Source organism: Lactuca sativa, chromosome 3, assembly GCF_002870075.4.
Source record: "Lactuca sativa cultivar Salinas chromosome 3, Lsat_Salinas_v11, whole genome shotgun sequence".
NCBI classification, from domain to species: domain Eukaryota; kingdom Viridiplantae; phylum Streptophyta; class Magnoliopsida; order Asterales; family Asteraceae; genus Lactuca; species Lactuca sativa.
Window position 1 is genome coordinate 317,319,868 of NC_056625.2, and position 72,089 is coordinate 317,391,956.

A 72,089-nucleotide genomic window follows, 5' to 3' on the forward strand; every position below is an offset into this window, starting at 1 on the left:
GGGACATAGTGTGGTATGTGGAGAGGTGCTTGACCTGCAGGAAGGTCAAAGCCGAGCACCATAGGCCTTACGGCAAGGTGCAGCCGTTAGACATCCCCGTGTGGAAGTGGGAGGACATTACTATGGATTTCATCACTAAGCTTCCCAGGACCGCATGTGGGTTGATTCGATATGGATCATCGTGGATCGGTTGACCAAGAGCACTAACTTTATCCCGATCCAGGGGAGCATATCGGCCGAGAAGTTGGCCGAGATTTATGTGCGAGAGATAGTGGCGTGACATGGAGTGCCTATCTCGGTGGTAATAGATCTAGATGTATGTTTCACTTCCAGATTCTAGAAGCGGTTTCACGAGGAGATGGGTACTCATCTCCACTTCAGCACCACTTTCCACCCTCAAAAAAACGGACAGAGCGAGAGGATGATACAGACTCTCGAGGACATGCTTCGAGCGTGTTTTTTGGATTTCGGTGGCAGTTGGTATACGTATCTTCTGTTAGCGGAATTTTCGTATAATAACAGTTACGACGCCAGTATAGACTGGTCTCCCTTCAAGATGCTCTACGGGAGGAAGTGTAGGACCCCAAACTGTTGGGGTGAGGTCAGTCAGAAGGTCATGGGGAGTACAAAGGTAGTACTCAATACCACAGAGCGAATCTAGCAGGCTCCAGACTTCTCAAAGTTGGCAGAAGAGTTACGTCGACAAGCAGCCTTCAGACATAGAATTTCTGGTGGGTGATATGGTCCTCCTGAAGGTGTCACCCTAAAAGGGTGTTATCAGGTTTCGGAAGCGGGGCAAGCTGGGCCCCAGGTTTATTAGCCCTTTCAGAGGCATTGCCCAGATGGGCAGGGTAGCATATCGATTGGATCTTCCCGTTGAGCTCAGCCAGATTCATAGCACTTTCCATGGTTCTCAGTTGCGGAAGTGCTTAGCGGATGATTTAGCAGTGGTACCCCTTGAATATATTCAAGTGGACGACAGCCTGAACTACATTGAGAGACTAGTGGTGATTTTGGATCGCAAGACGAAGGAGTTGAGGAACAAGAGAGTTGAGCTAGTGAAGGTACAGTGGCAGCACCGTAAGGGCTCAGAGTGGACTTGGGAGCCCGAGGAGGAGAAGAGGGAGCACTACCCAGAGTTGTTTTCAAACACAGCAGACTTCGAGGATGAATTCTAAGACAAGTGGGGGAGAATTGTAATGTCCGGTTTCCTGGTACGTATTTGACTTAATTATTTATACATCTTAGAAGGGATACTCGACGATTTGGTGGCCCTAACTCGTCGAGTAGAAGACAGTATATGTGTGGGTTTTATGTGAGCTACTTGACGAGTTGGGGTCTTGACTCGGCGATTAGAACAGGCTGAATGAAACCCTGATCTTTAGGGCTTGCACCCTATTTAAGCATCACATTTGGCCTCCACCCCAGCCTCTATCACCTCCAAACCCTAATCTCGAAACCCTAATCAACCTTTAGTGATCTTGAGCTATTTCTTGCCATTTTGAGTGTTATTTGTGCCTTTTGAAGCTTGTGGAAGAAGAAGAAGATAGAAGGCTCACGGGGAAAGAAGTAGATCTAGGAACTACGCTCCATTTGCTACATTTTCTGGTAATCATGTGTCTGACTTGATCATTCTTCTCTTAGATCTATTTGTTTCCATTTTATGAATGTTTTGGTTCAAGAACCTTGGTCCTTAGGATTGGGACGTCCCAAGTGACTTATATCTCAGATATGGGGTCTAGGAAGGGTTCCATAGCATAAAGGTGCAAACTTTATGACCATGGAAGCCCCATGCAAGCTTGTATGCAAGAACATGGCCTTTTATCCCTAAAAGACCACGCATGAAAGGAAAGCTCGGGACTTTACGTGTCCAACAAATGATAAAGGCCTAGATCTAGTATATTGTGCCTTGGTTTAGGGTGTTATGGCTTGTGGACCAATATTTATGTCTTAAAGGAGTTAGGGTTTGGGTTAAACCCATTAAGAAGGACTAAGGATGGGTAAAGTTGGAAACTTTACCCTTAAGAGTGTATTCCCAGTATATAGATGAAGTCTGGAGCATAAATATGAAAGGTAGGAGCTTAATCCTTTAGGATGGCTCAATCAGACAGGGGAACTCGGCGAGTCCAGGGAAGGACTCGACGAGTTGAAGCGGGCTGTCCCGATTATTATAACAAGAAGAACTCGACGAGTCTGTAAAGGGACTCGACAAGTTGACTCAGTCAACCACGAGTTTAAGGATTACAGGGACTCGTCGAGTTGGGAGATAACTCGATGAGTTAGGTTGACTGGGAGTTGACCTTGACTTTGACTTTGACTAGGACGTTGACTTTAACCAAGGGTAAAATGGTCATTTTACCCTAAGGAGGATTATTAGATTTTGACTAAGTATTATTGTGATTTTGATAGTTGGGGAGACGTGGGAGTAGCTATCAGATATTCCTCACCGTGAGATTTCACAAACAGCTTTGCAAGCTGAGTTTTCTCATGTAGGAACGGGTCTAAGACACCAAGGCCAGCACATTTAAGTTAGTAGTAGTTCCGGATTACGGTCTGATGTCGGGTGTGGCCCAATGTAAAGTTATATGTTTTTTCGGATCTCGATCCGATGCCGGGGCAGTCCCAAGGAATGCTTGTATGCTTGATGTCTTTGTTTTTCTTGCATGTATTTGTTATGTGTTAGGAGTTCCAGACTTCGGTCTGATGTCGGGGCAAGCCCGAGGAATGTCTAGTTAGTATGTATGATAGCATGTTTTTTGACTCTTGTCCGATGTCGGGGCAGTTCCTGAGGAATGTAGTATGCTTCCGGATTTCGGTACGATGTTGGGATAAGCCCGAGGAATGTCTTGTTAGTTAGGATATGATAGTATGTTTCCGGATCTAGGTCCGATGTCGGGTGGGACCCGAGGAAGGTTTCCATGTTAGTATATGTGCTATGTTATATGTTAGTTGATATGTTATTATGTATGCCGAGATCTGCTCGATGTCGTGTGAGGCTCGATTCCGGGTGGGGCCCGATGCCGAATAGGGTTCGATGTCGGGTGGGGCCCGATGTTGGGAAAGTCGATGCCGAGCTAGACTTGATGTAGCAAGGGTGGGGCACAAGATATGTTATATGTTATGTGTATGGTATGTGGTAGTTTGGGGAGACTCATTAAGCTTCGTGTTTACGGTTTTCAGTTTTGGTTTAAGGTACTTCCACTAGCAAAGGGAAGGGCTCAGGATGATCGCATGGCACACACCATAGTTTCATCCTAGGATTGTTTTAGACTCTAGTATTTTCTCATATGATTTCGATATAGTATTTGACACGATGTTTTGAGATACATGGTTCTTGATTTTCTTTATGATGATGGATGATTTATGGTTTTTGATAATGATTAAAAATGAAATTTTTAGGGTTGCATTTTTGGAATGTTGCACATAGCTGTTGGATTAATATCTAAGTCCATAACTATAAATGGTGAGACTTGACCCGACTCGGCATGGTCCATTTGAGTTACATGGCATCATGCATTTGGATAGACTATAATGAGAGAAATAACACTTAAGGTTTGTTAATATATTATAATTTCTAATATATTAATAAGGTTATTTAATTAGTATTGATCAAGAATTAATTTGGAATTAATTAAGTGATCAAAAGGAGACTAATTAAATGTATGGGTTGATTGTGTAAATCATTCATTCTTATATATGTGGGCTTGTGATCCAAGATTCCTTATGTTGGACTAAGTCCATGGGGTGACCCATGGATACTCCATGGAGGTTAAAATCCATGGAGCATAAGGAATGGGTAAATTTATGAGTTACATGGTGTAACCCTAATAGCCACCATATAAAAGAATCCCATGGCTCAAGAAATCGGCCACTATGTGTGAGAATGAAGAGCTACCCGATTTTCATGAAGTGTGGTTTTTCTCTCAAGTCATTCCATGTGCATTTGGTGTTGTGTGAACCATTTGAGGTGTCACACTTGGGGCACTAGGCACTCAAGCTTCATGAAGACATTCTACATCAAAGAGTTATGTAATTTTAACTTGATATAGTCATATGATTCAATGTTATTATGCTAGTTAGGATGAATACCTTGGAAAGTTCATATTTGCATGTATAATAGAGAAAACATAGATCCAAGGTATTTAGGGTTGCATGTACACTTAGGAGTGTTAGAATGCTCAAAACCCAACAATAGCAACATCCTATCTACCAGGATATCGATCTAATCGATCATAATCACATAGAAACATCCTATCTACCAGGATATCGATCTAACAGATCATACTAATAATAAAGCAGGTTAACAATCCAAAGGGTCAGCCTTGGTGCCTTCGACCCTTGAGTATAGTGAAGAAAACTCACCTCACAAGTAGCACTGGATGATAATGGCAAACTCCCAAACACCACTCCAAACTCAACCACCTACAATCACCATAGGACCAATTTTATCAAGACCTAAATTACCAAAGTACCCTCATAAGTCAACCTGGTCAACCCTTCGTCAAAGTCAAAGTCAACGGTCAAGGTCAACAGTCATTGTTGACCCAACTCGTCGAGTGCAGCTTACAGACTCGTCGAGTTCCTTCAAAACTCAGAAAATCACGAAAACCCTAGTTAACTCGCTGAGTTATCATACCACTCATCGAGTCCATGCAATGTCCAGAAGATCAGGCAAACCCTAACCAACTCCTCGAGTTATCTCACTAACTCGCCGAGTTCATGCAGAATCCAGAAAAGCGGGAAACCCTCATCCAACTCGTTGAGTTGACTATGCAACTCGTCGAGTTCCTTCAGTCCTTTTCTCATTTAGACGTTTTTAAGCGAAACCAAGGCTCCAAATTGTAGATCTATCCTCCTAGAGTGTAGTTACCACGTCAAGTTGCTAACTTTACGTCCATTCAAGACCTCGAGAGGTTAAAACACCCAAAAGTAGCCTTAGGAAGAGGTTTAGGGCATGAAGAAAGGCCAAAGCTTGCTAAAGTCGAGAACTTTATGTCCATTAGGGCCTAAAGGAGTCCAGATCTGAACTCCTCGCTTCAAAATGTGCTCAAAACCAGAAATTTCTCAAGAATAAGCTAGAAATGACCCTAAACTCTTAAATGAAGAGAATTAACAAGAGAATAATCAAGGTAATGACTTTTTACCTTCAAATGAATGCTAAAATGAAAGATGTTGGATCTACAAGCTCCTTCTCGTTCCAAGCTTCTCAATCTTCAAGTCTCTTCAAGAAATGCACCAAACACACACTTTTAGCCTCACATACACTCAAAATAGGAGGTTAGCTCGATTAGGGTTTGTTTTGGATGTGAAAGGTGATAAGAAGGCTGGAGGGAGGACTTAAGGTCCTTTAAATAGGGTGCAAACCCTAAAAATTAGGGTTTTCATGTCTAGCTTCAACTTGTCGAGTTGGGTCCTCCAACTCGCCGAGTAGGTTTTGGAATCCATGCGGCTTTATCAGTTTCTACGCGACGAGTTGAGGCGGCCAACTCGTTGAGTACGTCTATAATTATGAATATAAAAGCTTTAAAAATTTATACTTGGGAATCGGGATGTTACATATATAGACCCAACAAAAACAACTTTCTTCTCTCATAATGCATACAAATAAGTTAAGGGATTAAATGGATAAATTCGAAATATATTATTGGGCTAATATGTCATTTATCCTAAAATAAAAATTCCATTAAACCTTGTGAAAATAGCTTTGGGCCAGCCTTTTAAAACATTATCAATATTGTGAAAACAACCTTAAGACATAAGGTAAAGAGAGAAGCTTCATCCTGACAATAACAAAATTCAATTTCAGAATGATTACTAAGTTTATGTTCATAATGCTTGAAGAAGAAGTCATTTTAGGAGACTCATTGCTGTGTATAAGTAGAAGAATACAAAGAATAAATGTGATCTAGGGTTATAGAATCAATTATTGTTTTAGGCGATCAATGCTTAGGACGCACGTGAGTTAGGGGATAATATGTTACATGTTGGTAACTAACTTCGTGTAACAACGTAAAATTCCAATTAAATTTTTAATTTTTAAAACCACCAAATGTATATCATATCATAATTTCAAATCCGAAACAACAGTGTTTTCAAAACAAATTCCCAAGATCTCTCAAATGTGACTCCATCCGTGTGAGTGTGTACGATTCAAGCCGTCGCCTTCCCACGGTCCTCGCTGGCACCTGAGACATCAAACACAACAACTGCAAGCATAATGCTTAGTGAGTTCCCCAAAATACCGCATACAACACATACGCCACTCGTGGCTACAGTACGACCCTCCGGTCGGTGTGTCTCAGCGGGACCCTCCAGTCCCGTAGCTCGTTGGACCCTCTGGTCCGGTCATAACTCGTTAGGCCCTCTGGCGCGGTCTGAATCGTTGGACCCTCCGGTCCGGTCTATAAACTCCGCATAGCATAAATCACAAAGACATAATGCATAGCATGTCACATACAATAGGATAACATAATACTCAATGTAAGCACATAAGACCATCCGGTCACACAATACTACCACTCAAGGTAACGTAGAGTGAGAAGACTCACCTCGTGGAAAGTCTAAGATCTCGCGTACTCGCTATCTCCAAAACCCAACGACGACTCTACCTCGCCTAATCATAAAAAAATATCATTTAATAATCAAGACTTCCACAACTAAACTTTAACCCTTATCATCATCCTCAGAGGGTAAAAGACCATTTTACCCCTCCTTGACCCAAAGTCCTCATGTTGACCAAAACCCTAAAAAGTCAACAAAAGTCAACCCTACGAGTACGCGGGGCGTACATCGCCAACCCATGGATCGGGGTCTCCACCCAGTACGATGCGCGTACTGGAAGTTACGCCCAGCGTAACCATCAGACTTTAGCATACATCATTTCTGGTCTTAATCGGTTAAGCCATTACTCCAACTTCTAGATCCGGCTCAGTTTATGCGTCTATACCCATAAAGTCGAGACCTTTAAGCCTTGGCATCGCTATAAAGGCTCCAACACTTCATAACATCACTCTATTCCAACTCAAGGACCTAGATCTCATGCATGGTGCAATGTTCACGACCAAGATTGCATTTTTATGAGTCTACAACTCAAATAGACCAGAAATACGAAGGATCTAAGTTTATGGAGACCATTTGCTCAAAAGTATCCACCTTTGGGACTAAAACCCTAGAAAATGGTACATGAAACATAGTACAAGAACTATAGAACAAGATCCGAGCTTTTTACCTTGAAATGAAGCCTCAACCTTTGCTAAGCTCAGATCTACACTTGAGTACCACTTCTAGCCTTCCCCAATGAGCTCCTCTTCTCCTTTGCTACCTAGAAATGGCACCACCAAGCTTAAAATACTCACAAATGGCCTAAGAACGGTTGCACACTCTCTTTAGGGTTTCTTTCTGAGGGATGGTGGCTGAGAAGTCGAGCCACACATTCCTTTTATAGCCCTCCAAATGAATTAGGGTTTTTAGGTCTGGACCGGTTACGCCCCGTGCAACCTTGGGTACGCCCAGCGTACCTGAGGGTGAACGCGTCCAAATGAAGCGCACGAGTACGCGCAGCGTACCTCTTGTACGCCCAGCGTACTCACAAATCATGCAACCCTAAAAAGAGAACATAACAAAGATGAAGGGATAAATAGAAGGGTACCTGGTGACTCTGCGCGATCAACAATCTCTGCCTGACCTACTGTATCTGCTCGGTCGTCTGGAGTACAATCTCTGTACTACCCATTACCCGTTGCCCCACCTCTCCCCAGCAGATGGGGGTGCGACACCTCCTCCCATACAACAGCTCAAAAGGTGGCATACCAATGCTCGAATGATGGTTGTTTTTGTACGAAAACTCTGCCAAGGGTAGATAGGTGTCCCAACTCCCTCCAAAATCCAAAACACATGCTCGGAGAATATCCTCAAGTGTCTGAATCGTCCGCTCGCTCTGTCCGTCCGTCTGCGGGTGGTATGCGATACTGAAATGCAGCCTCGTACCTAACTCCTCGTGGAACTTCTTCCAAAATCTGGAAGTAAATCGCACGTCTCGATCTGAAACGATCGACAACGGAACCCCATGCCGCGATACCACCTCCCTCACATACAACTCTGCCAACCTCTCAGCAGAAGAGCTCTCACTGATAGCAAGAAAATGAGCGCTCTTCGTCAACCTGTCCACAATCACCCAAATTGCATCGACTCCTCTCGCAGTCCTTGGCAATTTGGTGATAAAATCCATGGTAATTTGTTCCCACTTCCATACAGGAATCTCCAACGGCTGCAGCTTACCATGCGGACGCCCGTGCTCGGCCTTAACTTGGTGACAAGTTAGGCACCTCTCGACGAACCAAGCAACATCCCTCTTCATACAGGGCCACCAATACTCCTTCTTTAGGTCCAAATACATCTTGGTAGCCCCGGGATGGATCGAGAACTTCGATCGATGCGCCTCCTCCATCAAAATGGTATGCGTCCCGCCCACAAACTGTACCCAAATCCGACCCTGAAACGTCATAAGCCCCCGACTATCGGTAACGAACTCCGACACCTGCCCAACGACCCGCTCCCGCTTTCGGTTCTCTGGTCTCGCAGCCTCAGCCTGGGCCCCTCGGATGGTGTCCAATACCGGAGTCATCACTGTCAACCTCATACAAATGTCTCGTATCGGGGCGCTCTCCGACCTACGGCTCAGAGTGTCGGCTACGACATTAGCCTTGCCCGGGTGGTACAGGATCTCACAATCATAATCCTTCACCACATCCAACCATCTCCTCTGGCGCATATTCAGGTTTGGCTGATCCATCAAGTACTTTAAGCTCTTGTGGTCAGTGTATATCGTACACCGAACCCCATACAGATAGTGACGCCAGATCTTAAGGGCAAACACTACAGCCCCCAACTCCAAATCGTGGGTGGGATATCTCGTCTCATGAGGCTTCAACTGCCTCGATGCATATGCGATCACATGCCCTCTCTGCATCAACACCACTCCCATCCCCAATATCGAAGCATCACAATACACCACGAAATCCTCCATCCCTTCTGGTAGTGCGAGTACAGGAGCTTCGCACAATCTCTGACGAAGGGTCCCAAACGAGGTTTGCTGCTCCGGACCCCATGAGAAAGTAACACCCTTCCGGGTCAACTTGGTAAGTGGCACGGCGATCTTGGAGAAATCTCTGATAAATCTCCTATAGTAGCCTGCCAGCCCCAAGAAGCTCCTGATCTCCGTAGGTGACCTCGGCACCTCCCAACTCATCACAACCTCAATCTTGGCTGGGTCAACCAATATCCCGTTCTGGTTAACGAGATGCCCTAAAAACTGGACTTCCCGTAACCAGAAATCGCACTTGGAGAATTTGGCAAAGAGCCTCTCCGATCTCAGAATTCCGAGGAGCTCCCTCAAATGTTCCGCATGCTGCTCTCTGGTCCTCGAATACACCAGGATGTCATCAATGAAAACAATCACCGGACGATCCAACATCGGCCTACACACCCTGTTCATGAGATCCATGAACGCCGCTGGTGCATTGGTGAGCCCGAATGGCATCACCACGAACTCGTAATTCCCGTAACGAGTCCTAAACGCCGTCTTCTGGATATCCTCATCCCGAACTCTCATCTGGTGATATCCCGATCTCAAGTCAATCTTGGAGAACCAAGACGCCCCCTGCAACTGATCGAATAGATCGTCGATCCTCGGTAACGGATAACGGTTCTTGACCGTCAACTTGTTCAACTCCCGGTAATCAATGCACATCCGGTGTGAACCATCCTTTTTCTTGACAAAAAGGATCGACGATCCCCAGGGAGAGCTACTGGGACGGATGAACCCTTTCCCCAACAACTCTTGCAGCTGTGAGGATAACTCCTGCATCTCTGGCGGTGCTAGCCGATACGGCGCCTTGGCGATAGGCGCAGCCCCGGGAACCAAATCGATACGAAACTCCACCTGCCTCTCGGGAGGCATACCCGGCAACTCCTTGGGAAACACGTCCGGGAACTCACGCACTATCGGCACCTCATCCACTGAACTTGGCCTCCCAGCGGCCTCTCGCACATCTGTCACATAGGATACGAACCCCTTGCAACCCTGCTGCAAACTCCACCTCGCTCTAGCGGCTGAACAAAAAATCGAACCACCACGATTCCCCTCGCCGTAAACCGTCAGCGCTCCCCCACTAAGATCTCGGATCGTCACCAATTGACGCTCGCAATCTATGACAGCCCCAAAACGGCTCAACTAATCCATTCCTACTATGACACAAACATCCCCCATAGCGATCGGAATCAAATCAATCGGGAACTCCACCCCGAAGATCTCCAGCATGCATCCACGTATCACCTCAGTAGCACATACCTCACACTCATCTACTATGGAAACCCGTAGAGGTTGACTCAACGCCTCCCTCGGAATACTAATGTGCCGACTAAAAGCCAAAGATATGAAAGACCGACTCGCACCCGAGTCGAATAAAACCAATGCAGGTACAGAACTCACAAGAAAAGTACCTACGCATAACATATAGCAATTACAATAGCATAAACTCAACATAAAATAGATAAAGATTACATACCCGCCACGACGTCAGGTGTTGCGCGGACCTCCTCCGCAGTCAGCTGGAAGGCTCTCCCCCTAGCCTTCGGTGCTTCGGCCTTCACTGGCCGGGTCTCAGCAGCTCAAACCGCAGGTGCAGACCCCTGCGCTGACCTCTGAAGCTGGGGGCACTCGGCCTTCCAATGGCCGGTCTGGTTGCAATGGAAGCAAACCGAGAACCCCTTCGGACAGTCCCTCGCAAAATGTCCTTCCTTCCCGTATTTGTAGCATACCCCAGTCTTGCACGGCCCATCATGGCTCTTGCCGCACTTCCCACAAGTGCAGCCCCTCGAACTGCCCGTCCTCGAATCAGCGGGCTTTGCCCGCTTGGCGGCCGGCTGCGACTGCGCCGGTCGTCGATCACCCCTCTGCAACTCAGTCTCCTCCCTAGCCTGTGTCTCAAGCTCGATCTCCCTCTTCCTGGCATTTGCCTGGAGCTCGGCAAATGTCTGGTAAGTCGAGTTCGTCACGAACTCACGGATGTCCCTCCTCAAAATACTCAGATAACGGCTCATGCGAGCCTGCTCAGTGGACACCAACTCCGGGCAAAACAGTGCCCGCTCATGAAACATCCTCGTAATCACTGTCACCGACTTTGTCCCCTGCTTGAGGGTCAGAACTCCTGAGCTAAACGTTCCCTCTCCACCTGGGGAACATACTCGTCACGAAACATCGCAGTAAACCTCTCCCAGGTCACTGCAGTCAGCTCAGTTGTAGAACAGCTCGCGGTCACGAATTTCCACCAGTCCTTCGCCCCCAAGCGAAGCTGGTTGAGTGCGAATCGCACCCTCAAGTGCTCCGGACACGAGCACGTATAGAAACACCCCTCCATGTCTGAGATCCACCTCATAGCGGCAATCGGGTCCTGCGTACCATCGAACTCTGGTGGTATCGTGTTGCTGAACTCTCGGTACAGCAACGAATCACCACCCTGGGGTCTTGCAGCAGCAATAGCTGCTGTGGCTGCAGCAACAGCAGCATCAGTCAAGGCAGAATAACGCTCGTCAAACGTCTCGATCAATGTGGTCTTAATAGACCCAAACATCTCCGGAATCTCGGCTCTGATGGCAGCAGCCACCTCCTCATGGATGATCCGACGGATCTCCTCGTCGCTCACCCCACTGCTCTCGGGGTTGTGGCGTGTCCCGACCATGATCAACCTCTGAAACACAACATAAGAAATATCAGGGATACTCTCGAGTATTCTCACGCTCGATAACTCAAACATCCTCACTCCTGGTACCCCCAAGGATTCTTACTTGGATTGCGCACCAATCCGGTGTTTTCAATAGTACGGGCCCAATACTATTGTCCACATTGAATCAATATACAATCCAAGTCCTCCTCCTAGGATCCCAAGTCGTAAATACTCTACTCTCGCTATGCATTGGCTACCCTTAGTAGACCTATCATGAGATCCTCACTGCTACCTACTCACTCTCAAAGTATCTCATAGCAACAGTAATCTCCTATGCTAAGGCATCACAAATCAGGCCATTCTAGTCCTTATAGGAGTACCTAGCCTCTCTATCATGCATAAAATAATATCTCATAACTCATAACATATAATGTAAGGGTATTTTGGGGATTCACCGTTCGGGCGCTGCTGACCGTACACACCATCCACTCTGCTCGTTTCCAAAACTTCTTTTTCTTTTTAGAAAATTTGCAGCTTTGGTTGTAAAATTTCTCAAATCCTCGGTTTGAGTTCAAATATGCCCGAAGGTGCATCCGAATCCCTCAAAACTAGGCTCTGATACCAACTTGTAACAACGTAAAATTCCAATTAAATTTTTAATTTTTAAAACCACTAAATGTATATCATATCATAATTTCAAATCCGAAACAACAGTGTTTTCAAAACAAATTCCCAAGATCTCTCAAATGTGACTCCATCGGTGTGAGTGTGTACGAGTCAAGTCATCGCCTTCCCATGGTCCTCGCTGGTACCTAAGACATCAAACACAACAACTGTAAGCATAATGCTTAGTGAGTTCCCCAAAATACCGCATACAACACATACGCCACTCGAGGCTACAGTACGACCCTCCGGTCAATGTGTCTCAGCGGGACCCTCCAGTCCTGTAGCTCGTTGGACCCTCTGGTCCGGTCATAGCTCGTTGGGCCCTCTGGCCCGGTCTGAATTGTTGGACCCTCCGGTCCGGTCTATAAACTCCGCATAGCATAAATCACAAAGACATAATGCATAGCATGTCACATACAATAGGATAACATAATACTCAATGTAAGCACATACGACCTTCCGGTCACACAATACTACCACTCAAGGTAACGTAGAGTGAGAAGACTCACCTCGTGGAAAGTCTAAGATCTCGCGTACTCGCTATCTCCAAAACCCAACGACGACTCTACCTTGCCTAATCATAAAAAAATATCATTTAATAATCAAGACTTCCACAACTAAACTTTAAGCCTTATCATCATCCTCAGAGGGTAAAAGACCATTTTACCCCTCCTTGACCCAAAGTCCTCATGTTGACCAAAACCCTAAAAAGTCAACAAAAGTCAACCCTACGAGTACGCGGGGCGTACTGCTTGATGTACGCGGGGCGTACATCGCCAACCCATGGATAGGGGTCTCCACCCAGTACGCTGCGCGTACTGGAAGTTACGCCCAGCGTAACCATCAGACTTTAGCATACATCATTTCTGGTCTTAATCGGTTAAGCCATTACTCCAACTTCTAGATCCGGCTCAGTTTATGCGTCTATACCCATAAAGTCGAGACCTTTAAGCCTTGGCATGGTTGTAAAGGCTCCAACACTTCATAACATCACTCTATTCCAACTCTAGGACCTAGATCTCATGCATGGTGCAATGTTCACGACCAAGATTGCATTTTTATGAGTCTACAACTCAAATAGACCAGAAATACGAAGGATCTAAGTTTATGGAGACCATTTGCTCAAAAGTCTCCACCTTTGGGACTAAAACCCTAGAAAATGGTACATGAAGCATATTACAAGAACTATAGAACAAGATCCGCGCTTTTTACCTTGAAATGAAGCCTCAACCTTTGCTAAGCTCAGATCTACACTTGAGTACCACTTCTAGCCTTCCTCAATGAGCTCCTCTTCTCCTTTGCTACCTAGAAATGGCACCACCAAGCTTAGAATACTCACAAATGGCCTAAGAACGGTTGCACACTCTCTTTAGGGTTTCTTTCTGAGGGATGGTGGCTGAGAAGTGGAGCCACACATTCCTTTTATAGCCCTCGAAATGAATTAGGGTTTTTAGGTCTGGACCGGTTACGCCCCGCGTAACCTTGGGTACGCCTAGCGTACCTGAGGGTGAACGCGTCCAAATGAAGCGCACGAGTACGCGCAGCGTACCTCTTGTACGCCCAGCGTACTCGCAAATCATGCAACCCTAAAAAGAGAACATAACAAAGATGAAGGGATAAATAGAAGGGTACCTGGTTTCCGGGCTGTTACACTTCGTTAATAAAATAACTAGATATATGTTAAAATTGAGTTTATTTTAAAATAAAATAAAAATAAAAGGGTTAATCTAAAAAAGACCTTATATTTTGTGTTTTTTCTGGATTAAACCTCAAATATTTTTTGCCTGAAAATTACTTTGTAACTTTTTATTTTTTTCGGGTCTGGCCCTTTTAGTCATATTTTACAAAAAAAATTATAAAATGTGTGGGCTTTTCGAAAAAGAAAAAACTAAAAAAGTTTGAGGATTTATTTGGAAACATTTAGAAGGTTGAGGGGTTTTTTAGAATAAAGTACAATGCTGAGGGCTTTTTCGAAAAAAAATAAAAAATTATAGCGTATTTTTCAGACAAAAAATTAAATTTGAAATTTAATTGAGAAAAAAAAACTTTTTTAAGATTAGTCCAAAATTATATATATATATATATATATATATATATATATATATATATATATATATATATATATATATATATATATATATATATATATATATATATATAGGGAAAAGTGAATATACCCTTAAGGGTATATAAGATTAGGTACCCAAACACACCATAACACGTCATTTTGTATGAAATATTTATTATAATATTCTTAAACTTCAACTCCTAACATGATTTACTTTCAATATTTTTGAAATTTCCTTATTATCTTTCTCTTACATCACATCTTTTGGCCGAACACCTACCATGCTATATATATTGTAGTTGAAAATGAAAATTATGTAAGAGGAAGATAAATGTGTAATTTATAAAAATCTTAGAAGTAAATCAAGTTTGAAGTTAAATGATCAGAAAATTAGACAATTAGAATCTTCCCTAATAAATGAAAATAATTTTGCCACATGTCACTCTCTCATTAACTTGGACACATGTCATTTTTTGGTATTTTTGAATAAATGTTTTTTCCATGTTATTTTCTCATTGTATCATATATATATATATATATATATATATATATATATATATATATATATATATATATATATATATATATATATATATATATATATATATATATATATATATATATATATATATATATATATATATATATATATATATATTAGTAAACGCCAAGTATTTTTAAATGGGTTCTTTTATTAAATTTTTTAAGTCTAAATAAAAAATAAATCAAATATAACCCCAATAATTAAATAAAAGTTTTGAAAAAAAAAATAACATTTTGAATCAAACACAACCCAACACATCGATACAAAAAGTAGCTGTTGCCGCAGAGGAACCGATCAAACGTGGATTACGAAGATAGAAACTTAACCAATCAAAATGCTCCCTTTCTCCACGTGTCAAAGCAAGAATCCAACAAAAGCTAAAAAGAAAAGGAGAGAGATGAGTGTGGATAGCAGAAAAAGTTGAGGTCGGCTGAATACGTAGAGTTTATGAAAATGGCGACGGCGTTTGCGGCAGCAACTTCCTCGGCGGCCACCGCCGTCGTTTTACCTCGTCTTCCTAGCACCACCGCTGTCCGTTGCTCATCGTTACCACACCTTCCAGCTCGTTCGTTTTCCACTTCGATCAAACAGATTTCAGGTAACTTTATTGTCGGTGCTACTATTGTTGTTCTCTGAGGCATTTCGTCGAGCATATTGTTTACAAGTTAGTATGTGAGCTGGATTTTCGATCGATTTTGAGGTTCTCAATGACAACTTCACGTAAACTGCTTCCTTGTAGATTTGAAATTTGTGGTAGGCTGTTATGCAATTAGTGAACACGATATATCTTTTAACTTCAAAACCAACATGGGTTGTTTTACGTTTTTAGGTACATTTGACAGTGTACTTCATTGAACCTCGTAAAAAGTCACTCAATTAGAAACCTTTCGCGTAAGCAAATTCATATCAATGTTGAAACTTGAAACTAGTATTCTGTTTAATCCGGAACTTTGGATATCAATCTTCACCATTACACGTGTTGTTTCTTTTAGATATGTGTGTTCTCTGTACTATAAAGCTGGATAGCATTTGATATGTAAGTTGTTAATTGCTTGTTAGTATCACGAAGGTCATCTCTATTGAAGATCAAGGCCTCAGAAGATGCATCATCTCCTCCGGATGCTAATGAATTGTTCAATGACTTGAAGGAAAAGGTGAAGATTCAAGAAACATATATAAGCTCAACTCAATTCTTTTGTCATGATCTACTTACTTATCAGTGTCTGTTTCTGATTTAATATTTGTTTCCTTTACGAAATTGTTTACAGTGGGATGCACTTGAAGACAAGTCAACAGTTATATTCTATGGAGGAGGAGCAGTTGTTGCAATTTGGATATCTTCAATCCTTGTTGGTGCTGTCAACTCAGTGCCATTGGTATGCTTTCTATATCTTGTTTGTATTGTGTTCTTGAAATCTTGTTTTCTAATATAGTTTATATTATATTGTCACAGCTTCCAAAGATCTTGGAGTTGGTAGGACTTGGATATACTGGATGGTTTGTTTACCGATATCTTCTCTTCAAGGTAAATTTCTTGCAACTTGAATACAAGAAGATCGTAGGGTTTAGCCACATTTTATCTTGAAAAGGCATGCATACTCATGTTTTTGGAATTTTATATTTTATATATTTCAGTCTAGCAGAAAAGAGTTGGCAACTGATATTGAGTGGATAAAGAAGAAGATTGCAGGGACCGAGGAAATTATATGATTGTTAAATTTTTCTTATAAAATTTGGGTAAGTAGTCATGCATGTGTGCCAATAAGATTGTTCAAAAGCCTTATGAAAAATATCTTCAACCATTCCCGAGAAAATATGTTTTGGTCTTCTTTGATGAGATATTTTTGTAATGAAAGAAAGAAAGAGAGGAAATGTAACGATTCAATTGAATTCTCTATTATTCAAACATGAAGAGGCTACAAAGATATATACAGAGGAAATCAACAACCAAAACTAACTCATTCTAACTAACTTTAACTAACTCATCATTTATCTTGAGTAGACCCCCCCCCCCCCCCCCCCCAACCCCCCGGGGACAAGGTTGAGGGAAATTACAAACACCAAGCTTGGATTTTGCCATAGAATGTTGAACTCTTTTGATCAAAAGTGGAACATGAGCTAATTGAATGAGAGCATTTGTGACTCTCTCTCTCTCTTACAAAATGACAATCTAGTTCAATGTGTTTTATACGTTCATGAAACACTGGATTAGATGTTATATAGATTGTTGTCATATTATCACAATGTAAAGGAATGTGAGTGATCAGAGATACCCAATTCAAATTCATGAAACAATTTGCTTAGCCATGCAAGATCTGCAAACACTTGTTGCATGACTCAGCTTCGCTGAGGATAAAGAAATTATGATCTGCTTCTTTGATTTCCATGAAATAAGAGTGTCACCAAAAGTAATAAAATGCCCACTAATTGATTTTTTGGCGATGGGGCATGAAGGCTAGTCAAAATCGCAATAAGCTTCTAATTTGAAAGATGATCAATTGTTGAAGTATAAAGCCTATGATAAGGTGTCTTTAAGATACTTCAAAACATGTAGAGCAGTTGTGTAATGAGTTTGAGAAGGTGTTTTTGTTAAAGTTGCTTAAATGTTGAACAGGAAAAGCCAAATTTGGCATGGTGTGAACCAATAAATTTAGCTTCCCAACAAGTTGTTGGTAGTAGAGGTGAGCATTTGAACTTTTGGACCAAACCAAATCGGGAACCGAACATGGATTGGCCTCAATAGGTCTGGTCCTAGATCCATTGATTTCTTTAAAACAGGTCATGTCCAAGAGTCGGTCCTATCCATTTTCGGTTCATGTCTGATACAATACAAATACTCATTCTAAAGTCTTAATAGGTAAATTAACTTTCTGTAGGTTTTAACGAGTTGTACTATATGTACCTAAAGTTGTATCGGTCCAATGGGTACAATGGGTACAATAACCGAAAAACCTGGACCTGACCTCAACAAGTCCGGTCCAAGGGACACCAATTTCTCTTAATTTGGTCCGGTCCAAGAGTCAGTCTGGTCTGGTTTGGTCTAAATGCTCAGCCCTAGTCTATATAGAGTTGCATTTCGTAAATGACCAAACATTACTGGAAGAAGTTTAAATTGAGAAGGAAGATGAGTGGAAGCACATTCAATGATGTTGTAAGTAAAAAGTAACACTTTGATATATTTAGTTTGATAAACCATGCCTTGCTCAATTTTGTCAAACTCAATGCCAAATGAATGAAGCCCAAGTCTTTTATTTGAAATTGAGCATCCATAAAGGTTTTTAAATGGCTAATCGATTTTATATCATTTCCTGTGACTAAGATGTCGTCAACATAGGCAGATACAATGACTACAAAAGAGTTACTTCATTTGAGGAAAAGTGAATGATCATTTCGGGAATAAATGTACTCTTGTGCTCTTAATGCTGAAGACAAGTTAACATACTATTGTCTGGAAGCTTACCTTAATCCATATAAGGATTTTTTTTTAAGTACAAATACAAGAAAATGTGAAGTAATATCATGGTCATGTGGAAGTTTCATGTAAACTTCCTTTTGCAAATCTTCGTGTAAAAAGGCATTGTTAACATCACATTCATAAATATTCCAATTGTTTTTAGAACAAATTATTGAAACCGTCCTTATGATTTGTTAAAATTTCATGTGTTGGTCCCTAACTTTTTTTTTTCACTCGGAACGTCCCCAGGTTTTGATGTTGTTACGGTGTTAGTCTCTGCTTAATAGAAAATGATTAAAATGCCCTTAATATTTTATTTTTTAATTTTTTTTAACTATTTATTAATTAAAAAATATATTAACAAACATAGGTCCCCCCCCCCCCTTAACCCAACCATACATCCATACACCCCAGTAATTTCACACTCTATCACTTCTCATTATCTCTCACCAACTCTAATGAAGAAAAGGAACTGAACCCCACCACAGAAGCTATCAAATTGCCGACACAAGATCGTTTTGAAACCACCAGATCGCCGACGATGGAACCATTGAAAACGACAGTCACCCACGCACAGCATAATCAGACCGCTGTCAAGCATAATCAGACCTCGTTAACATCCTCTTATCCTCTCATTACACGATCTAAAATCAATGGACCTGCTCTCGCCATTGGAATGTATTTTTCTCATAATCGTCGCCCACCACACACAATAAAAGAACTTGTATTTTTCTCATTTTTTTTCGATATGGCCTTTTAGACATATTTTACCAAATAAATTGTAAAATGTGAGGGTTTTTTTCATGAAAAAACTAAAAATATTGAGGGTTTATTCTGAAGCATTTTGAAGATTAATGGTTTTTTCGGATAAAAATACAAGGTTTAGGGCTTTTAAGAAAAAATGAAAACATCAAGGTTTTTTCAGGAAAAAACTAAATTTAAAGTTTAATCCGAAAAACACATAAAATAGAAGATTTTTTTTAATTAATCTTTAAAAAAAGATATTATATAAAGGGAAATTGTCAGAAAAATCTCAATATTTTCGGAAAAATTTCACTTTAGTTCCAAAATTTCTTTTTTGAATATTTTTGTTGATTAGTTTATATAAAATAAAAAAATATAATAGGTTTATTTTTATATTAATGTTAACAGTAATGTGATTAATGATAATATTGCTCTTGGATTAATGTAGATATAATAAGTTTATTTATGGATAATTTATTAATACTATTTTTATAAAAGATATATAAATATTTTTATTTAATTAAAAAAATTAAAATACAACACAACGATAATAAACTAATATTTTGAGAGAGAGAGAGAGAGAGAGAGAGGGCAGAAAGTATTTTTTTGAAACTAAAAAGAATATAAACTGTAAGTAATGTTCAACTTAAAGAGTTAAAGATATAAATATTAAATAGGCTTCATTTATTCCTACCCCATCTTCACTTATCCCTACCCCTAAACATTTTTCTAATCATTACTTTTACTAATTAATTTAATGATTACATATTTTTATTAATCATTAGAAGTTTTAATAATTAAGTTATGATTAATAGTTTTTTATTCACAAATAAATCTATTTATTATAACATTATTTAGTTTATTATAGATAATTTATTAACACTACTAGTTGTGAGACCCGTATATTATACGGGTTGATTAAAACAAAATTATAATTAGAAACGATTAAATGAGAAATTTATTTGAATTTGAAATTTGAGATAAATAAAAATTATGAGAAAAAACATGCAAAAAATAAATAAGTTAAAATTATGTGTTTAGTTGTCAGACCCGCATACTAAACAGGTTAATTATAACAAAATATTAAATACAAAGGTTTAAACTGTAAATTTATTTGAAATTGAAATTGAAATTTAAAATTTAAAATATGAAATTAATATCATTATGGTAGGTTTAATTTATGGAAACTAAACTAATAATATATTAAAAATGAAAAATAAAATAAATGACAAGTGGAAAATAAATATAACTCTAGGTTATGACAAAATGACATGTGATAAATTGAATAAGAGAAAGACATGTGGCAAAATCATTCTTATTTATTAGGGTAGATATTTTTATAAATTGAAATACATATAAATATTTTTATTTGATTAAAAAATACGACACAACAACAATAAATTAATATTTTGACGTACAAAATAATAAAAAAAAGTTAAAAAATAATGTTTTTTACACTTTATTTTTATATTTTAAAATTTAAATAATCTATTAAAAAACTATTTTAAAATTAATTTTAGTATTTTAGAAAAAGGTAAAAAAAAAAAAAAAAAAACATGCATATGATTATAGGCCAAAATACTAATCTAGCCAATTTTGTTAATTATTTATCAAAAAATAGCCAAAAAATATCACTTAACCAAAAATAACCCACAAAACCGTAGTCAACTTATGGTTGACTACGGCCAACGTGGTTGACTATTGTTTTAGGCCGAAAAGTATTATTTCGTGGTATTGAGATACTGTTTCACAGACCCGTTTATTTTTTCGTGGCCCATTAGCCCAAAATATAAAATAAAAAAAAAATCTCACTTTATGGCTTTTTTTCCTATTGGTTTCTTTGGTTTGGCTACTTTTTTCTCTTAATGGAGCACCCGAAGAACAACCAGGTTTGTCTACTTTTCATCAAAATTTTACCGTGTTTGTGATTAGGAGTAGGTTTTGTATATGTGGTTAAATTTTTTTGAAAAAAATCGAAAAAAAAAAATTTAAAACCGTAGATTTCATATGAAACCTACGGTGTACAAGTGCCCAATGCGCAGATTGTACAATGTCGACTTGTACACCTACGGTTTCGTATGAACCATAAGAAATTTTTTTTTCGTTTTTTTTTTAAATCTATTCAATAGCATCGGAACTCTTTGTCATTGGCAAAGGTTCAACTCATCATAACTGGTAGTCTTATACTGCTTACCTTGTTCCATGCATTGTCTTCCAATTGCAAGCTTGAGCAACTCTTTGTCATCAAAAATGTCTAGAACCTTAATCTCTTCATTTATATCCACCCTCTGACATGGAATGTTCACATCATCGTTTACAGGACACGAAGGCAATGGGGGCATACCATCTTGGGAAATTTAGGGTTTGTGGTGGAGATCTGGATACCAACTTGGATCGTGATATCACTTTCCGAACTGATATTTCTACCTATGCTTGGGTTACAAGAAATTCAACCTAGGATAATCCAAATGGACACTTACGTTTCTAGGCACAGAAAACGTAAGCCAATATGCTAAAGGGTTCTGTGAATGTGTGATGAAAAACGAGAGCTAAAAGCGTCCCCCTTCTGGAAAGGAAGAGTTGTTTATATATTAAACACGATTAGGGTTTCATTAGGGTTGGGCCGCCATTAGTTGCTTTGGAAGCAAGTAATATTAATCCGGATTAGGGTTACCAAAACTAACGAGTTTTGTTAGTTTTACCATAATCACCCTCAAGAAATTGAGTTTTCCATTATGTTCCCACTGACCTCCTTTAACTTGGGCTGAAGACCTGTTGTCTTTCCCATTGGCTCCACTGTTTCCAGCACCATTGTTGCCCAAATTCACATGACAATCACGCTTGTAATGCCCAACTTTATTGCACCTCCAACAAACTAGATCCTTTCTCTTTTTGTTGGAGTTGCCTGGGACATGTTCATGCTTACGTTTTCCATGTCCTTTGTGGTTCTGGTTCCTTGGTTTGTTTTCAACCATATGAACCGAGGGCTGTCCAGGTTCAACTTTTCCTTTGGGTTTTTCAGATTTGTCACTTTCCTTTGCACGAAGAGATTCTTCAATACGAATGTGACTAGCAAGTTGAACCAATGACATTTCCTCCTTTTGATGTTTCAAGTTATGTTTGAAGTCTTTCCAGGATGGAGGCAGTTTTTCATTGATAGTGGACACAACTATGGATTCATCCATATTCATTTTGTGCAATTTAAATTGTCCGTATATGCCAAGGAGTTGATTGTACTGTCTAGTGACAGACCTTGAATTTTCCATCTTATAATTATTAAAGTCACTAACCAGAAACTTCTTGCTAGAAGCATCCTCAGTAATGTATTTCAGTTCAAGGGTATCCCACAACTCCTTGGCAAACAAGGCTTCACTATGGATATCAAATAAAGCATTAGACATACCGTTCAGAATGTGACCTTCGCAGATGTAGTCATCATTGTCCCACTTCTGTCTCTTTCTTGTCTCTTCAGCCATCTCAACAACACCTTCTGCAGGCTCTGCTAGTCTTGGAGTAGTCAGCACGTATGCTGCTTTCAAAGTGGTCAGCATGAAGTGTATCTTTTTCTTCCAGCGCCTGAAATCGACACCTTCAAACTTCTCCAACTTGGCAAACTTAGTGGTCATCTCGCGGATTGAGTCACCCATCTCCAGAAACAGTGAATATCAGTTCGATTGTTGGGAAATTTAGGGTTTGTGGTGGAGATCTGGATACCAACTTGGATCGTGATATCACTTTCCAAACTGATATTTCCACCCTATGCCTGGGTTACAAGAAATTCAGCCTAGGATAATCCAAGTGGACACTTACATTTCTAGGCACAGAAAACGTAAGCCAATATGTTAAAGGGTTGTGTGAATGTGTGATGAAAAACGAGAGCTAAAAAGTGTCCCCCTTCTGGAACGGAAGAGTTGTTTATATATTAAACACGATTAGGGTTTCATTAGGGTTGGGCCGCCATTAGTTGCTTTGGAAGCAAGTAATATTAATCCGGATTAGGGTTACCAAAACTAACGAGTTTCGTTAGTTTTACCATAATCACCCTCAAGAAATTGAGTTTTCCATTTCGTTAGTTTTACCGCCCGCTGACCTGGCAGGGGCTCTGCCCCTTGGACCCCAGCTAGGGGCTCTACCCCTTGGACCCCGCTAGGGGCGCTGCCCCTTTGGAAACCCCGGACCCAGGGGCGCTGCCCCCGGACCCCTGACTAGTCATCGAACCGACTTCTGACTCGATCTTATACATGCGTGCACTCCGCACAACCCTGTACATATATTAGAGTACAAATCATGAAGCCCCTTAGCTCACATGCTAGTTCCAGTTACTTAAAATGAGATGGTGACACTAAAATCACCAACATACCATGAAACATGGTATCTGAATAAATAAGTTTAGGTTCATCATCAAATTCTTCTCTGTCAGAATCACTCTCTAGGCCAAATATATCCAACTTGTCACACTCTGCAAACTCGCCATATCCTTTTAGTTCACCATCATGCAAAAATGGAACTTCTTGTTTTCCAGATTCATTACCAACCTTATCCACCACGTCTAGTGCTTTTTTTTGTCAAAGTAATGATTTACACCAACATCATTAACATATGTACCAACATCATTATCACCGATATACTTATAATTCTCCGGTGTAACATACATAATCGGTTCTGGCACTACAGGCGCTATATTTACATTTTCAGTGACACTATTGTTGGAATAGTGTCTAGTGTCTAAGGCTGCAACTATATTAGGCAAGTATTTGACCCGGTTGTGCATGGTCCTTTTGGGTTGCCTTCACCATAGCAACTTCACAGGATGATTTATTATGAGAGAAGAAATATTATTTATATATTATGAGAATAATCTAAGGAATAATAATATTGTTATTTGATTAATATAAGTCATAAATTAATTAGGAATTAATTTGGTAACTTAAGGAGATTAATTGAATAAAGGGGCATAAACTGTCAATTGTATGATAGTTGTACTTTGGGCTATAATCCCTTATGGATAAGGGGTGGACGGTTTCTAGGGCTTAGGATAGCCATAGAATTCGTCCAAGGCTTATCATTAGGGTATTGGATTGCTTAGGGCCTAAGTTATCCAATTAGGGTTTAAGGGTGAAACCCTAGGAGCCTCATTAGTATAAATAGACCCTAAGGGTCAAGGAAAATTGGCACCTATGCTCTAGAAGAAACCCTGGCCGATTCTTGATCCCCTCTCCTCTCTCTCAAATCATCCTCTTGCTAGTTGGTGTTTGTAAGCCATTAGAGGAGTGACAATTGTGACTCTAAAGCTCCAAGGACAAGAAGATCAAGCAAGTGATTCAAGGTAATCTTCTAATTCTGATTTCTTATGTAATTATACTCTATTAGCCATTAGAAGTCTTGGATTCAATGTATGTTCAATTAGTAAAACCTAGATCCAAGCATTAGGGTTTGCATGTGCACATAGGAATGTTCATACGGCCAAAACCCATCAGTGGTATCAGAGCCTAGATTGGTTTCTATTGAATTGATGCATTGGTTGCTTGTTTAATGCTTGCAAAAATTCGAATTTTGTGTTTCTGCCTGATGAACTCGGCGAGTAGGCTCGACTCAGCGAGTCCATTATGGTACTCGGCGAGTCCGAGCGTCAGAAAGAGCTAATTTCGGGATTTCTTGTTGTTTATCTTTTGGATACTTACCTTAATCATGTTAGGTCAATATAAATCCGATTTTATGATATATATGAGTATATTCTTGACCTAATTGAAGATATTTATCAATTAATTAAATATTAATTTCCTTATATGATAATTGATTAATTATTTTAATTAAATTAGTAAATTGTTTTGCAAGAAATTATTAAATAAATCAAATATGGATAATTATGTGATTAAATGTTAATTTAGATTATTTGTTATTTGATCCCCTATGTTTTGAAAAGTTTAAAAATTGCCCTCAAGTGTTGAAATTTATGTTTTGTGATTAAAAGTTTAATTTAGACAATTTAAATTTCAAACCCTAGAATTTTACAAGTTTAAAATTCAACCCTATACTAATATAATATTACAAGATTAATATATATATATATATATATATATATATATATATATATATATATATATATATATATATATATGTAAAATTAAAATGCTAGTCTTACCGTTAGTAGGCCTCATTCACGAAGCCGGTCTATAAGGTGGGTATAAGGTTGCTGCCTATAAAATGGCGCTTAATGGGTGTACACTCACACCCACCGCTTGCTTGATCGGTGGAGGGTCGTTAGCCGAACGGGTAGGATAGGGCAACTTCATCTTCTCATTAAAAGTATAATATGAAATACAAAGTAACTACATGTTTTTCAAAATTCCCAATCCTAGTTACTTTAGGAAAAGTGAATTGATGCAATCCCATGAAATTACACTTTGCACCCTTGCTAAGAAGTTAGTGGAGCGTGTGTGGTTTACCGACACACTAATTGGTTCTAAACAAAGGTGGCAAAGGGTGATTCATTGTTTATCATAGTTCGATGGAGCGTGTGTGGTTTACCGGCACATCGAATATGTGATTGTTACAATGAAGGCACCATGTGAATTTGCATGGTAATTCACACCCACTTTGTGATCCTCGGTATCCCAGTCACAAACGAGAGGGGCATATCGAGATTTAAACATGCCATTGAAAAGTTTCAATGAATCTCATCCAAACCTAGGAATTCTTAATACATTTAGAACTTAAAGTTATGTTTTCATGGTGGAGAATTAGTGAATCGTAATTCACTTACCTTCAAATTGTTTGCATGTTAGATTACGACATCCCTTTTCTAACATGTAAATATTGTTGTTGGATCCTAGCCCTAATTTTTCTTATTGGGTGATAATTAGGGATTCAAATTCTAATCTATCTTTGTCCTTTCTATTTGTAGATGTCGAACGCGAACAACGCTGCTGCTAGCTCATTCACATTGATGAGCCTTTGCCAAAAGGTGACTTTCGATGGGACGAACTTTAGCGAATGGATAAGATACATTCGCACAATTGCTTGCTACGAGGACAAGGAGTATGTCCTCGATGAGAAGCTTGAGAAGATCAACCTAGAAATCGCTACTCCGGCTGAAATGACTGCTTTTGAGACTCATGAACGTGATGCAACGAAGGTTCATTGCATCATGATAGCCACAATGAATGCTGAATTCCAAAAGTCCTATGAGGACATGTATCCGTACGAAATGCACCAAGACTTGTTGGAGAGATACCACCAAAACGCAAGGCAGGAGCGTTACGAGATTTTCACTAACATGATCTCCGCCAAAATGGGTCATGGAGAATCTCTAACCGTGCACCTGCAAAAGATGCAAAGGTATGTCGATCGTCTTCGCAAGTTGAATGTTGACTTTGGGGAAGACTTGGCGATCGACAGGGTGCTTCACTCTTTGCCTCCGTGTTACAACCAATTTAGGATGACCTACCACATGAACAAAGAAGAGGTCACCCTAAGTAAGCTCCAAGGTCTCCTTAGGGTTGCTAAAAGCAACCTCAAGGAAAAGTCTGTTGCACCCACTCCCAATCCACCCGTTGCTCCTGTTTTGGCCATTGGGCAAGGAAGAGGCAAGAAGAGGAAGGCTCCGTCTAAGAGCCACCGCAAGGGAAAGTCCTGAGATGGTTCCTCTTCTAGTGGGACCAAAGTTGATCCCGCTAAGCCTAACCCTAACCCAAAGGAGGCAGAGTGCCACCACTGCCACAAAATAGGGCATTGGAAGAGAAGCTGCCCAGACTACCTGCAAGCCATCAAGGAAGGAAAGATCAAGCCGTCTTTCGCAGGTATATACACAATTAAATATAATGATTCATCTCATGCTATTTCTTGGGTCCTTGATACCGGGTGTGGTTACCACATTTGTTCTTAATTGCAGGGACTAAGAAGAAATAGGGATGTGGAGCGTGGAAGAATAAATTTAATCATGTGGAACAGAAGATCGTCGCCTGTGACCAAGATTGGAGTGTATTCTCTAGTGCTTAGGAATGGTTTATGTTTAGATTTGAACAATTGTTGCTATTCGCCAGAAATGGCAAGAAACATCATTTCATTTCATGGTTTGTTTAGAAAAGGATTTAGATTTTCTTTTAATAATGACAATGGTTCTATTTGTGCTTATCTAAATGGTGTCTTATATTTTGAAGCAATACCATGTAATGGAATTTATGAAACTGTTATGATTGTAGATAACCTAGGAAATGATGTTTTATGCATGGATTCTTCCAATAGTATGGATAGAGCATCCTTGTGGCATTGCCGTCTTGGACATGTCAACAAGAAGCGCATAGCCAAATCCAAAAGGATGGAGTGTTGGAGTCATTTGACCTTAGGGAAGATGACACATGCGAGTCTTGTTTGCTTGGAAAGATGACCAAGTCACCCTTCACTAGTACATGTGAAAGGGGTGAGGGTCTATTGGACCTCATACATACCGATGTATGTGGACCGTTTAGATCAACCACAAAGGATGGGAACCGCTTCTATGTGACTTTTACCGATGACTATAGTAGATATGGGTATATCTACTTAATCAAGCAAAAGTCAGAAACGTTTGAAAAGTTCAAAGAGTTCAAGAATGAAGTGGAGAATCAATTGGGCAGGAAAATCAAGATGCTTCGATCCGGTCGAGGAGGAGAGTACCTAAGTCTTGAATTCCACGACTATCTCAAGGAGTGTGGAATAGTTTCACAATTGATGCCACCTAGGACACCGCAGTTGAATGGTGTGGCAGAAAGGCGTAATCGAACCTTGTTAGACATGGTCCGCTCTATGATGAGTCGTGCTTCACTACCTATCTCATTCTGGGGGTATGCCTTAGAGACTGCCGCCCATATCCTTAACCGAGTCCCTACTAAGAAGGTTGCCAAAACACCTCACGAGATGTGGACAGGGAAAGCTCCCTCGTTAGCACATTTCAAGGTTTAGGGTTGCGAGGCTTTCGTAAGACGAGATACTCACGACAAGCTCGAACCTCGTAGTGAGCGATGTATTTTCATCGGCTACCCGCAGAAATCCTTTGGATATCTCTTCTATAGACCGAAGGACAATGTTGTCTTTGTTGCGAGGAGAGGAGTTTTCCGAGAGTGAGAACTCATAAGCCAAGGAGACAGTGGGAGGCAAATCGAGCTTGAAGAGATTCAAGAGTCGATAGATGAAGGAACCTCTACCCGAGGAGGAAACTCCGGTTGAACCGATTGATGAGTCCTTACCTCTTAGACGTTCCGAAAGAACTAGAGTTCAACCCCAGTTTTATGGTTTTCATATTACTACCGAAGGGGACACGTATATTCATGATGATACACTAATAAATCTAGATGAACCTAGTAGCTATAAGGAAGCCATGGCGGGCCCAGAGTCTGCAAAATGGAAAGAGGCAATGGACAGCGAGATCCAGTCCATGTATGACAACCAAGTTTGGAATTTGGTTGATAATGTGCCCGGACGTAAGACCGTTGGGTGCAAATGGATCTTTATGAGATGGGTGGGATGTGAGGCGGAAGGTCATTTATGAGATATTTAGCATTCCTCTAGGAGTAAGGATTGAGCGCTCTCTATGTTGTGTATTCAGTTAGGGCATTGTGATGATACTTGAGACAAATATAGGTAGGTGTGGAAGGTAGTAGGGGCCCATACTACTGAAAGCACAGGACCCATACATGTAGCAAGGAAGTCACAACCCCTAGGGTGAGTCGGGAGTTGTCTCCCAAATATTTATGTGGATTATCTGACATCTTGTGGTATGTTTGAGAATGGTGATGACGAGACGCTTTGTGGATGGATCCGGTTCGAGATCAGGATCAGGAGACAGAGGCCAGGAGGGGCCAACAGCACCTGAGCAGGTGGTGCAGATGAGTACAGAGGAGTTGGATGCTAGGATTCAGGAGATCCTACATGATGAGGTTGCTGCTGCGTTCCGAGCACAGCTACCGAAGATGTTCGGGTCGATTAAGACTGCCATGGTGGAGTATTTTGATGAGTGCTACGCAGCCCTTGTAGAGACAGCCGCTGCAACAGCTGCATCAGCTGTATGTGCGGCAGGAGGAGGAGTTGGTAGGGGTTTTCAGTACAGGGACTTTGATAACACGAATCCCCCTACTTTTGATGGGTCGCAAGATCCCATCAAGGCTATGAGATGGATTTCAGATGTGGAGGGGTGTTTCTTCACCTGCTTGTGTCCTGCTGACCAGAAGGTCAGGTGTGCTCTGAACCTGCTTAAGTCCGGGGCCAAGGACTGGTGGAGACTTGCGACTGGGTCGTACACTGATGATCAGAGAGCTGCTGTTACTTGGGAGCCGTTCAGGGACATGCTCTGCGCCCGTTACATTCCACGGGTTGAGCGGGAACGTTTGGCACAGTAGTTTCTGAGTTTGAGACAGGATGGGGAGTCGGTGACGGAGATCACCTGGATGTTCACTGAGAGGGTGATGTTTTGCCCGGAGTTTGCTTCAGAGCAGGCTCAGATGACCCGTTATCTGAGCATGCTCAAGATGGATATCCTTCAGTTTGTGTCTGCTCAGCGATGTGATACTCTTCTAGAGTTGCAGGAGGCCTCCAGACGACATGAGTTGGAGATTGATCAGCAGTTGAGAGAGCAGCGGTAGGCCGTGGCACAGTCTCAGCCAGTGCCGAAGCGGTCTAAGACTGTTGATACTAGGATCGGGGGTCAGCAAAGCCGCACTTGTGGGAAGTGTGGCAAGGTTCATTCTGGTGTGTGTCGAGTTGGTAGTGGGTGCCACAGGTGTGGCAAAGAGGGGCATTACGCAAAGGATTGTCGCCAGATCGCCCCGGTTCAGGGTATAAGGTTATGTTATCACTACGATCAGGTTGACCACATGAAGGCCAACTTTCCACTACTTGCCGCCAAGCTGGCACAGGCTCCTGAAGCCGGCTACGTTGAGGATTACCGATGGGAGGCAGGGTAGAGCAGAGCCTCTGAAGGCTTAGGGACGCGCATTTCAGCTTACGGCCGAGGAGGCTAAGGCAGCACCAGATGTGGTTGTTGGTACGTTTCTAGTGAACTCCTTTCCTGCTTTGGCTTTGTTCGACTTGGGGGCGAGTCGGTCTTTTGTATCTCAGACATCTAGTAGGAAGTTCAGAGTGCCAGTAGGCGAGTTAGAGTGTCCGTTGCGAGTCTCTATCGCCAACGAACACAGGGTTTCTGCTACTTCGATCTACAGTGGGTGTGAGATGGAGATCTTTGGGGTACCTTTTCTGATAGACTTGATTCCGATTCCCATTAGTGATGTATGCGTGATTATGGGGATGGACTTGCTCAGCCATTTCGACGCCATGATTGATTGCGAGGGTCAGCGAGTAGTGGTTCAAACCCCAAGTGGGGGAGAGTTGATTGTATATGGTGAGGACACCAGAGTGGGATCAGAGTTTTGTTCAGCCTCCAGGGCTAGGCAGTTCATTCAGCACGGATGTACAGGTTATTTAGCGTATGTGGTGAATACGCGGGTCGGGGATCAGACTCCAGTTAAAGAGGCTCCGATGGTCAGGGAGTTTGCTGATGTGTTCCCAAAGGAGTTACTCGGAGTGCCTCCAGAGAGGTAGGTCGAGTTCAAGATCGACTTAGTGCCAGGTGCGGCCCCTATCGCCAAGACGTCATACCGATTGCAACCACAAGAGATGCAGGAATTATCATCACAGCTGCAGGAGCTTCTGGGAAAGTAGTTCGTTCGTCCGAGCAGTTCTCCATGGGGAGCACTGATACTCTTCGTCAGGAAGAAAGATGGTTAGCACCGGATGTGCATTTATTACCGGGAGTTGAACAAGTTAACTTGAAGAACCGTTATCCACTCTTGAGGATAGATGATCTTTTTGATCAATTATAGGGTGCGTCATGTTTTTCCAAGATAGACTTGAGGTCTGGATATCACCAGGTTAGAGTAAGGGAGGAGGACGTGGAGAAGACCGCGTTTCGGATGCGTTACGGACATTATGAGTTCGTGGTGATGCCGTTTGGGCTCACCAACACGCCAGCAGTGCTCATGGACCTGATGAATCGAGTCTGCAGGCCCGATGCTCGATCGTTCGGTTATTGTGTTCATAGATGATATCTTGGTGTATTCCAAGACCTGAGAGCAGCACGAGGAACATCTACGGGAATTACTGGGAGTTCTGAGAGGGGAACGACTGTATGCTAAGTTCTCGAAGTGTGAGTTTACGAGAGGTTCAATTCCCCGGACACCTCGTTAACCAGGAGGGGATGTTGGCCGATCCGGCCAAAATCGAGGCGGTTATGCAGTGGGAGGTTCCGAAATCTCCCTTGGACATTAGGAGCTTTTGGGATTAGTGGGATACTACCAGAGATTTATTCAGGATTTCTCCAAGATTGCGGTACCCCTCACTCGTCTGACGAGGAAGGGGGTGGATTTCTGGTGGGGACCTGAGCAACAGAGGGCGTTTGAGACCCTCCGACAGCGATTGTGCGAGGCCCCAGTCTTGACACTTCCGGAAGGAGTCGAGGATTTTGTGGTGTTCTGTGATGCGTCCATCACGGGACTAGGGGCAATCCTCATGCAGAGGGGACGGGTGATAGCTTATGCATCGCGACAGTTGAAGCCGCATTAGACGAGGTATCCTACTCATGATCTGGAGTTGGGGGTGGTGGTTTTCGCCCTCAAAATATGGAGACATTACCTATATGGGGTCCGTTGTACCATATACATGGATTACAAGAGATTGAGACATATCATGGATCAGCCGAACCTGAACATGAGGCAGTGCAGGTGGCTGGATGTAGTCAAGGACTACGATTGCGAGATCCTTTACCACCCTGGTAATGCGAATGTGGTTGCTGATGCTTTGAGTCGCAAGTCAGCGGGGTCTTCCACCCCAACAGTATGTATGAGGATAGTAGTGGACTCTCCACTTGTGAGTCTGATCAGAGATGCCCAGGTTGAGGGCATACGATCGGAGAACCGGAAGCTGGAAAGGATCAAGGGTGAGAATACCCGGTTTGAGCAGGATAGTCCGGGATTATTGACCCGATGCGGCCGAGTTTAGGTTCCAATGTATGGTGGGGTTAGGGAGACGGTTATGGAGGAGGCTCATAAGTCCCACTTCTCTATTCACCCGGGGGCCACCAAGATGTTCCGGGATTTGAGTTTGAGCTACTAGTGGCCATGTATGAAGCGCGAGATCGCTTGGTACGTCGAGAGGTGCTTGACCTGTAGGATGGTCAAGGATGAGCATCAGAGGCTGCATGACAAGCTGCAGCCCCTGGAGATTCTGGAAATGGGAACAGATCACGATGGAATTTATCACAAAGCTGCTGAGGACGGCGAAGGGGTTTGATGCCATTTGGGTCATCGTGGATCGATTGACCAAGAGTGCCCATTTCTTGGCCATACGGGAGTGTTCATTGGCTGAGAAGTTGGCCGACGTGTACGTCCGCGAGATCATGGCTCGCCATGGGGTTCTGGTCTCCATTGTCTCCGACCGGGATGTTAGATTTACCTTCCGTTTCTGGCAAAAGTTCAACGAGGAACTGGGCACGCGGTTGCACTTCAGCACAACATTCCATCCGCAGACTGATGGTCAGAGCGAGCGGACCATTCAGACCATCGAGGATATGTTGAGGGCGTGTGTCATTGATTTTGGTGGGATCTGGGATTCCCACCTACCGCTTGCAGAGTTCGCCTATAACAACAATTATCATTACAGCATTGGCGCCCCGCCTTTCGAGCTGTTGTACGAGCGGAGATGTCGCACCCCGGTTTGTTGGGGTGAGGTTGGTCACAGGGTGATGGTCGGACGGAGGTAGTCTTGCAGACTACCGAGAAGATTCAGCATATTAGGCAGTAGCTGCAGACCGCTCAGAGTCGGCAGAAGAGGTACGCCGACCGACGCCGATCCGAGCTAGAGTTTCAGGTCGGTGACATGGTACTCCTGAAGGTCTCGCCATGGAAGGGCGTGATCCGCTTCAGGAAGAGGGGAAAATTGGGTCCCCGATATATTGGGCCGTTCAGGATCATTGCTAGGGTTGGCAAGGTGGCTTACAAGTTAGAGCTGCCGGAAGAGCTTAGTCGGATCCACAACACTTTCCACGTTTCGCAACTGCAAAAATGCATCATGGATCAAGAGGCGGTGGTGTCGCTAGATGATATTCAGGTCGATAAGCGCCTGAACTACGTGGAAAGGCCTGTGGCCGTACTGGAGAGAAAAGGTGAAGATTCTGAGGAACAAGGAGGTACCTTTGGTGAATGTACAGTGGGAGCATCAGAGAGGGTCCAAGTGGACGTGGGAGCCAAAGGTGGAGATGCGGGAACACTACTCAAAGTTATTCGCTACAGCAAACTTCGAGGACGAAGTCTTAGTTAAGTGGGGGAGAATTATAACATCCCAACCGTCAGGTATCAATATTATTCCTTTTATATTTCATTTTTTTAAGGTCTACTCGACGAGTTGACGTTGTGACTCGTCGAGTAGCAATGGGCCAGAACATGTCATTTAATGAGTGACTCGTCGAGTTGGCATGGGGGACTCGACGAGTAGGAACTGGCAGTGGAAACCCTAAATTTCAGGGTTTTTGCACCCTATATATTGGACCATTAGTGCCTCCCACTGTCCTGTATCAGCCCTTGAGAGCCAGGAACCCTAATTTCGTGAGTGTGAGCTTGGAGAGTGTTTAGAGCTTTGAGAAGTGAACTTTGTGATGGAAATTTGTAGATCAAGAGGCTAGCATCAAGGATTTCGTGTGAATTCAGAATCCACTCCAGCTTGGGCACGTTTTGGGAGGTAATAAGCTGTTACCTTAACCTCTTTTCTTTTAGAATCATTCATATGTGGAGGCTAGGGCTTTCTTTGGTTATTCATTAAGGTATTTTGTTATGGGAGCTAGATCTGAAGCTGAAACTCCAGATCTGAACCTCTTTTGGGTCCTAAGTTCATAAAGTTTCCAGCTCTTGCAAGGATGAGACTCTCCTAAGGTGTAAAGCCCCATTAGATACTTAGATTGGTCATTTAGAGCCCCTAGGGCCTTGCATGCACGTAAAGTTTGCAACTTTACGTGATAAACATACCCTAGAAGCTTGGATCTGCAATATGGAGCCGCTGCATGGCTTAAAAAGCGTCTGTATGGATGATGGACTGAAGGGACTTGGCGAGTCGCAAGGTCGACTCGGCGAGCCACATGGAGATGGCTATGTACTCGACGAGTTGGATGAACAACTCGACGAGCCCGTTAAAGATTGCCTTGAACTCGGGGAGTTGTTCGAAGACTCGGCGAGTCGGCTAGGGTTTCTCCCAATCCCTGGACACGTACGAACTCAGCGAGTTAAAGGGGAACTCGATGAGCCAATCAAGGATTTCATGACTTCTCGAGTTCAGGGAGGACTCGACAAGTCGAGTCAACATGCACTGTTGACTTTGACTAATAGACTTTGACTTTGACCTAGAGTTGACCAGTTGACTTCTGAGGATGTTTTGGTAATTTGGAGATTTATGAAAAAGGGGTTTTATGGTAATTATAGGTGGTGAAGTTCGTGTTGGTGATCCGGGAGTTGAGCTTTCTAGTTCATACGACAGTTGCGAGGTGAGTTATCCTCACTATACTAAGGGGTCTAAGGCACCAAGGCCGGCCCAGTGAATATGTTATCCTAGTAGTGTTAAATGTTGAGTATGAGTTAGTGTTGCATGTTAGTGGTTATGCCAGTTAGGTAGACCTATAGGACTACCTGTGATGTTATATGATTATTACATGCTTAGTAGTTATGTTATATGTTGTGTGGGTTGGGTTGAGGTTGTACTGCTGCATGCGGTAGCCAACAAACCCTAGAGTATTCCAGATATGAGCTGAGGGCCCGGTAGGCATTCCAGACTCATACCGAGGACTCGGGAGCATTCCAGATACGAGCTGAGGGCCCGCTAGGCATTCCAGACTCGTACTGAGGGGTCGATGACATTCCAGATACGAGCTGAGGGCCCGGTAGGCATTGCAGACTCGTACTGAGGGCCCATAGGTAGTCCAACTTGTAAAGCTGTGGACCATTACATGCTGTTTCAGTTTATTGTTTCAGGTACAACAGGGGATCGCGGCAAGGCGAATGCGTGATCGTACCACTCCTCCTATTATGTTTATGCTTCTGGGAAAACTCTGATAATTAATATTTTGAAAACAAAGTTGTAATGATTTGATGAACTTGACATGTTTTTAAAAGTTTAAATTGGTTTGGAATTTTGGGTGTTTCAAATTTGGCTAAATTAGTAATTACCCCATAATTATATGATTATGAATAAAATGCTTAACGAGATATGAAAGAAAAATAAATTCATCAAAAGAAAAGCAAGTTATTAATATTAAATAAGATTGTTATGAGAGTATTTACATATAAAATGAAATTTAAAAAATATAAGTGTGAGGTGGTTGTTAGAGGTGGCAGTGAGATACCGGTAGTGTTAAAGGTGGTGGTTGGTGGACATAGAAATTTGTTAATTTTTTTATTAATGATAATCATTTTATTTTTATTGATTAGTTTATATAAAATAAAAAATATAATAGGTTTATTTTTATATTAATGTTAAAAGTAATGTGATTAATGATAATATTGCTCTTGGATTAAGGTAGATATAATAAGTTTATTTATGGATAATTTATTAATATTATTTTTATAAATGATATATAAATATTTTTATTTAATTAAAAAAATTAAAATACTAACACAACGATAATAAACTAATATTTTGAGAGAGACGACGGAAAGTATTTTTTTGAAACTAAAATGGATATAAACAGCAAGTAATGCTCTAAAGAGTTAAAGATATAAATATTAAATATTATTTGGAAAGGGTTCATATTCAGTAATTCATAGCTTTCAAGCCAATACAACCTTTTCCTAAATGGATTGGTTAAAAAAGTAAAAAACTGTCAAAAAAAAAAATAAATAAATAAATAAATCAGACACCTAACGAATACAGTAATAATTACAGGGGTAATATTATTAAACGAGGGGCAGAAATAACGTTTCCCTTTATTAAATGTTTTGGAAAAGAAAAATAACGTTTTGAATCAAACACAACCCAACTCTCCGATACAAAATTACCTGTTGCCACACACCTGACTTGACCTATCTAGTAAAAGGCCAATGCAGAGGAACCGATCAAACGTGGATTACGAAGATAGAAACTTAACCAATCAAAATGCTCCCTTTCTCCACGTGTCAAAGCAAGAATCCAACAAAAGCTAAAAAGAAAAGGAGAGAGATGAGTGTGGATAGCAGAAAAAGTTGAGGTCGGCTGAATACGTAGAGTTTATGAAAATGGCGACGGCGTTTGCGGCAGCAACTTCCTCGGCGGCCACCGCCGTCGTGTTACCTCGTCTTCCTAGCACCACCGCTGTCCGTTGCTCATCGTTACCGCACCTTCCAGCTCGTTCGTTTTCCACTTCGATCAAACAGATTTCAGGTAACTTTATTGTCGGTGCTACTATTGTTGTTCTCTGAGGCATTTCGTCGAGCATATTGTTTACAAGTTAGGCTGTGAGCTGGATTTTCGATCGATTTTGAGGTTCTCAATGACAACTTCACGTAAACTACTTCCTCGTAGATTTGAAATTTGTCGTGAGCTGTTATTCAATTAGTGAACACAATAAATCTTTCAACTTCAAAACCAACATGGGTTGTTTTACGTTTCTAGGTACATTAGACAGTGTACTTCACTGAACCTCGCAAAAGGTCACTAAATTAGAAACCTTTGGTGTTAGATCTGAAGCAAATTCTTATCAATGTTGAAACTAGTATTCAGTTTAATCCGGAACTTTGGGGTTCCAGCCATTACACGTGTTGTTTCTTTTAGATATGTGTGTTCTCTGTACTATAAAGCTGGATAGCATTTGATATGTAAGTTGTTAATTGCTTGTTAGTATCACGAAGGTCATCTCTATTGAAGATCAAGGCCTCAGAAGATGCATCATCTCCTCCGGATGCTAATGAATTGTTCAATGACTTAAAGGAAAAGGTGAAGATTCAAGAAACATATATAAGCTCAACTCAATTCTTTTGTCATGATCTACTTACTTATCAGTCTCTGTTTCTGATACAATATTTGTTTCCTTTACAGTGGGATGCACTTGAAAACAAGTCAACAGTTATAGTGTATGGAGGAGGAGCAGTTGTTGCAATTTGGATATCTTCAATCCTTATTGGTGCAGTCAACTCAGTGCCATTGGTATGTGTTATATATATCTTGTTGGCATGGTGTTTTTGAGTTGTTGTTTTTCTAAATCAGGTGTCTAATGTTTTCTATAGCTTCCAAAGATCTTTGAGTTGGTAGGACTTGGATATACCGGATGGTTTGTGTACCGATACCTTCTGTTCAAGGTAAATTTTTTAAAATTTTAAATATTACAAGTATGTATGGTTTAGCCACATTTTATGTTGAAATTAAAAGGGATGCATACTGATGTTTTGGGAATTTTATATTTTATATATTTCAGTCTAGCAGAAAAGAGTTGGCAACAGATATTGAGTCGATAAAGAAGAAGATTGCAGGGACCGAGTAAATTAGGTGTATATATAGGTTTCTACATGTAATATATATGATACGCTTTCTTCAATTTTTCATATAACATTTGTGTTTGGGAATATGATTGTGTGTGCATTGGAGCCAAGAGAATACAAGATTTAAGTTCATATATAGCTTCTTATAGATAGGTATTTGTGTTCATTGTCAGGATAGTAATATGATTGATCTGAATTAGAGATGACTAATATCTCAAGAATTAAAGAAGATAAGAGAATTTGGAGCAATTTTCTAGATTGATTTTAAAACTGCAATTACATGCAGGAAATTAAATATGCAGCTAGGTCCTAAACATAAGCAAAAACTAAAGGAGTAATAGAAACATGAAACAGTGCACCAATGGAGTATGCAAACTTAGTCACATGCTTGTGCCTCACATTGATGAGCTTCAGATCTACCTTGCGTATGGGTCATTGCAATTGGACTTTGAGTCTTCCTCCTTGCAAACTATCTCATCCTTGTGGTCGAAGTGGGAAACGAAAACCAAAAAGTGTTTTTTGATTTCAAGTTCTTGTTACAAGAACCGAGTATCCATCATGTAGTGCCATAACTTCATGGAATAACCAAACCCATGGTCGTTATTTAGAAATCAATGAAGCCCCAAACTTTAAAATGAACGAATTGATGAAGTTATATATTTGTGATATGATTTTGAGGTTATTACCAAAAAGATCAATAGTTGAAGAACTGAACAACTGAACAAGGCCAAGCATCGATAACCGGTGATGTTAGTAGCCTTTCCAGCTTTGCCTAGCAACTTTGCGTAGTAGCTTAGCACTAAGCCCAAAAAACCCATGACCTTAAGCTTATATTTAAAAAAAATTAAGATCAGAGGAAGTGGTGTCATAGCAATAGCATGGCAAAGCGCCTCCGCCTCCAATGGCATACATAGGGGTTCCCGAGGTGGCCGGTGCAACCCCTCAAATTTTAAAGCACAGTATAATTTTTTTTTTTTTTAGAATTTCCCATGTAGTATAAATTTTCCGACATGCCACCACTGGGTTTTGTCTTGCGTTCGCCCTCTACACTCACTCTTGACATACAATGGAAGAAAAAGAGAAAATGTCAAAGAAGGAAAAGAAAAAAAAAATAGAGAAGATGTTTGGAATGGGAACAAGTTTAGTTGCCACACCTATTCAATAGGGGTGTGCGCCACAAGTGCCGAATTCTTCTTGTAGTCTAATTAATTAATATATATATATATATATATATATATATATATATATATATATATATATATATATATATATATATATATATATATATATATATATATATATATATATATATATATATATATATATATATATATATATATATATATATATATCTAACCTAATAAATGAAAATGATTTCCGACACATGTCATGTTTTCCTTTCATTTGCCACATGTAATTTTTTTAGATATTATGGATTTTTTATTTTCCACATGTCATTTTCTACTTTTTTTTCACATTTCTTAAATTAAAAAATCTGGAATTAAATACATAGTTTATATATGTAAGGTATTTAATTATATTAAACTCTAAGAATAATTGTTATACAAACTTTAATTTTCTTCCTTTTTAATTCCCTGATAATATGCATATGTTAGTCAATATCACAGCTAAACTTTATTAACAATTCCAAAATTATATAATATTGAAGGAAATGATTTCACAAGATCATCATACAAATTTCAATATTTCTGATATTGCAAAAAATACTTATGTTTACAATTTTTTATATTAATTTTTTTAAACCCGTGTAATACACGGGTCTCACACCTAGTACTCTAATAAATGAAAATCTTTTTGCCACATGGCACACTCTCATTGATTTTGCAACTTGTCATTTTGTGGTTATTTTCAATTAAATTTTTTCCACATGTCATTTTGTGGTTCTTTTTATTTTTATTAAATTTCATATAGTAATTTATTAAATATATTAATTGCAATAAATGTAATAATAAATGCATATCAATTTCATTAATTAACTTTCCTTCTAATTTCAAATTTTCAAAATTAAAACCCCATTAGTTTCTTTGTTTATTTATCTAAATTATATGTTTAAATTTAAAGGAGAAAAACACTTTAGTTTTAATAATTCAATATTTTTGGAATTTTTTTTATAAATTTAAACTTCTTAAAATTTTAAAATTTCATATTTTTTTAAAATGAACCCATGTAATACATGGGTCATACACCTAGTATATATATATATATATATATATATATATATATATATATATATATATATATATATATATATATATATATATATATATATATATATATATATATATATATACACTAAACTGCAAATTTGGTCCTTGTGGTTATAAAAAAAATGTGGATAGAATCCAAAATCTTTTCAATTTGCACCATCGGTCCAAATTAGATCTTTTTTGTGGATATGGTCCCTATCAAACTTAAAATGATGATTATACCCTTTTAATTTGTCTTTTTTTTTTTTTTTTTTTTTTTTTACATTTTTTTATGTTTTCCTAATATCAGAATAATTAAAAATAAATAAAAACAACTACCCATACCATCCCATCTCTCTCTCTCTCTCTCTCTCTCTCTCTCTCTCTCTCTCTCTCTCTCCATGGATGAAGCTTCAACTACTCCATTCACAACCACATCCATTCTCCAAATCTAAACCCAAAAACCACCCATCACTACCACTTCCCAAATCAGCCACCAGTCACCACCGAAGACACCCAAGAACACAACCATCGACCTTCACCTCTTTCAACCATCTTCAACCTCAACCATAATCCCACCATTACAGCCTAACCTTAACCACAATAACCCACCCTTATTCCTCCTTTTTACTGCCACTATAACGCACCAAAACATAACCAATACCATTACTATCAGCCATCTTATACCTTTGTTAACAACCAAAAATCCGTTTGATCGAACTAAGGATGGAAAAAGAAAAAATCTAGTGATTAATCGATCTAGAGAAGAAGGAAGGCTACTAATCAAATTTTGAGCAAGTAAAAGGAACGTCGGGAGAGGTTGCATATGTTTGTTTAATCGATTTTTAGACAAGAAAGAACGAATGTAGTGTAGAGCAGCGAGCAATTTTGAGGAAAAAAAAGGAGGTTGCATTTCATTGAGGGGTACCGATTGAGTGTGAATCGGTTTTTAGAATAAAGGACAAGAGCAAGAATGTCGATTTCTGTTGCTGGACGAGAAAGCGGGTTGCGTTTCTCCATCATCACCCTTTTCTCCGACCACCATTTCCTTCGTCAATGGCATCATCGTTGAATTTGTTCATCTGCATCTCCGGCAGCTGCATAGTTGTTGCCTTCCATCGTTTTTCCCTAACTTGATCTTTATCTCTTGCCTCATTCAATTGCTTGTCCCTATTTTCTTTCCATCAACAAAAAGAAGGAGAGAAATAAGGGGTGTGGTTTGGAGAAGACGATGAATAGGATTTGTGTGTGTGTATGTGCTTAAGAGAGATAGATGGGGTGGGGGTACGGTGAAATGGGGGTAGGGTGAGTTTTTCTTATTTTTTTAATTATCAAAATATTAAAAAAAGGCTGAAACATAAAAAAAATGTAAAAAACAAATTAAAAGGGTATAATAGTTATTTTACGTTTGATAGGGACCATATCCACAAAAAAGATCTGATTTTTGACCGATGGTGCAAGTTAAAAAGATTTTGGACTCTATCAACATTTTTTTGATAACCACAGGGACCAAATTTGCAGTTTTTTCTATATATATATATATATATATATATATATATATATATATATATATATATATATATATATATATATGAAACTTCTGAATAGTAAACTGGACATTTTTTTGGCAGAAATGGTCCCTGCACTTTGCTCTTCATTCTTTACCTATTTTGACATTTTTAGTCTTTGCAATCAATATTTTTACACTTTTTAAAATGGTCCCTGCACTTTGCTCCTCATTCTTTACCTATTTTGACATTTTTGGTCCTTGCAATCAATATTTTTACACTTTTTAGGAACCTTTTAATATTTAAAGTTTGGCTACAAAACTCTAACAGTTTGACAACTTTGATCCCATTTTTAAAAATTTGCTAATTCCTACCCCTTTAATTCTTTAACCATTTTGAAACTTCTAATCCTTGCAGTCAAAATTTTTATATTTTTTCATAAAAACATGAAAAAAACGGTCCGGGGAAAACTCCGGGCTTTTCATCCTTGCACTATCTACGTCTGTCATATTTATCGATTCGGAAAAAATATTGAAAGCTTCTTGGCCCCGCGTAGCGGAGGTAACCTTTCTAGTTTATATTTTAGTAGTATAATATTAATAATATTTTTTTTATAACGATTGATCATCAAAATATTTTAATTTTTTTTAATCAAACACAAGTTACACAACCTACCGCCTACCGAAATTCAGTAGTACAAAAGTACATGTTGACGCACACCTGACCTTTCTAATTTAGTACAAGCCTAATAATGAAGAACCGATCAAACGTGGATTACGAAGATAGAAAGTTAACCAATCAAAAGCCGCCTACCGAAATTCAGTAGTACAAAAGTACATGTTGACACACACCGCCGTTGGGTTACCTCAGCTTCCTACCACCCCCTTTGTCTGTTGCTCAGTGTTACCACACCTTCCAGCTTGTTCGTTTTCCTCTTCGATCAAACATGTGTCGGGTAACTTTATAGTTAGAAGTTAATTAATACTACTTCTCTAGAGAATTTCGTTGAACATGTAGTCTAGAAGCTAGTAATTGGTTTCAATTCTACGTGTTGTTTCGTTTAGATGTGTGTTTTTTGTACGATGAAAGTCAGGTAATGTGACCTATTGTGGAGATTCACTCCTTTTGGCTGCAATTTTCACTGTCGTTCATCCTCAATGTTGTGACATTTGTCATTGAATTTATAAAAACTAACACATTTATCAATACCGTATGAAAATTGACAGCAATTTCTTCGTGTTACCAAGGTTGAGAAGATCATTTATGTTCCGAATCAATTGCTCTAGATGCTAATGAATTGTTCGATGACCTGAAGGAAAAGTGGGATTCACTTGAAAACAAGTCGACAGTTGTTGTGTATGGAGGAGGAGCAGTTGTTGCAATATTGATATCTTCAATCCTTATTGGTGCTGTCAAGTCAGTGCCATGGGTATGCTTTCTATATGTTGTTTGTATATTGTGGTCTTGAAATATTGTTTTCTAATATAGTTTCTGTTATCTTGTCACAACTTCCAAAGATCTTAGAGTTGGTAGGACTTGGATATATTGGATGGTTTGTCTACCAGTATCTTCTCTTAAAGGTAAATTTCTTGCAACTTGAATATAAGAAGAATGTAGGGTTTAGCCACATTTAATCTTGAAAAGACATACTAATATTTTGGGAATTTTATAATTTTATATATTTCAGTCTAGCAGAAAAGAGTTAGCAACAAATATTGAGTGGATTAAGAAGGAGATTGCAGGGACCGAGTAAACTATATTATTGTTAATTTTTCTTATAAAATTTGTGTAAGTAGTCATCATGTTTGCCCATAAGATTGTTCCAAAACCTTATAAATTATATCTTTAACCATACCTACAATTTTTTTTTTGGTCTTATTTAAAAACGTACTATTTTACAATTGAAATATTTTGATATGACCTTAGACTTATCACTGGAAGACCTATTTTTGGTTAAGAAACCCATAAGAAATTTTGGACAAAAATTACTATTTTGGTTAAAAAATCCATAAGCAATTTTGGACAAAAATTACTCAGTTCCTTATAAATTGGATAAGGGGAGGTATAGGATGGTTCGCAATACGTAACAAATAGGGGTGGAACACGACCATCAAAAACTAGGGGGCCAAAACCAAAACACAAAATGTAACACCCATAAAAATCATGCCAATTTAAACTTTTTCAAAACACTTAAAACCATTTAACATTACATAGTTTGTTTTCGTATTAAAAAATATCAGAGTATCCCAATATCAAATCATAAAATCATAACAACAGGAGGAGCGACACGATCATGCCTTCGCCTTCCCATGATCTCCAGAAATACCTGAAACAACAAACTGGAACTGTATGCCCGAAAGCTTTGTGAGTTCCCCCAAAATACCCATACCCATGACAACAAACATATAATCATAACAACATACTATGGGTCCAGTCAACCATCGGGATGGAATACCCCAGGCCCTCAACCAATCGGTTGGAATGCCAACATACTATAGGTCCAATCATCTTAGGGATGGAATACCCCCAGGCCCACAACCAATGTAACATCCCGTTTAAATAGAGTAATTAAATAATAAATTAGGAGCCCCTGGAAGTAATTATTATGATTATTTTATACTATTATAGCCCAAGATCGAATAATAATTAGTGGGTGTTGGTTTTAGGAAGTCCAATGGCAAGAATTGAACCTCCAGGGGCTAAAGTGTAATGTTGGGACTTAATTTGTAAAGATTTGCATAAGTCAAGGAGTGTTTGGTATTATTTGGGGCTTAATATAAAAGAAATTATGGAAACAGGGGTTAAAAAGTAAATATTGGACTTGATTAGTAAGGATTTTCTGAAGGAGGGGTCGAAATAGTAAATTAGGTATCAGTTTTGAAAGAAGTATGGCAAGGAGGGACCATTTGTGTTATTATGGGAAAAGTTGGTGATAACCGGGTATAAAGCTTCGCTATTGTTTAAACCCTAAACCTAACACTTCTTTCACCAGCCGCAACCATCCTTATGCCCCATCCATTCGGTCGTCACCTTCTCAATGACCACCTCCGGTCGCTGTTTCCTTGCCGAACCCGACCACCACCATAACTTGTTGTCGCACGTCGTGAACAGAATAAGAGAACCACCGAAGATTGTTGGAACCGTGCCCGCCGACGTCAACTTAGGCCGTCGGGACTATTGCGGTGGCAATGACGCTGTGAACGGGTCCGCTCAATTGTGCCGCTGCCACCCTCTGTGTTCTTCTCTCTCTCTTCTTTGTTCCTTTGCTGTTGTGGCTGTCGATTCGAAGCAACCATCGATGCTGGGGAAGGTTCTGCCACTAAGGGTCGTCGCTGCTGTAGGATTTTAATCTTGATCTTTTTTAGTTTTATTATTCAGCAAAATAAATAGTTTGTTTTTTTATTGAATGGGTCATGTGGACCAAGTAATAGGACTGGAAAACAGGAAAGCATGGGCTTAGTTGTGTTTAGGGTCGTTAGGTTTTTTTTTTGCTATAAATGCCATCTCGTGTCATGAATAGAAAGCAGCCGTTTTCTGCATTACGATTATCTCTTCTCCTCTTTATTTCTCTTCCTGAAAAATCACAGATTGAGTGGTGTGTTTGTTGTTACAAAGAAGTGTGTCTACAGGGCATGATTCCAACATTTGGTATCAGAGCCTAGGATCAATTAGAAGAAGGAGGAGGTGATTTCATGGAGAATTGAAGATCACGATGTTGCAGAAGTAAAAACCGACAAAAAGCAAGAAAGAAAGAAATCAAGAAAGCAGGAAAGAAAGAAGAAAGAAAGAGAAAGAAAGAAAGCAGAAAGAAAGAAGAAAGGAAGAGAAAGAAAGAAAGCAGGAAAGAAAGAAGAAAGAAAGAAAGTCATTACCTGAGAAAGAGAGACCAAGAGAGACTGAGTATAAAGTCTAAGAGAAAGAATGGCTGGAGGATCAAACCAAGGGGGGTCAAAAGAGGTTGTGGCTCAAGGTACTGTTGTACCATTTCAATGTCCTAAATTGACTGAAACTAATTATACTACTTGGTCTATTATGATTGAAACTTTTTTGAGGGCATATGGATATTGGGATGCAATAACCAAGGATGTAGTTGATGAGAAGAAGAATTATACCACCAAAGGCATAATTTTCCAAACCCTCCCAGAGAATGTTCTTTTACAGGTTGCTAAACACAAGAATGCAAAAGATGTTTGGGAATCAATCAAGGTTAGGTATATTGGATCCGAACGGGTGCAAAAAGCAAGGCTGCAAACCTTAAGAAATGAATCGGAGATGCTTAAGATGAAGGAAAATGAGTCAATCAATGACTTTTCGGGCAAAATAAGTGGTATTGTTGCCAAGTTCAAAAGTCTTGGTTCAACTCTTGAAGAGGAGGTGATCGTTAGAAAGTTTCTCAATTCGGTTCCAAAGAAGTACTTGCCAATTGTAGCTCCAATTGAACAATATTCTGATCTTGAAACTATGACATTTGAAGAAGCGGTTGGAAGGGTCAAAGCCTATGAAGAAAGGCTTCAAAGTCATGATGAAAAGGAAGAAGAGCAGGGTCAACTCATGATGGCAAGTGAACCAAGGCATGATGATAGTAGTGGACATGGAAGAGGGCGTGGAAGGAACTATGAAAGAGGTGGAAGAGCTCGAGGAAGAGGAAGAGGTTGAGGTGACAAAAATAACTTCCGATGCTTTAACTGTGGAGACTTTGGGCATTTTAGCTATGAGTGCACAAAGTGGAATGACAAAGACAATGACAAAGAAGCAAACTTGATCCAAGATGAAGAACCGTCATTGCTTTGATGAAAAAAAATGTATCAAGATTAAGGAGGTGAATGTAGGATTTTAATCTTGATATTTTTTAGTTTTATTATTCAGAAAAATAAATAGTTTGTTTTTTTATTGAATGGGTCATGTGGACCAAGTAATAGGGCTGGAAAACAGGAAAGCATGGGCTTAGTTGTGTTTAGGTTCGTTAGGTTTTTTTGGCTATAAATGCCATCTCGTGTCATGAATAGAAAGCAGCCATTTTCTGCATTACGATTATCTCTTCTCCTCTTTATTTCTCTTCCTGAAAAATCACAGATTGAGTGGTGTGTTTGTTGTTACAAAGAAGTGTGTCTACAGGGCCTGATTCCAATAGCTGCTGCCATCGTTGCACGCCACCATTGCCGCCATCTATGTTGGAACCAAAGTGCCATCGAGTCGAGTACCTCTTGTCGCTGTCGGATGACCACCTGACGTGTGTCATTGCTGCCGATTACGCTGCTGCTGCCGGTTGTTTCGTTTAACGCCATCCGCCGCCTTGGTTGCCGCCGCTGCTAACTTTCTTGTGCCGGTGCCTTCGCCACCCACCTCAGTGGGTGTTGGATTTATTTTCCGGGCATGAGATGTGTGTCCGTGTAATGAGATGGGATGAGGCCGCCAGAGATCCGAAGAAACCACTACAACCACCACTAGAGGGTGGTGGCTGCCACCATTTGTCGCCGTCGGCCACCTTAAGGCGGCTGCGTATGCTTTTGTGTATTTTAGGTGTGTGTGTGTGTTTATTAGCATGTGTGTTATTTGGATCGTATTGTAAATTGTAACCAATCAAGATAGTGAAGAAAATTCGTCACCACCATCGTGAGGTGGTGGTTGCCGCCTCTTGCTGCCACCGGCCGCCGTGTCGGGTGGCGGTGTCACAACTAGGAATTCTAATGCTTTTGTAAATGTTAACAATGATAACATTTGTGACTAAAACTTGAAAGTATGCACGATGTCTATTCAATAACACCAAAGTTCCATCAAACACCCTATACGAACACCTCAAGTAGTTACAAAAGATTGGAAACCCTAAAAAAAATCCTGGTTTAAGTCCATTATGGATTAGGATTTTCTTATTGGGCCTAATGGACGAATAAGCCTCTAGTTTGACTATTTTGGGCTTACGACCCTTAAATGGGCTCTAATTAGACACACTTGCATGAAACTTAACATTTTGGGCTATAATGGGCCTAAAATGAATTAGTTTAACTTTAATGGGCCTTGTTGGGCCACAGGAAATCTAATTAGCCCTAATGGGCCATAGATCCATTCTATTTGTACTAATTAGACCGTGAACCCTCCTAAATGTCTAATGGGATGAAAACTTATTTAGTGGGCCTCATATTTTCGAGCAAAAATCAAGAAAAGGCCCAAATTTAATAAACATCTTTCCTAAATCCAAATTCTCAGCCGAAGTTAACAAAAAAGAGTTTAATCCATATAGTATAAGGCCTTGACACCTCAATTTTTCTTAGTGGTAATCTAGGAAAAAGGACTCTCATGTAACAAGGTAAGGCATCCTTAACCATCATGCATTAACCTTGATCCCCTCTCTTCCTATTTCTTTAACCATGGCCGAAAATATCAACATACACACACAATTACACTTCCAAACTCTCTCAATACCACCTCAAAAAAAAACACCTCCTTCCTTCTCTAAAAATTTCGAAGCTTCAAGGTGTTTTCAAGAGAATTACTCCATCAAAACTCACTCATTGTGGTATGACCTTGCAAACGCAAGTGTAACACTTCATTTAAAAAAAACATCTTTATTCCTCTTACACTCTTGTTTTCATAAATAAGGTACTTAGAACATCTTAAGGCCCAAGATCTACTCAAGGAGCTAGTTAAAACCAAAAATCACACCATCTTCTTCTTATCTTCCTCAAAACCGAATCCAAATCTTCAACGTGAGTTCATACCCCTCTATTTTCGGTTTTCACAAGTTTTATGGGGGAGAATACAAGTAAAATATGTAGATCTATGTGTATGTGTATGTTGTGTGTGATTTCATGCATGTATGTGTGATTTTATGTGGTTATGTGGTAAATATGTAAACAAAAAGAAAGAAATCTCGAGATCTATGGCATAAGAAGGAAAACAAACATGATCTAAGACATATTACACTTAACAAGTTAAGAAAAAAATTATCATCTAAGGTTGAAATAAGCATGTTACAACATAAAACCCATTTTTGGATTTAAAGTGTCAAATAAACAAAAGTTGGGTTAACAATTGCCATTCACGGTTTTTCTTAAGGATCAAAAGAGTCAAAACAGTTAAAGTAAATGTTGTTATGAATATTATACTCTTCAAAGGACTAGAAATGTAATTTGTAGCTTAATGGGATAATTTTTGGGATTTTCGGCCCATTGAGCCCAAAATTGCGAAGGGGTAAACAAAACTATTTCAGGGGTTAAAATGATGTATTTGCCAAACAACGATAAAAAATGTAAACTTTTTGGATTTTGGACCAAAATTGTAAAAGTTGCAAAAGTTTGGACTTTAACAAAAAAAGACTTTTCTGGAAGGGCTGAAACTGCCAAAGAATATGTTTTGAGCTAAAATTATCACTTGAACAAATCTTTGGGTCAAAAGTGTCAAGAATATGGTTTAAGGGCTTAAAATGTCTTTTTTTTCTTATAAAGGACTAAAATTGTCATTTTCATTAAAGAAGGGCTGAAAAGGGTCAAACCAATATTTTGAGTCAATTATTTTATTATTAAGATATTTGGGTCAAAATTACCAAACCACAACTTATGAAAAATGAAAAGACGAATATACATAAATTTCCAAATACCGTTATAAACGACCGACTGGTCTCGTACCGATACAAATTTAACAATAATTCAATTAAACATTCCGACAACTATACTATACCTAAAACAAGTAAACATTCAAATCTTTGGGCTTGAAAGCTCCAATCATGCTTGTTGGGCCTTTATGACCCATTAACATGATTTTTGGGTCCAAGGGATAATAATAAATGTTATTGGGCCTTCTATGACCCAATTTCATATTTAAGGGACCCTCAATGGCTTTTAAGTGCTATTGGGCCTTAGTGTCCCATTAGCATTGCTAGTAAGGTCCAAGTAAATCAAATGCGAAATGGGTCAGCGTGTCCTTCGTATAATCAATAGCCATAGATATTACGCAGGAATAGTAGGGTTTTGTAATCCTCTTCCCCTCGTTTGTTAGGCCTATCTTCAATCCATGTAAACAAATACGGGTCGATAATCAATAGTAATCAAAGTCAATTGGGATTTAGTGAGTAATAACGGGTGGCACCAACGTGTGTCGGTCGTAGTCTGTAGTTATAATCAAAGTCTCCTGGAGGGAGAGCGAGAGTTTGTGTATAGATCTATACGGGAGTGGCTCCCCCACACCTCAGCTGTCTGCTACAGTTAGACTCGGCTAGTCTAGGGTGACAAAATCTTAAGATCAATTCCGGCGTTCACCAGAGTGCCAAGACAGACGAACTAGTCATTATCATGCATGGTTATAACGACTCACATAAATAAATCCAATATTAATCAAGTAATCAAGGTAAATCAAAATCATTCACGAGGTGGGATAACAATTCGAACAATTATATGATATTTTTATTTTCGGAAAACATAGGGTTTTCTGGGGAAGTTCCACATTTTTCACTGGTACTTTTAATACGAAGTTTTTCAACTATACACGTTTTGAAATCATCATGCGTATATTTACGGATCTTCGCACTTTTATATAAACAATGGTCTTTTCAGAAAATATCGGATTTTCTGGGTTGTTTTCTTATAAACTACACAAAACATTTTCATATCAAACCTGCTTAGAACTCACCAACATTTTTATGTTGACCGTTTTCAAAATAACTTGTATTCTCAGGAAACTGTTGAAGCAGGATGAACGAAACAAACTAATGGATATTGTGTTATATTTTGTTTCATCATACTCTTACTATTTTGGCATGTAATATTCAAATACAATACTCGATGTAAACCATGAATGTTGTTATATTACATGTGTGATGATGATGATGTTATGTTTCAATTATATTTACTGTAATGATATTTCAAGATGAAGTCACGCAGAAGCCCCCGGACGTTTCTGCCATCTGGTTCGGGGGTGTGACAGATTGGTATCAGAGCATTGTTTATAGTGAACTAGCATATCTAATCATACAGGATATGCAACTATAAATACAATGGGACTAAACAACTCTAAACATAATAATTAAAATACATACCTTTGTGTGCATTTTAGAATAATAACACAATAAGAACAGTAAAAGTCTTTGGAGGATTTGAACATCGCTATTAAACTCGGGCAGTTATGTAATTGTAGTGGGGGCGAATGTAGCCTGATCAACTACATTCATTCAAAATACGACCAACATGTGTTCGGGAGTAATTGTGATGGACAATGAATCAAAAACTTACCATTTAATTATCCAAATAGCTTATAGAACCAAACCTAAACAAAAATTAAATTACTATAAGAGTAATTGGTATGCTATTTGTTTCTAGTATTTATACCCCTTCGTGCAATACACTATAGATGAGTATCATTAGCCAGGAAACCCCTATCTCCCTAGTCAGGGAATAGCAGGGTGGCTCGACTCAGAGGAAGAACCAGAGCAGGAACACAAAGTAGAACTTGCAGATGGACCCTCCGAGTCAATAGTGGACCTCAAAGAGGAAGATCCCTAGGGCAATGATGATGATGACTCGGATGCAGAATCCGATGTCATCAATCCTCCATACATGGCCAGAGTACCGATTTATTGTATGGACCCCGGCATAGGCTCACGATATTTGAAGATAGAGTCACTAGTAGGGGATACGACCACACTACGGTAGGAACCGAGGTCTCTTTGATCTTAGTCATAGAGGACCAGCTGACCGGGCCCTCCCAGTCATGCTCCGACACACCCTAGGTATTGATAACCGAGCTTAGGACACCCCAAATCGAACGAAACAAATGTGGTTTGCTATTGAGAGAGATGGGAGACAAACACAAGAAGTGAATGGAGACTCCCGAACGAGACAGTTAGTTAGGAGGTACAACTACGAGATACCGAGCAATAAGTAGCTCGTCTCTGAGGTGCATCCACTTCATCAGCACCACCACCAGACATTTTCCGCCATAATTAGGATCAACCTTTTCTTTTTCCCCCTTACTATCCGATATGACTCTCTTTCGTGTAGAAGATGGTACTTACCAATGGAACAATTACGTGCTATCTTTATTTCAGATTACTTCATAAATTCAATTATATGCACAACCGAACCCTCAAAACCGCTAGACACTTAAGGATCTCGAAACCGAAACAACCCATATACTCTAGGGATAGACGTAACGATCGTGCCAAATATGTGATTATCTACTACCGTAAATACTTCATAGGGATGTAGATGGAAGCAGTGAGAATTATACAACAAGATACAAAATTTATAGAGTACAACCAGGAATGACGATCATTACTTATGGTGTGGCTTATCAACGTGCAGCAGGAAAATGGCATCCCGCAGGAATAAGAAGCGTACCCATAAGACACCGCTCCTACAGATGTGTTGGGTTTTGAGCATTCTAACACTCCTATGGTGTACATGCAACCCTATAAACCTTGGATTTATGTTTTCTCTATTATACATGCAAATAAGAACTTTCCAAGGCTTAAATCCTAACTAGCATATTATGAAGCTGTTATACTATAATGTACTACTTAGATGACATACCTTTTGATGTAGCTTGATGTCTTCAAGCTTTAAGAGCTTAGCCCCAATAGTGTGGAAGCCTCAAGTGGAATCACAAATCACGAAAACGCCTTGGAAGACTTTGAGAATAAGAATACTTTGGTTCTCTCTAGTGAAATCGGCTAGCCCTCTTAGTGTACCCACACTAGTGACAATTTCACCAACCAATGACATCTTTATATAGTATGGAGACTAGGGTTAAACCCATGACCTTTGATTTCATATGATCCATGGGTTAAACACTCCATGGACTATCCATGAAAGCTTAGCCCAACCTAAATGAACTTGGCCCATTTCATATATATAAGAGTCCATATTTAATTAGTTCATTTTGATCACTGAATTAATTCTTAAATTAAGTCTTGATTAATACTAATTAAATAATATGATTCCATATTAATATATTAGAACTTATAATATATTAATATAAATCATAAATATACTATTCTCAAAAGACTATCCATATAAATTGTGTCGGTGAAGTGCAACCCAAATGGACCATACCGGGTCGGGTCAAGTACATACCAAATATAGTTATGGACTTAGACATTAATCCAACAGTCTCCCACTTGGATAAGTCTAAAACTATTATTGAGTATGACTTCAAAACCTAACTGGCAATCGTAGCTCTTAAAGTCGCTGTCGAACTCTGACCTTGTAAATGACTTGTCTATTAGATAAGGGATCATATATTCCTCCATTCTAGATATCATATGGACTGAGATATGGATTATAATCATTCTATCTGTCCATTTCTTGTTTCCCGATCTCCGATTCATGACGACTGACTGATTGAACAAATCAAATCAGTCCTGGCTTGGCCAAGCACTCACATGTGTCATCATTAAATCATCGAGGGGCCCACAAATATCACTTTTATCCCGAAGGTAAAAGGAATGGATAAACTTCAACTCATATGGCTTGTTCTGCTACTTGTTGAATCATACACAAAGGCACGTTTTATAACAACGAGTTACCAATGCGTTTTTGTGCAATCAATGTACTATCAACTCATAGTAACAACTCATATCTCTAGGTTTGAAGAATATAAGATATTATTGTCTCATGATCACTCGTGATAAAATCCATGAAGTGATTCAAACGAGCGCGGATTGAATCCAATACGCAGAACTTATGAGCACTCATGAGTGTTGTACCACAACTTTTTCCACCAACTTGGACCTCTACAAGCCAACCCATGACAGTCTTGATTCATATCTACTTCCAACATATGACCGACTGTGGATGGTTTGAATAACTTAGTCATTCTGGAAGAATAACCTAGTTATTATGGAAGTCAAAACATGGAAAGTGATTCACAAGAATAAATGAATCTAATATGGTATCAAAACCTATGAATATAAATAAAACACTTTCTATTTATCACCATACTGATTACTCATTATTCATCATTTCGGTTTTATCAACTTTATACTTGAATTAAAACACTAGGTGTCCCATGCTCTAAGCATGTACACTATGTTTTCTAAACAATAGCTTTGCCATACACCAAGTATGAACTATATGTTTGTCTATGATCCTTTTCTTTGTGATCTAGATCAATTGAACATAATGTCAAAGATTCACTTTTCACACTCCCAATTCCTTGTCTTAAATGTAAGAATTCCAAATTCCTATCATTTATCGAAATCTGTTTAGATTTTAAACTTATATGCACTACTCCTCTTGTAATCATTATGCACAAAGCCACAAAGACTTGGAAAAAATCATTACAGAGTACTCCAATGGAGAGCAATTCCATGGAAATGATGTCTCAAATTCAAAGCAAATTGCATTAAGTTTCTTTAAGCTTACACATAATGCTTCCACCTATGAAGACAACTCTATATTTCCATTTTGACTACAACTTTTGAACAAGAGTTGCCTCTTTTCAGACTATGTCAATATGGTACTTCCAATATTAACAATATACTTCCAATTGTCCTTGAGCAACCAATCTTTGGTAACCCTTAGATTGTCCTCGACAATTGCTTAATCACTTTAGTCATATCCAATTCTAGACATTTTCCTCCTTAATGCCCCAAGGCATTTTTGAAAATTCAGAAAGGATAAATATTATAGCACAGGTAATCGATCTTGTACCCAAAGTAAATGGGAAACGATTCATGATGTTTCACTTAAAGACATGGTTCTAGACCAGTCTCTTGCCATAATAATTTATGTTTGCCATATTCTCAAAAATTGACTATGAAAAGGGATGTCGTAATCATAATCGAATTTTGAGAACGCAATATATAGAATTTTCTTAAGTTGAACCAATCCAACATGAAACTCATATATATATATATATATATATATATATATATATATATATATATATATATATATATATATATATATATATATATATATATATATGAGTAAGATCAAATGAGAACACCTAAAAGGTTGACAACGCGAGAACAGATCTGGACCATTTAATTTTTAAGATGTGTGGCTATAATTAATTGTTATTTTTCTAATTATTAATACATTTAAAAATTAAATTTCAAATTAAAAAAAAATTATAAAGGGTATTAAGGTAAATAAACATTACCCTAATTTTGTAAACTCCTATAATTACTCTCTGCCTCTCTATTTTGGTTGACCTAATTTTGCAAACCTTGAAAAACCCTCAGCCCTCTCTCAGCTTCCTGCCTCTCTGTGCGCCTCCGCCCTCCTCCATCCCCACCACTCTTTCGCCCTCATCAGTCGCCCCTCCCCCTTGCTCCGCCCTTACTGCTCATTGGTGCTGTCTGCCGCCGTAAAGTTAGAAAGAGGTATTTTTTAACTTTTAATTTGGAAATCTATCATCCCTACTGCTATTTCGGCGGCTGCGCTTCTCGCTGGTGCTCTCTGGCATCATGTAGGAGCAAAGCATCAGTCTGGTCTACAGGGGAATCCCCTATTCCCCTCCCCCCTATCTTTTGGAACATATACATGTTTTCGATTTGTGTTGAAGCTGTTCAGATGTAAAAGATGGCTCAGACCACCGAGGGTGCGTGTGAGATTATGGAGGGTGTAAGGTTCAGTTTCATGACTGATGAAGAGGTCAGGAAGCACAGTGTTTTAAAGATTACAAACCCTATTTTACTTGACAGTGTTGGAAGACCAATGCCAGGAGGATTGTATGATCCTTTGTTGGGCCCAATGGATGAACAAGCACCCTGTAAGTCATGTGGGTAACAGTCATTTCAATGCCCTGGGCATTGTGGTCACATTGATTTTGTTTCACCAGTATATAATCCATTGCTTTTTGATATGCTTTTCACTCTTATAAGGAAAACATGGCCCTGAATCTGAAATCCCAACATTTGAACCCTAAAATTCATTTACTCATCACAATTTATACAAATCATATTCATACGGAACTTGTGCTACGTATGGTTTACAAGCTTACTATTTGAAAGAGATGCAAAAACACAATCATGCCCTCATTATAATCATTTATGATTATAACAACATATGTTTTTCTACTGATCATTCATTTTAATATTTTGTTGGTATTTTTATTGTCTTTATATGTTATTATTATTTTTGTAGATATTAATCAAAGAAAAAGGAATGCTAGAATTCTTTAGATTATGTGCCTGCTCCTACTCGTTACACAAGCTCGCGCGCCATTTGATTCAAAGAGAAGGAAGGGGTTGTGACCAATTCAAGAAAATAGCTGATATAAAGATGAATTTTGATTTTTTTTTTCATTTGAAGTGGTTTAATCATTGTTGAATATAATTATGTATAAATGTATCAAACTAGTCTTAAGATATTCTTTTATGAATATAAATATATAAATGTATAAACTCAATCTTTGAAAATTTTATTTTATGAATATAATTTTTAATGTGTTGATTTTTTTTATTTGTTAGCATATTCATGTATGATTAGTAATTTATTTTTATTCAGTTATAAATGTTATCTCTAAATTATGATTTATTATTTAGGATTACAAACATATATTTTTATAATTACAAATGTTTTATTCATATATGATTGAAATTATTTTGATGAATAGTAAATTAGAAAAAAAAGGATTTTTTATTTGACAAAAAAATAATATAAATTATCTTTAATATCCATTAATAAAAGAAATAAAAAAAAATCGGTTCATATTTTATTTTAGGTAGATAATCATTATCACTAAATTTTAGGAAATTAAGATTTGAATTTAATTGGATTTTATTTAAAATAAATAAACAATTACTAATATACCCTTATAATATGATTGGTCTAGAAGTGTTATCGCGTTCTCAACCTTTTAGGTGTTCTCATTTGATCCTTTCCATATATATATATATATATATATATATATATATATATATATATATATATATATATATATATATATAGATATTCTTGACTAAAGGTGATTAAAACCTCAATATAAGCTCTTTAGAATGATTATAAACTCAATCTAAGCTTTTTAGAACTGAAATGAAGTATAATTTCCTTTCCCTTAATTATAGCAAAACAACTTTTTCAACCCTTGCAACCTCACGAATTGAAACTTTTGTTTTCTATAATTAACATTGCTAACTTGCAATAATTATCATAATTATCATGCTCCCACTAACATGATGATTATTAGCATAACACTTATGCTCCCACTAGCTTTGACATGTACCCAGAAATCAATTGGACTTCTAGAAATCAATACTTTATTGACTTTCTTGCCAAAGTTCAGATTTCTGATACTAGATTGCCTTGATATGACTTTATCAAAATCATACAGATCTCTTAGATAGTTCATAGGTGTGTCTAAACAATTATGAAGAGGGATGTCGTAATCATAGTGTTTAGACCTTTGCTATTTCTCATAAGTCAATGTTAGTGTGCCGGTTAACCACGCACGCTCCACTAACAACTTTGAGAACTGCAAATATCACAATAGCTATCTACTTAAAATCTACTTAGTAAGAGAATTTCCTCGCCAGCATTTTCATGAATCGAAGAGAAACCTTATGACACTTAGATTTTATGGTGTAAGTGTTCCTATCCATGTGAATTTGTCAAAACCATAATTACAAGACTAGGTTAGTGACAAATCCTAACTCATATGGATTAAAATTGTGCAATCTTAACTTCTTGCCACCTGGCAGGTCAAGGGCCTGCCATTGCTTCCAAGTAGCTATGCAAACAGTTGAGAACATGTAGAACTCAAATGTATAGCCAACTTAACTGGAATAGGCACAGAAATGTCAACACGATAGGTTATAAACCTCTAGTTGTGTGCTAGTGACGAAATACAAGTTTTTATTCTTGATTACCTCTTGAAACCCTTTCAAGATCTTTTAGACTCCCATTGTCTCCTTGACCAAATATTCAAGAGATAGTGTGGATTCTAATCAAGACAGACACTTAACACAATTAGCCTTTGTTGGTCTTTGTTTTATCCAAAACATCACAACTTACCAATCTCAAATGTACAAGAGTAGAAAACTTTTACTCTTACATTTGACAAGTGTTTTAAACCTTCTTTAAGAAATGTCACTCAAGTTACAATCTTAGAGTATAACTCTATGAATTGTTTTTGGAACGATTTATGAATCATCTTCTTAATTTAACCACTTCAACAATTCATAACTTCTCTTCTTAACTATCATAATGCACTTAGAGGATGAATTGTGATAAGGTCTCAAAATCATTAAGATGATCCTAAAACATGATACTAAAGTACTCTCCTATATTTTCAGATTTGAGAAAATTTTATCCTTCTGCCTAATTTGATTCTTCTTATTCGCTCTGTCATACACTGAAAATTTTTCAATGTTTCAGAATTATACTTAAGCTTGTAAGTATAATCATATTTACTAAACCTTAGTAAATCATGACGAATAGTCTTATCCATCTTTTGTGGTGGACTTTGACAAGTGCACAAGAAAGTGTACTTGATCCCTTAGTCCTTCTCTTGAGTCACATATACATGTGAACACGGAGCTAGTCTTAATTTTCCAAAGTTGAAAATTCTCACACATCACACTCAACACCTTGTATGATTCCAAGTTTCGGTCCAATTGAAACTTGGGTGATGAGAATATTTCTTTATTTGGTAAATTTAGACAGTACCACAAATGAAAGAATCAAATTCTGTAACACCCGGATTCCCAGGTATGATGTTTTGTTCTTTTATTTTTGGGTGTTGAGGGGAGACTCGGCGAGTTGGCGTCTAGACTCGCCAAGTATGGTCGCGGATTTGTATGCGAGTTCACAGCTGGACTCGGCGAGTTCATGAGTGGACTCGGCGAGTCCACACTGTTTAATGAAACCCTAATTTCTAAGGTTTGAGACCTATTTAAAGAGTCTTATGGTCGTCATTTGCGGCCACCAACCCCCAGAGAGAAACCCTAAAGAGATCTAGAGCGTTTGTGAGGAAGGAGAGGCCAATCTTGAACTTTTGTGGGTGTTTTTGCAAGAAGGAAGTGTTCAAGTCAAGAGGAGGCTGAAGGAGGTGCGATTTTGGTGGTCTTCGAGCTCATAGAGACTGTATTGAGGTATTATTCTCGGACCTTCTCCAGTTTATGGTGTTGATTCTTAGGGTTAGGGTTTTCTAACCCTTTTAGAGGTTGATTAAGTGGAGTAGTTGGTCCCTTCTCGAGTTTGTATTTTGGATCTAGACCCAAAGAGGTCCAGAGACCTTAACCCTTGGAGCTTTATGAGTCATTTTGGGAGTCTTGAGCTTGGAATGTCATTTTTGGGGCTAAATCACCATTTTGGACCATTTAGATGTTATATGTGTGTCAAGGTCCGAACTTTACGTGATTATCATGCTTGGGGAGGCCAAATCTATGATTGTATGGAATAGATCTGACCTCAGAAGTTGTTTTGAGTTTGTGCATGGCATGAACTCGCCGAGTCCAAAGAACAGACTCGGTGAGTAGTATGAAGGTTGCCCGTTAATCACTCAGTGAGTGGACTTGTCGAGTTGGGGGAAATGACTCGGTGAGTCAGGGAGAGTTAGGGGTATGAGTTCAAGTTGGAACTCGCCGAGTTGTTCTTGAGACTCGACGAGTTGAGTCGGGGTGGCCCCGCGATTCATGCCAGGTGGAACTCGTCGAGTCAAGGGGAGTACTCGAAGTGCCATGAGAGGTTCTAAGAGAGTCAATGACTCACCGAGTCGCCCTAGTGCACTCGACGAGTCGAGTCAAAGTTTGATCGTTAACCTTGTTGACTTTTAGGGTTGAGTACTGATATTGCCATATTTATACCTATTTTTAGGCAATATTTAAGTACATTTTTATTAATAAATTGATAAAATGTTTAGAATAATGGTACTTATCACTTTAAATTGTTATTTTCAGTCAATTAAAGGGATTTTCGAAGAGAGGGACCAAAAGTGAGAATATGTGGAACATGGGAGACTTGAAAGACAAGAAAAGAATAAACCCACGATAAATACTGAATTCACGACGTGGCATGAGGTTTCTAGAGGATAGACATCGCGATGCAGAGGATTCCTTGCACGATATGGATAGCTTGAAGCCCACGATGTGGCCTGGATAGCCACGACTTGGCGTGGGTTTTTGGAGATTATTTAAGTTCTCCTGATTATTACGAAAGGAAGAAGCTTTTGGCTGAAGGAAAGAGTTCCAGGAGACGATTCAGAGCGAAAGAAGGGTTCTGGAAGAAGGTTTTCAACACCAAAAAGAATAAAGGTTTATATTTAGTTAAATAAGAACATGTCTTTTATTACTTTAAGCTGTGTTGGTTTATTAGTTGCTAGGATGAGCAACTGAATCTAACTACTCTTGTTTAGCTAGATGAAGCTTCAAACTTATGAATAGTTCAATGTTTATAGATTAAGTTTAGTTGGTAAAAATTGCTTGTGTTCGATTTGTATTACCTAGCATGCTATTATTTGTTTCTCTAATTGCTTGATTGCATATTCTGTGTAGCTTAGTGACCATTAAACTGCATGAATTTATTTACCTAATGATTTAGTGAACATTAAATTGTTAGAGCTAGGATTGACCAATCTTAGTTAGTAATTAGAATAAATAAGCTTAGTTGTGCTAGAGAACGTGTATTATAACCATAATTGCATTTATATTACAAATCTTACATAGCATATTTATATTCATGGTTTGACATGAATTAGTTAATTATTGGTAAAGTTATTGGTAAAGTTAGAACTAAATTACTAATATAACTAAAAAAACCAACTTAATAATCCGTAATCATTAGCTAGCCATAAGGAATGAGTGGATTCAAACTAAACATGAGTGTGTTTTTATTTATTGAATTTGATTTAAGTTCATCTGATCTTATAAAATCAGATAAAAAGCCTTTTAAACTTGTTAATAATTAGGTTAATTTAATAGTAAGTAAATTAATTAGCACACCGTTTCCTGTGATCGACACCTGACTTACCCAAGCTATACTGTAATCTGACTAGGTACACTGCCTATAAGTGCATAGTTAGTTAAGTTTGTTAGGTTATAAATATTAAAATTAGTGAGTACTTTTGTGCACATCAAGTTTTTGGCGTCGTTGCCGGGGAACGACTTAGTTTTTTTCTTAGTTTTTAGTTTATTTATTTGCATTAAATTAATCGATCCTTCTTGTGGGGTAAAAACCACAAAAAGTTAATTTTTCAGCAAAATAAATTTTTTTCTGTCAGTCACAGAGTCCACGACGTGGCCAGATACCTGCCACGACGTGGACAGTTGAAAAACTAGATTTTTAGTTTGTAGTTAGTTTTTCTTATTTTAGTTCAGTTTTACATTTTTTTTAGTCTAGAAAGTTGCAGGAGTTCATGACTAGAAGCTCAAACACACACTTGGTGCCACCACTTGAAGATCCCGAGTCTGCACTTCACAAGAAAAAGACGCCCTTACAAGAATTGAAGTCAGCTTTTTCCAGGAAGTCGGGATAGAAGACAGGAGAGTCAAGTTTATTCGAGAGGCACAAAAGCAATCTTGAGCATTTGGATCATACACCCGTCCAAACCGAGTCCAAAAGCGATACCAAGCCGGAATTTGAAGAACACACGAGCAAACCCGAGAATGAGCCAAGGAACGAGATGGCAACAATTGAAGAAATGTCCATGGGAGCTTACAAGAAGCGGATCCGAGAAGATGTGGGTCCCGGTTTAGTCCAACCCGCAATACCTGCCACTGCCAAATTCAAGTTGAAGGGGCACATATTGACTGCACTGAAGGACATCCCATTTTTTGGGAAAGATCATGAGGATGCTTTCAAGCATCTAGATGAAGTCAACGACTTTGCGAATTACTTCAATGTCCCAAATGTCAACAGAAACACAGTCTTGCTTAGGATGCTTCCCATCACTTTCAAAGGAGCTGCTAAGGAGTGGTTAAAAGCACTCCCACCGGGTACAATCACCACTTGGGCTCAAATGTGTGAGCATTTCCTGGACCAGTTTTGCCCGCCATCCAAGATAGCCAAACTCAAAAAGGCAATAGCCAACTTTGAGCAACAGCCGGGGAGTCATTATACGAAGCATGGGAGCGGTACAAGGGTTAGCTCAGAAATTGCCCTCAGCATGATCTAAATGTGCAACAAGAGATGTCAATCTTTTATGATGGGGTCAACGTTATGACAAGACAACTCCTTGATTCTCAAGGACCTTTGACAAAGAAAAATCCAAGGGAGGTCAAGGAGCTAATTGAAGAATTCGCGAAGCATTCTCGCGAATACCACAACCCTAGGCAAGATGGAATCAAAGGCGGTGGAGGGGCCCAAACTGAAGAAATAGCAGCTGTCATGGCCATGCTGAATAATATGGATCGAAGGATAACACAAATGGAACAGTCAATACATGCCATAAGAGTGGGTTGCGAGAGATGTAGTGGTCCACACTTGACCAAGGACTGCAATGTAGATGTGTTTGGAAATAGAAAAGCTCAAGTGTGCTACTCTAGTGGGGATAAGTTTGATTAGGACTGGAGGAAACCGAAGAAGGAGTGGCTGCCATATGAAGAGTATACGAAGCAAAAAGAAGAGAAGTATAGGCAGACAGGTCGAGGCTTTTATCAAAAGGAGCAACCACCAGCCGAGAAGAAACCCGACCTAGAGACCATTTTGATGAAGTTTATGGAAGCTTCGGAAAAGAGACACGATGCCACTGATTCTACTATTATGGAACAACAAACTTTGATAAAGAATCAGCAAGCCTCCATCGACAACCTTGAAGTACAATTTAGTCAACTAGCCACTCTGGTTCATGAAAAATTATCCCCGAAGAATCCCGAAGTAAAAACCCAATCTCACGTAATGGCCATCGATACTGAGGAAGAAGCAATATCTGAGTTCCTGGAGGCATTGGAAGAAGAACCACAGCAGCCCGATCCAAAACCCAAGAAGTCAAAGTTCGAAAGTGAAAGGTTTGCTGAAACAGCTTCACCATGACGTGGCACTCCTCTGGCCACGACGTGGCGCATGTCTGATAAGAAATCCTTTGAACCTGTTCCAGCTTATCAGCCACCTTTGCCATTTCCAACCCGTGCGGCACTTAGTCTATTGGAGAAGGAGCATTTAGAGTTTGTAAAGCATGTGAAGGGGATCCCGATTAATACTCCCTTTGTCGAGTCCTTATCCAAAACTCTCGAAAATCAGAAATTACTGCAAGATTTGATAGACACTCGAAGGCAATTAAAGAAGCTGTCTAAAGTGATTCTAAGTGAACAAACTTCAAAAGCCGTGTTGGGAGAGACACCAGAAAAGATGGGGGATCCTGGACGCCTCACTCTTCCGTGTGAGTTTGGAAATAAAATGAACGTTAATGCTTTAGCCAATTATGGGGCTAGCATTAATTTGATGCCTTTTTCATTTTATCAAAAATTGGAGATTCAGAAGATGAAGGCTACAAAAATGAAGATTCACATGGCCAATCGTTCGGTGACACAACCCCGGGGCATCGTGGAGGATATTTTGGTAAAAATGGAAATTTTGTTTTTCCAATAGACTTTGTAGTTTTGGATATGAAGGAAGATCCCGATGTTCCAATAATCCTTGGTTGGCCATTGCTTAACACTGTTGGAGCTCTTGTCGACATCCGTGAGTCTAAGCTCACTTTGAGGGTTGGAGATGAACAAGAAGTTTTTGGAATAAAAGGTGACTTCCAAGAGGATAAAGAAGAGATGTTCACAATTAATGAAGATAATGAACTTGAAAACCTGGAAAAGCTTATGGAAGAAGAGATCAAGGCAGTTCATCAAGTCAAAAGAACAAAACCGAGGGCATCTGTTCCATATTTGATTGAAGTCATAACTTACAAGAGTCCGCCTTCTTGGTTGAGCAAAGAGGATGAGGAGATGACAAGTGATGAAGAGGAGGTCACTTCAAGAGTGACAAAGCCGGTGGTGAAAGAGGAGGAGGATGCTATGGAGTGCAAGGAACAAACTAAGGGCACAAAACGTAAGCTTGAATAAGAGGGCAAAGCTAAAAAGGAGAATTCAAAGAAGGCATATAAAAGGCGAGTTCAAGCTTACAAGAGGCGATTCAAGGAACAAAAGATCTTAGTGGTGGACTCTTCAGAAGATTCAACATAGAAGGCACGGAGTCCAGCTCAAGACTCCAAGAAAAAGAAGCGCTTCTCGAGAGGCAACCCGAGCTTGGTTTGCATTTTCTTTTCTTTTAATTTTTTAGCTTTTAATTAGGAAAGATATCAACTCATCATCCAATAAACTGATACTTAGTAAAGAATTAGCTGTGGGGAACTTTAATTAATAAATAAGATGCAATGTAGTTAGTTAAAATGTGAAATTTTATAAAATATTGCAATCAGGCATTTGCCACGACGTGGGCTGATAAAGCCACGTCCTGGTAAAAAATGAAAACACGGGATCAGAGAACAATTTTACAGTCCACGACGTGGGCATAGTCAACCACGACATGGCCTTTAAAAAGTCACGGGGGGACCATTTGCTTAAAACCCTTTGACCAACATCCCCATTCCCATTAGATACTGCCACACGAACGGGAACAAAAAACCCTACAGCCAATTTCTTAATTACTTCCAATTTCCTTGCAAGTTCTTTTCAATTAACTCTACTTGGTACGTGTTCTACTCATTATTTGTAGTTATTTCTTACAATTTTAAAGTTTCATGGTTAGGGTTTATGTGATTCACAAAATTGGTTGAAACTAGTTGTTGATTCTAGGTTGCATGTCCTTTAAATGTCCATAGGAACAAACCCCAAGCATTAATTTTGGTAGAAATGGCATACAAAATGACCGATCCAGATACAACTTACGACTGCGGCCCACGACGTGGCGTAGCCTGGCCACGTCGTGACTTATGGCAGACACGTTTAATCTGTTTTAATTGGTTTGATTGTGTATGCAGAAATGGGACCACAAAGAGCTATTCCACAGGAGGAAAACCCAATTGATGTGGCGAGTATACACCCCTTATATCAGTTTCCTCAAAACATTCCCCGACCATTGTTAACTACTTATGAGAATCGGCTGGGATGGCTGTATAATAGGGAGTTTGCGATAGCCCCAATTATCGATTGGGGATGGCTTGGAGGAGTGGGAATGGTTGCTAAGTTGGAACGTTATTGGTCGAAAACATACGTAGGAGATCAATTTTCTTTCACTTGTCACGGGTGGAGGAATTTGTTTGCCATTCAAGAACCCGTATACTGGGAATTATCAGTGGAGTTTTTCTCTACCATATGCTTCGAGGAATGCACCCTTGATTTTACCTACAACCGGGCACTTGTGTTTCGTTTGGGTGGTGTTTATAGAGAGTGTAGCCTTCGGGAATTCGCTTGGCGTATGGGGCTTTATACCGAAGTGGAGACGCAATCTCCGTTTTTCATACCGTTCTTGCTTGGATGCGTTCGGGATTTTAATCCCGATATTATGGATGTGCAGTTCTGGCGGGGCATTTCTAGCCATGAGTACAATACTCGTGACTCGAGTGAGTCACAAATTCGGAATCCTGTTTTCCGATTTTTACATCGCCTGATCACTTTTTCAATAAATCACAAGCATCATGGTGATAAAGTCCCCATTCAGAATTTGTTTTATTTATGGACTCTTATTACCCTGGGAGTTTGCTGTGATTTACCGTATATGTTGGCGAGGTTCATGGGGAAGAAAGCGGCCAATTCTAGGCCTGGGAGCCCGATTACGGGGGGGCATTTGGTTACTCGCTTTGCTAGGTCATATCATATTTTGACCCATGATTTTGTGAGGAATCTTACTCGATTCCCGGACACAGATTTGACCATTCAAGTCTTGGGAGTTATGCGGGCGGTGGTGAATATCGGGGGTCGTTTTGTTATACCACCGATAGATGACGAGCAAGAGGAGGTGCAACCAGGGCAGCAACGACCAGCTAGACCGCGGCGTGGGAATGTGCGAGCTAGAGGTGAGGTCGAGAGAGAGCGTGCTGCTTCCCAGTATGTGCAGGGAGTGCCCACCAACCCTTTTCAGAGTCGGGTGGGAACTTATTTGGATAATCTACGGGGGCATTCCATTTACCATACCCAACTTACTGAGGGTATTTATTCGCATTTGGGTGTGACCCGACCACCTTCTATGCCACCACAGTATCCTTATTTTCTGATATGGGAGGAGCTATGGCGTCCGCAAAATGACGGGGCAGGACCAAGTGGAGTGCAGGACCAAGGAGATGATGATTGATTTTATTTTCTTTTTATTTTGTTTTGTTTTAAGTAGTTTTTTTTATGTTTGAGTTTTGTGTGTAATGTAAAACTTTCTTGAGCTATGATGTTACTCTTTTATTTCTTTTGGGTTGTTCCATTTTTCAGATTAGCATTGGAATTCTAAGGAGCATGTAAGGTTAACTCTAGAGTCGTGTTTGTCTAGTCAAGGAAGCTTAGAGTCGTGAGTTGGAACCCACAATTCAAGATAAGTGTGGGGTACGTTAGTAGGAGAGAGGTTACAGTTGGGAAGTATATTTACATAAAAGCGTCTTAAACCATTTAGCCATTGGTCAAGTCGCTAGAGTGCATAAAAGAAATAAGGCGTTTTCTGCTGATGTCCAGTTTCCACGACGTGGGCCCCTTACGCCACATCGTGGCGCTCATGAAATTGAAAAAATAAAGCAGTTTGGTGTTCACGCTTTCATCCCATATCACGACGTGGCCAGTTACCTGCCACGACGTGTCTCAGTTTTTTCTTGCCCACATTTCTACTTACTAACACCCACTTTGAAGAATTGAAGTTTCGAGTCATGTTCGTGGTTTATTTACATATTCAGCCAGTTCTACACCTAGTTTCTATTTTTTGAGGTCCATATTCCAGACGCACGTTTTCCACACTTTTGGAGATGCTCACGCCACTATCCCAGGGGAGTCTGTTCCTTTTTCTCCCTTTTCTTTAATTTTGATTTATTTTTATGCATACAATGAGGGCATTGTATGAAATAAGTGTGGGGTAGGGGTAGAAAAAGTAAATTGCTAGATAATCATAGAATTTGATAGTAAAAATTGAAAATTTGGAAATTGAAATTTTTAATAATTGAATCTAGTAATAATAATTTGAGCTATAATAACATGATTTTTGGGCCCAAGGGATAATAATAAATGTTATTGGGCCTTCTATGAACCAATTTCATATTTAATGGACCCTCAATGGCTTTTAAGTGCTGTTGGGCCTTAGTGGCCCATTAGCATTGCTAGTAAGGTCCAAGTAAATCAAATGCGAAATGGGTCAACGTGTCCTTCGTATAATCAATAGCCATAGATATTACGCGGGAATAGTAGGGTCTTGTAATCCTCTTCTCCTCGTTTATTAGGCCTATCTTCAATCCATGTAAACAAATACGGGTCGATAATCAATAGTAATCAAAGTCAATTGGGATTTAGTGAGTAATAACGGGTGGCACCAACGTGTGTCGGTCGTAGTCTGTAGTTATAATCAAAGTCTCCTGGAGGGAGAGCGAGAGTTTGTGTATAGATCTATACGGGGGTGACTCCCCCACACCTCAGCTGTTTGCAACAGTTAGACTTGAGCAGTCTAGGGTGACAAAATCTTAAGATCAATTCTGGCGTTCACCAGAGTGCCAAGACAGACGAACTAGTCATTATCATGCATGGTTATAACGAATCACATAAATATATCCAATATTAATCAAGTAATCAAGGTAAATCGAAATCATTCACGAGGTGGGATAACAATTCGAACAATTATATGATACTTTTATTTTTGGAAAACATCGGGTTTTCTGGGGAAGTTCCACATTTTTCATTGGTACTTTTAATACGAAGTTTTTCAACTATACGCGTTTTGAAATCATCATGCGTATATTTACGGATCTTCACACTTTTATATAAACAATGGTCTTTTCAGAAAATATCAAATTTTCTGGGTTGTTTTCTTACAAACGACACAAAACATTTTCATATCAAACCTGCTTATGAGCTCACCAACATTTTTATGTTGACCGTTTTCAAAATAACTTGTATTCTCAGGAAACCGTTGAAGTAGGATGAAAAAAACAAACTAATGGATATTGTGTTATATTTTGTTTCATCATACTCTTACTATTTTGGCATGTAATATTCAAATACAATACTCGATGTAAACCATGAATGTTTTTATATTACATGTGTGATGATGATGATATTATGTTTCAATTATATTCACTGTAATGATATTTAAAGATGAAGTCACGCACAAGCCCCCAGACGTTTCCGCCGTCAGGTTCGGGGGTGTGACAGGTGGTGTGCTTTGATTGCGTTTGGACCTCGTTTGGGGGATGTTTGGACAATATGGTGCCAATGAAACCCTAATGGGCCCAAAGAAACCCTAGCGGGCCCAATGGAACCCTAATGGGCCAATAAGGCCCAATGTGACCTAAAAGCCTAACCAATGGACTAATGAACTGGTATTGGGTTGGAAAACTCTAATTAGGGTTTGGAAAACCCTAAGGGCATAAAACCCTAATCGTTGGAATCGTTTGGGACACACGAGAATTAATTATTAAATTTAAAATAATAATTGATAACCATTGGCAACTAGCTTAAGGCAATAATGGACTTAATGGATTAAGTCCTTAATGGGTTAAGTAAGAAACACTTAACCCTAATCATCATTTCATGTGAAAGCCCTAATCTCATTCGGGCCCTGAATTGGGCCTTGTTATTGGGATTTGGTAATTGGATTATTAATGGGCCATCCAAGAATAATCATATGGACTAGAATATGTTGATGGGCTTAGGGTAAGGCCCATATGAGGGTATGGGCGCAATTTGGAAAATTGGGCCATATGTTGGGCTTTGGACCATTACTTGACTATTGAGCCTTTAGTGTGTGAGTTGGACTTATAGCTTGGAACCCAATTATTAATTGGGTGTTGTTTGATGCTAACAATTTGGGAATCTGTCAACCAACAGCTGGAGTTGTATTAGCGGGACTTCGGCAGTGCCAAGTGAGTTATCCTCACTATACTAAGGGGTCTAAGGCACCAAGGCCGGCCCATTTGATATGTTACCTTGAGTTGTGCTAGACGCTGAGTATGACTTAGTGTTTTATGCTAGTGTTTATGCTTGTTTGGTAGGTCTGTAGGACTACCTGTGATGTTATATGATTATTGCATGCTCGATTCTTATGATTTATGTGTTTGTTATATGGGATGGGTTGAGGTTGTACTGCTTCGTGCGGTAGCCAACAAACCCTGGGAGCATTCCAGTTACGGGCTAAGGGAGACTCGTACTATGGGCTCGGGAGCATTCCAGTTACGGGCTAAGGGAGACTCGTACTCTGGGCTCGGGAGCATTCCAGTTACGGGCTAAAGGAGACTCGTACTGTGGGCTCGAAAGCATTCTAGTTACGGGCTAAGGGAGAATCGTACTGTGGGCTCAGGAGCATTCCAGTTACGGGCTAAGGGAGAGTCATACTGTGGGCTCGTGGATATTACAGTCTCTAGGGCTGTGGATCCGTTATGTGCTGTTTTGTTTCATATTGTTATGATATGCTATTGTTGATATGGCTATGTGGACTGTATGTGTATCGGTATTTTGGGGGTAGCTCACTAAGCTTTCGGGCTTACAATTTCAGTTTAATGTTTTAGGTACTTCAGGGGATCGTGGCAAGACGAAGGCATGATCGTACATCTCCTCACTTTTTATGATTTTGTTTCTGGGATACTCTGATATGATACATTTTGAAAACAAGTTTGTAATAGTTAATGAATTTGAAATGTTTTTAAAAGTTTAAATTGGCTTGAATTTATGGGTGTTACATCCAACATGTTAGAAAGCCAACATACTATGAGTCCAATCATCCTCGGGAAGGAATACTCATGGCCCATAACCAATAGGTTGGAATGCCCATGTCTATTGGCTTTCACACAAAGCAGATAAGCCTCAACCGCCAAACAAACATGTGCACATATAATAGATAATCATATAACAGTCTATTGAAAACGAACTGATCAAAACATATCATACCACATAACACATGATACCATCCTATCAATCAGGATACCACTCTAATAGATCATACTAGCGTATCACATAATACCATCCTATAACCAGGACACTGGCCTAACCAGGTCACTAAGCATATGTAACATCAATAAAATTCGAGCCAATTTAAAACTTTTTAAATCATTTAAACCCATTCAGTTATTACAATTTGTTTTCAAAATTGTTTAAACAACATAGTTCCCAGAAATCATAATCATCAATTGATGGTCTATGATTGTGACAACCCAAAATTTCTATTCTGTACAACATATCAAGTCAATAAAAGTCAGAACAGTTGCTGTTAATTTTCAGACTTTTTAGAATAAGTTTGAGTATTTTAGGATTAAAACTTTAAGAGATATCAGGAGAGAGGATACACTAGGGTTTATTGTGCAACAATAAAGTCCTGACACATCAAAATATTGGAGTTTACGGCCTAAACAATGGTGTTTACGGCCGTAAACCCCAAGGAAGGGGGTATATAAGTGACACTTAGTCATTTATATCATTTTTCCACCTTTTCAAGAGCAAACCTTAAACTCTCTCAAGTATCATCCAAGTTTTCTTCAAGATCTTCAATCTAGTAAGTGTTTCTAGCCCTTTCAAGTTAGTATATCACTTAATCTAGTGATTTAACACACTTCTACCCATGAAATTTGTCCAAAAGGTTGATTCTTCAAGTTTCACCAAGAGCACACACTAGTGTTCTTAGAATTTTAGCTCATTTCAAGCTTCTATATTGTAAGTACTTCTATCCTAGAGTATCATAGAGCTTGTTATAATCATCAATATCATCAAGAAAACACAAGAAAACACCAATATCAAAGATATTTACGGTCCAAGAACACCTTGGACCGTAAACCCTTCTTTAGCGGCCAAAGTGACCCTAGTCCCTTCCTATGCCTTAGTAACTAACATGGATCCCTTCATTGATATGTTAAGGACTTGAAAACATCAAAATACCATAGTCCATGAGGGTTTGCGACCGTAAACCCAAAGGGAAATGGTCTTAGGGCCGTAAACTCCTCAAAGGAGGGAAATGGTGCCCTAGCTTCTTCCTTAGGCTTATACTTCAAGTGGAAACACTTCTAAGGACTTATAAGGCTTCAAATCATCAAATGGTCAAAGATGGGTTTACGACCGTAAACTCAATGAGTTGAGGTCACAAAACCATAAACTCAATGAGTTGAGGTCACAAAACCGTAAACTCAAGAAAGGGGTTCTTTTGAACCCTAAACCCAATAGATTTGTCCTACAACACTTAGATGCAATACTTGGAAATTATAACACATATTTAAAGTGTTTAACTTGTCTTAGGATGTCTTAACTTTGTTAATTAGTTGTATAAAGACTAATTGAACACATATATGTGTATTTATATGTTAACTAGGATCATTTTGTGTGTACAAGTCTTCACTTGACACCTAGCAATCCTGTTTCATCAGTTTATCCATACCACTCACTACAGGTGAGTTCATACCCCTTAATCAATGGTCTAAATGTTTTTAAATGCTTTTATGGGGGGGGGGGGGGGGGAATACAAGTTGAATATTTATAGTTATTATATCAATCACATGTGATTAATAACTACCAAACCAGTAGTTTTCTTACTGTTCAAACTGTTTTACTTCAAACTGTTTTACAAACTCTTATACTTGTCAAATACTTTTATTTAAACTCTTTTATACTTATTGTTAAATGCCTATCTATATATGTATAGTTATATAAGTAATGTTTAAAGGACTTAGGAAGGCTAGCTCGCTTTAATTCCTTTTCCTTGTTTGGATGTGGCTTTAGGGCATCGGTTATCCGTCCGAAGGTAGTTTAAATATTAATTGTATATCCTGTATACATATATAGTCATAAAATTTCTTTCAGTTAGTTCCATACCTTTGGGTAGCAAGAGTATACTGTGACATCCCCAAAATCACGGCCAGAAAAGACCGGTTTGTTTATGCTTTGTTTAAAAATCAGAGTTACATTTTAAATGAAAGTGTTGCGGAATTTGTCCCAAAACAAAATATGATAAAGATTTATCAAAAGCATTTCCGTAGAAATGTATTTCATTAAAAGACTTGGGATGTCATGTTCGTACAGATCAAAAGCATAGACAGTACAATATAAGCCTTACTACATTATTTCATTATCTACAGGCCTATATCCGTAATCCCTCGTCCAAAACATCACATCTATGCTCATGCGCCACTACCTGTAATACATAAAACTGAGTGGGTCAGGCTTGGGAGCCTGGTGAGCACATAGGGTTTTCAACCCACAATAAATAAGTTTATTAATTTCATCAATCAACAATAACCCGATTACCCGTTCCCGTTATCCTCACTTTACGTCCCTAAACACCTATCATAAGGGACCTAGCCTAAGGATCATCATCGGGACGGACACTACTGCTAAGGGGATTCCTCGGCAATAAATGTCCTAAAGGCAACCATGTGGGGGATGGAGTACACCGGTGAACACATCGTTCACAAACACCTACAGGTTGCGAGCCTGCTAGCGTTCCACTGGACTGTCTAGAAGAGTCCGTGGTCGTCATCCATACTCCGCTAGATGACAGAAACAACAACATCAACATCGAGGCCTCTCATTATTTTATCACACATCACCTATTGCATCTACCCATGTTTTACCCCAACATTTTCGTAGATATAAAATACATATACAGTTTAAATCATTGAAAACATGTATAACAA

The 72,089-nt window shown here is 39.2% G+C and overlaps 5 protein-coding genes and 1 non-coding gene across 6 annotated transcripts; 4 read left to right on the forward strand and 2 right to left on the reverse strand.

Annotated features, from left to right (window-relative positions):
* Positions 1–15,382: 15,382 nt before the first annotated feature.
* LOC111902929 (protein CURVATURE THYLAKOID 1A, chloroplastic) lies at positions 15,383–16,928 on the forward strand. Its single transcript, XM_023898737.2, has 5 exons — positions 15,383–15,599; positions 16,061–16,155; positions 16,270–16,377; positions 16,455–16,526; positions 16,637–16,928. Exons 1-5 carry the CDS (start codon positions 15,449–15,451, stop codon positions 16,709–16,711), a joined length of 501 nt encoding a protein of 166 aa, XP_023754505.2. The 5' UTR covers positions 15,383–15,448; the 3' UTR covers positions 16,712–16,928.
* A 4,415-nt stretch (positions 16,929–21,343) lies between these two features.
* On the reverse strand, positions 21,344–22,825 carry LOC111902928 (retrovirus-related Pol polyprotein from transposon TNT 1-94). Its single transcript, XM_023898736.2, has 2 exons — positions 21,902–22,825; positions 21,344–21,487 (listed from the first exon to the last, which is right to left on the reverse strand). Exons 1-2 carry the CDS (start codon positions 22,823–22,825, stop codon positions 21,344–21,346), a joined length of 1,068 nt encoding a protein of 355 aa, XP_023754504.2.
* Positions 22,826–36,409: 13,584 nt separating this feature from the next.
* LOC111902927 (protein CURVATURE THYLAKOID 1A, chloroplastic) lies at positions 36,410–37,851 on the forward strand. Its single transcript, XM_023898735.3, has 5 exons — positions 36,410–36,623; positions 37,081–37,175; positions 37,278–37,385; positions 37,466–37,537; positions 37,654–37,851. Exons 1-5 carry the CDS (start codon positions 36,473–36,475, stop codon positions 37,717–37,719), a joined length of 492 nt encoding a protein of 163 aa, XP_023754503.2. The 5' UTR covers positions 36,410–36,472; the 3' UTR covers positions 37,720–37,851.
* A 4,418-nt stretch (positions 37,852–42,269) lies between these two features.
* Positions 42,270–43,185, forward strand: LOC111902926 (protein CURVATURE THYLAKOID 1A, chloroplastic). The gene is made up of 4 exons (XM_052769992.1): positions 42,270–42,387; positions 42,689–42,856; positions 42,936–43,012; positions 43,120–43,185. Exons 1-4 carry the CDS (start codon positions 42,270–42,272, stop codon positions 43,183–43,185), a joined length of 429 nt encoding a protein of 142 aa, XP_052625952.1.
* Positions 43,186–45,353: 2,168 nt separating this feature from the next.
* LOC111902925 (uncharacterized) lies at positions 45,354–46,088 on the forward strand. The gene has a single exon (XM_023898733.1). The coding sequence runs from the start codon at positions 45,354–45,356 to the stop codon at positions 46,086–46,088; it is 735 nt and encodes a 244-aa protein (XP_023754501.1).
* A 15,285-nt stretch (positions 46,089–61,373) lies between these two features.
* Positions 61,374–61,479, reverse strand: LOC111902936 (small nucleolar RNA R71). The gene has a single exon (XR_002854007.1). It is a non-coding gene; the product is annotated as a small nucleolar RNA R71 (small nucleolar RNA).
* Between the last annotated feature and the right edge of the window lie 10,610 nt (positions 61,480–72,089).

What these genes read in the sequence shown, in the direction of transcription:
- LOC111902928 (XM_023898736.2), bottom strand. Translation starts at nt 22,825, where the DNA reads ATGACCACTAAGTTTGCCAAGTTGGAGAAGTTTGAAGGTGTCGATTTC. An exon ending in ATTTCTTGAGGGTGATTATG is followed by an intron (nt 21,488 to 21,901) that starts GTAAAACTAACA and finishes ATTCCATGTCAG; the next exon opens with AGGGTGGATATAAATGAAGA.
- LOC111902929 (XM_023898737.2), top strand. Translation starts at nt 15,449, where the DNA reads ATGAAAATGGCGACGGCGTTTGCGGCAGCAACTTCCTCGGCGGCCACC. An exon ending in TTCGATCAAACAGATTTCAG is followed by an intron (nt 15,600 to 16,060) that starts GTAACTTTATTG and finishes ATTGCTTGTTAG; the next exon opens with TATCACGAAGGTCATCTCTA. An exon ending in CTGTCAACTCAGTGCCATTG is followed by an intron (nt 16,378 to 16,454) that starts GTATGCTTTCTA and finishes ATATTGTCACAG; the next exon opens with CTTCCAAAGATCTTGGAGTT.
- LOC111902925 (XM_023898733.1), top strand. Translation starts at nt 45,354, where the DNA reads ATGGCTGGAGGATCAAACCAAGGGGGGTCAAAAGAGGTTGTGGCTCAA.
- LOC111902927 (XM_023898735.3), top strand. Translation starts at nt 36,473, where the DNA reads ATGAAAATGGCGACGGCGTTTGCGGCAGCAACTTCCTCGGCGGCCACC. An exon ending in TTCGATCAAACAGATTTCAG is followed by an intron (nt 36,624 to 37,080) that starts GTAACTTTATTG and finishes ATTGCTTGTTAG; the next exon opens with TATCACGAAGGTCATCTCTA. An exon ending in TCAATGACTTAAAGGAAAAG is followed by an intron (nt 37,176 to 37,277) that starts GTGAAGATTCAA and finishes TTTCCTTTACAG; the next exon opens with TGGGATGCACTTGAAAACAA.
- LOC111902926 (XM_052769992.1), top strand. Translation starts at nt 42,270, where the DNA reads ATGTTGACACACACCGCCGTTGGGTTACCTCAGCTTCCTACCACCCCC. An exon ending in TTCGATCAAACATGTGTCGG is followed by an intron (nt 42,388 to 42,688) that starts GTAACTTTATAG and finishes AAGGTTGAGAAG; the next exon opens with ATCATTTATGTTCCGAATCA. An exon ending in TGGTGCTGTCAAGTCAGTGC is followed by an intron (nt 42,857 to 42,935) that starts CATGGGTATGCT and finishes CTGTTATCTTGT; the next exon opens with CACAACTTCCAAAGATCTTA.